This window comes from Melanotaenia boesemani, chromosome 11 (assembly GCF_017639745.1).
Source record: "Melanotaenia boesemani isolate fMelBoe1 chromosome 11, fMelBoe1.pri, whole genome shotgun sequence".
In the NCBI taxonomy this organism is placed as follows: domain Eukaryota; kingdom Metazoa; phylum Chordata; class Actinopteri; order Atheriniformes; family Melanotaeniidae; genus Melanotaenia; species Melanotaenia boesemani.
The window spans coordinates 23,193,153-23,246,519 of NC_055692.1; the positions used below are offsets into that span (position 1 = coordinate 23,193,153).

Below are 53,367 nucleotides of genomic sequence, written 5' to 3' on the forward strand. Positions count from 1 at the left end.
ATAAAATAAATCCAAGCAGATGGTAAGAATTGCATCTGCATAATGACATAATTTTGTCATTATTCATTATTACTCTGGTTGTGATTGTCAGAGTGGTGATATACTCAGCAGCAGTCCAAGCAACAAGCAACAAAGTGAATAGGCAGGGTCAAAAATCTGCTCAAATGTTTCCTGGCAACGAGATGCTTCTCTGTGTTGAAAGCAGTAATTCTATTCAAATTGCTTTTAAAAGTTGCCCACGACCATAACTACAGCTATGTAACTAGGCAGAAAGACTTGGTGAAAGGTTTTTAAAGGCCTCAAATGGAGAAATTGAAAGCATTTTGTTCCTCCTGCTTGTGTTCAGTCCATCAGTGGATTGAGAGGGAATGTCTCTTTAAAGAAGGACATGATAGAATCTGTGTGCAGAGCTGCTGCATCACCTATCCATGAGACTGGAGAGCGGCTGATGAGAAAGCCCTTCAGGACTCTTCTCTAAATAGGCATGAAATTATATCTCCCTCTGACTGAGATTAGCATCCATGGAGCCTTTTTGCGCTCTGCCCCCTCTTTTCCTCAGGCTCTCAAAGCAAACAGTCACTTTGCAGTTTCAGCTCGTTTGTGCTAAAGTTTAAGAAAGTTCATTTCCATCAGGAGGTACTGTCTATGTCTCTCAGCTTCCTTCATGGGTAGTGCAGGATTTGTAACACATGCTGAGGGTATCTGGCAACCCAAAGCAATTTTATGTTCTAATTGGTGCTTAAGAGAGTAACTATTGTATCACTCACTGGAAAGAATGTGAAACTTTATTAGTTTTAGGACATGCAGTACATAACTTACTGGTAAACAGTTATTTCACTGAAACAGATTCTTTAAAATAAAGAAAGCTTGTGAAATTATATCCAGTTTGAAAAAAATAATTTGCTTATGTTTTGCCTAACACTTAAAAAATGTGATCAAATTGGTGGTGGAGAGCTGAGAGCAATGTCAAGAACCCTTATGAAACACACCACATCTGCATGATTTCTGATGAGTGTCCAGTTTACTAGATTGGAGTGGGGGAACTGGACACCCCTCCAGGTAAAGCCTGGCTTCACATTTAGCACTGTGAGGAAAACATTGAATGCCTAAAGGAGTTTAGACTAGAATAAGAATGGAGTGCTGTATTTGCTTGCCACCTCCAAGACAAATATAATGTGAACACTAATGAAGCAAAGAATTTAATTAACTCTTCACAGTGCGCAAATCCACATTTCTCCTCATAGCAGTGTATTTTAAATGGCTAAATAAAAGTGGATATAACTATAATGTATATAGTGACAATGCAAAATGTGAAAGAGGTGGCCCATAACAGTGATCACCCTTTAGAAAGCCCCTTAAGCTCATTGTTTTGATTTTCAGGCACCTCAATAAAGATATTGCAGACCCACTCCAATGTGTTAGAATCCAAATAAAGGCTCAGAAATAGGAAGGTGCCAACATTTTACATAGCCTGTCATTAAGTGTGACGTGTAAGCAGCCACTATAGAAAATGAAGTTGACTAGAGAAACATTATTGGACAATATTGCGTCGGATAGGACACAATGTAGCACGATAGCATCCGCAGTTATAACACCCTCCTCCACCTCTCTTATTTCCTCATAGACATGTTGAGCACTTATTAGTTGGGGAACATCCCTTTTGTGATATGTTACGATTTGAAAAGGAAAATGTTGACATGTCACTTTTCTGCTGCCCCTTCACACTGCTGTTACACATGTGGGTGCTGAAAGCTTTATATGTCACTACCAACTGTCGCTGTTGTCAATTTTACATTTTGTCAGTAGTTTTAAGTCTTTCCTCACTAGTGTCACCTTGTGGGCTGTACATCCTAAAACAGGAAATTTGCTGCACTTCCATGAACTCTCAAGTGTTGAGCTTTATTTTTTCTTTGGTGGGACATTGCTGTCTTGTAAATATCATTGCTTTTAATATATTATAATGCACCAGATGAGCAGCTGCAATGGGCCAACTCAAGATTCTTCATGAGTTACTTATTGAAATTTGGAGGAATTACCCCTTCAAATTTCTTAGACTGATTCCAGCTTTCCATCTTTTTTTTTGGGGGGGGGGGTTCCTAAAAATAGCTAAAAGCACATACAGTAAATGCAACTCTGGAAGCTGGTGCCAAACATTTGGGATGGCAGCAAGCCAAGAACTGTCTTCTCTTCATTTTTCATGTTGCTGAGGAAATTAGAAAATCCTAATGGCCCTGGATAGTATTGCAGGGTGACACATTCACTATAGAATTTGTGGTCTGGTAGAAGGAGTGGTAATGAGGAGTCAGCAATGCAGATTATCCAGCACATGGAAAACACACTCCATATGCCACACAATAACACACTGAGGGTCACATCAGTTTGCACATCTTCTTGTGGTTTGTGGTTTTTGAGGAAATATATGAACATGTTCCCCTTTTTGACCAGCAATTTACAGTTTAATAAACAAACACAAATCATCAAACCAGTCACTGTAGAGGAGTAAAATACTTTAAAATAGTGGATGGTTGTGCAAATGTACGACTTGTAATCAATCCAAATGAGTCCAAACAGCAGCTAAGCAACACAATTTTATTCCATATGCCAGATTTAAGAAATATTTTATTTCTGATCAGCAAAAGACACACAATTGATATATTGTATCTTTCATGACTTCTCAGTACAGAGGAAAAACCCAAACATATACACAGTATGGGTATATATGTATATGGGTATATTTTAAAGTGCAAGTGATTCACAAGGGTCAATCATGCGTTACATAGCATCTGTATCAGAAATCTCCTATAATCTGCAATAAAATGTTTGAATCTGATAGTAAAATAACTCACTTATATATGAAAACAAAATAAACTTTACTAGTCACTGTCACTTTTTGATTTGAAGCACATTTATCCATCTATTTCAAGTCTTGAGGGGAAACAGTACCATGAAGTGCCAGAAGTGAGGGAGGTTTTTAGTCTCTAGTATTAACAGCAACAGTCTCACAAAACTAACCACTGATCAATTTGACAATACAAAACAACCTTGAGCACCCTTTACCTGGATTAAAATGTAACACAAAAGAAAATCAAAATACTTTTCTCACTTTTGGTCTTCCTAATAGCCTTCACTAGTCACAAAACTTGGGCATGTCCTTGTCAAAAGAGACATTCAGTATACAGGTACATTCTCTGAAATGAACTTTTACTTGGTGAGGAAACAGTCAATTTGCCCTTGCCAAATGTAACTGACATGAAGAATGTTCACTGAAAAAATAAATATGAAGACAGGATTGACACTAAAATGCTTAAATGCAAATGGAGTGATGCTGGACTCACTGTGTGTTGACAGATAAGAGCGGCCTCAGTGGAGGGGAATCTGCACAGCATCATACAAGAAAGTTAGAGTTTAGCAGCAGCTGTTGGGTTTTGGATTTACCCGTGGACAACAAAGATACAGACACATCTATCAATAGTACATGAAGAAGCCCTGAACCTTCAGGATACGTAATATCCAAACTCATCTCCATTCACGGGGTAAATAAAATATGCCTCAGTTGCACATGTGCTAAATGTTTCAATGCCCTTTATAGTGGTTAAGATGCAAAGTGCATATTCAACAGAAAACATAAGCTTGGATATAGTACAGTGTCACTTCCTGTGTAATTCCTTCACAACATCTGTCCCTTGCACCACATGAGACCAGAGAAATGGTCCTATTCACAGAACAAAAGAGACACTGGATTAGGAAAAAACACAGAAACAGAAAGCATTATAGAGAAGCAATGCCTTCACACTGTGAGTGCAGCATGAGAGTACACATGCTGCTGCTTTATTCATGCAGCATCAGCTGGCACTGAATGAAAAGGTCAATTTCTGCGTTGCTGTGAATCCTTTGTGTGTGATTATTGCATAGTTTGGAATTCCTAACATAGCTCTTAAAATGACACAGAAAAATAAAACTTCCCTTTCTCTGCTCTGTGCTTCACTTTTAGAAATCCTGGACAAAATTCAATAATTTTCCATCAGGACCAGATTAATTTTCTTTTATGAAGTTAAAGGGAAACAAAATCAAAATTGTTGCAACATTATCATAAGCCTATTTAAAGAGAACCAATTTAGCTCAGGTTGAAGTATAAAGTAGTACCAACCCTGGTCCAAAGTTCACCACTAAACTGCATTTTAAATGTGCACTAGTATTTAAGTTATCTCTGAACCTACTCAATTTACTCAGCTCTGAGCCAACTTAAGCCACAAACTATCTCACTGAAGCCTGTGGTATCAACCTATCATCTCTGAGCTACAAATGTAAGCAAACACCAGAATGAAGACTGATTTCAGATTCTGAATGATTGCCTTCCTTTGAAAACCCCAAGGCCAGATTCTAAAGGGAGTTTCTGTTATGAAAATGTATAGGACATCATGTCATTTTAAGTCAAGGCTCTTCAGCTTCAATGCACCTAACTCAAATCAAATGGACCCAGCAGCTTGTCAAGTTCTGTATAATGACCTATTAATCTGAGTAAGGTGTGCTGAAGCAGGGAAACATCTAAACATCAAACCTGCGGGGCAGTGGCCTTTGAGGACCAGAGTTGAAGAGCCTTGTTTCAAGTGATCAAAATCATTGTTTTATATTGTAGTTTAAGGTATGTTCACTTCTGTCCACTGAATGGTAGGTATCTGATGCTTATCTGTGGCTAAATCCTACAGTGGTCTTCACCAGAAAAATGCCAGAACCCAAAGTAAACCTTGTAGAAAGTTAATCTCATCCCATCAAAAAACATATTTAATAGGGTACTTGATGTTGCCGTTTGTTTTACTGCCATTAAACCTGATTAATCTTCAATAACGTGCACAACCTCTACAGAACATGTACTTCTAGCAGCTGCAATGATGACCTTTACTTTAAAACCAAAGTCTCAAAACTAAGCTAAGGTTTTGTTGTGGTCCCTTGTAACACCCATAAAGTAGATCACCCGACCTGAATGACCAACCTTGTTCCCCTATGGCCAGCACAGAGTCATGACATGGGTCCTATTCAGTCATCAGAGTGTAAGCTAACTTTTTTCTCTTTTTTTATTTTTATTTTTTTGGCATAGAGCTCAAGCTCAAATAGAACTAAACTGCTTTAAAACCTGTAAACTAAATAAAACTACAATAATGCTTTAAAATAACAATAAAAAACATTAAATAATATAGTAGGAAAATAAATATCATTCCAACAAGGCTTTTTTGTTTGCTTTTTTTAAATAGTCATCCTCCATCTTGACACAGGAAGTCAGTGTGTATGTTACATGATTCACCTCAGAGAATGATGATCATCAGTCCAATAGGAGGGCTGCTCTCACTCTCAATGGTGAACATGTTGATCAGCTACTGCACATACACAACTGCTTCACACTTAGTTAAGAGCTTGGATACAGATCCAACTAAACATGGTCCCATATATGTTGTCGAGCTCAACAGTCTTATGCATTGCAAGTATCTGAGATATAAGGTATGTAAAAATGACTTTTTCTGATAGACATGGCCATGACCTGGACAATCCTTCTGTGCAGAGTAATGATTTGAAACACATGACCATGGCTACATCTGCCATCAGAAAAAAAAAAAAAATCTAAGTGCTATAACTATACACAATTTTGGTATTTCATGAATAGCATTCAGGGCAGTTTGAAGTTTTTTGGTCAGTTTAAGGTAACCTCTCAAAGGTTATCATGGAACCTCTACAGACCTCACTCCATATAAGCCCTCTTTTAGAGGGCTAGCTATGGCTGTCTCTGATAACATTGTATACAGTACATTTAAGTGTTATGTTAATGGTATGAAACTCATTTCTCGTGCTCACAATTGGACTTGTCTTTCTACAGAAATATTAGATATATCTAACAATATATTCCCACTTCTATAAATTAATTCATAATAATGCATTTACTGACTTCTATTCATGAGCAAATTAGAATGATGAAATTGTGTTTTTGTCTTTTAATGCACTGGCTTGTGCTCTAGAGGCATGAACCACTATGGCTATTTATTAATTTCTTGATTTTTCTTTCTCTCTTTTTTTTTAACTTGACATCAAAAGACTTCTTAAGGACTGATTTATGCTGGAGGATGTGAAAAAGAGTGACTAGGACCATGTTGCACAAATGCAACAGCCACATATTCAACACTGACTGTGACATATCTGAAAACAGTAGAATGGGGGTTCTCTCAAGCCTAAGGTGTGGAATATACAATATAACAACAATCAAACTGATATCAACTCTATAGGCATCCGACATTCCCTAGAGGTGCACTTTTCAGAAACTTCCAGTCTAGCAGAGGAATGGATTGTATCACCCCTAGGGAATAGAGGAGCTTTCATGATGTGTATGTGGAATTTTCTGAATCTGAGTGGAAGTTAGGAACTGTCACTGGCTGCACGCTTTTTGCCAAAATTACTGACAGAGTCTCTGTTTCGCAGATTAGGTTGGATCTTGTACATATGGGGACCCATGGACCAGCGCCAGCTCCCACGGCCCTCCACTCCAGTTGGGATGGCGGCAGCTGCAGCCACAGCAGTGGATGGGCAGGGCTTGCTCTGCAGCAGCTGAATAAGCATGATCATTTCTGGGCCCAGCCGTGACACCATGCTGGTCCTAATGCGGTCCACTGTGTCCTCATCACAGTCCATCAGGCTCTGTAGCAGCTTACCATAAAACCTATGAGGATAAAGCATAACAGGGTGACTTTCTAAAAGCTTGCAAACAGAAGGGAAACAAATGTGCAGCATGGAAAGAGCACATGAATAGTTCAAGTCTTCTCACATAATATTTCTTTGCTCACATGTTGTATGATCCAGTGGCATCCATGTGGGAGTAACCACACACAGCCCTAGTCACTGCTAAGCTTTTTGCTCCACCCTCCAGTCCTTTTATGTCCACTACTAAATCTCAATCTCACGTGCATTACAACAATAAAAAGGAACAAAAGCATTCAAATTTGTTATTCCTGTTCATTGGAAGTGTCTAGATGTATGAAGCAAACCAGTAGATGGAAATCTATATATGCATATTTTAATTTCTTATTGTCTATTACTGCCTCTTTTTGGTTAATAAAAGAGTGAGTATCTGGAGTATATTGAACATTGTGGGGTGTCTAACAAGCTAACTTGTAAAGCAGGAAGAACTAACCGATTTGGGAAGTTACTTGGCAGCTGTGCCACTTCTCCAATAGCATCTGGATTAGACCGGGCAACAGTGCAGATGTCCAGCTTGCTGTAACACTCCTCTTGGACATCAGTTATCATTCTTTGGAAGGTGGAGCAGCGACGGATGGTGGGGAATGCCTTAGAGGTGATGCCATTGGCAATGCACTTAAGACTCTCCTTCACAAATGCTTTACCCTGTAAAAAAAAAAAAAAAAAATCAGTGTTTTACACATTCTTGCCCTAACAGTTACACCCATGTAATCTTACTCAGCTCACGTGCACATATGGAGACTGTTACTGCATGTACCTGAGTGTCAAATTTAGCAGCGCTGTACAGGAAGGACTTGCAGATGTCATGCATGCCATCTGTGTCACAAGTTGAGTTTTCCAGGCAGGCGAAGACTCCACAGCCAACTTGGAGGGCACTGTTGAGACAGCGTGCCACATCTGCTGTGGGCACAGAGAATGAACCATCAGTATGGGAGCCAACTACACTGGGAATCACTACACACTCACTGAGCTCATTACACAAAGGTTGCCATGGGGTTCAGCTAAAAAAATGCAGTGAACAAAGGAGAATTTTCAGACTTTGGTGATTCACAAAAGACATACAGTAACCCAGGGCAAACAGTGACTTGACTGGCATTTGGACACCACAGATCTAAGAATCTCAGACACTATTTGGCACTACTACACTATTCTCTTGGCAGAGACTTATATTCCACTGTTTGGTTCTTTTCAGCAGCACTTGGATGAACAGCACCAGAAATACCAAAGAGTTTCCTGAAAATTGTTGGCATGCATGCAGACACACATAAACATACAATTGTATCCCTTGCACTCACACATAAAAATATACTGCCACAAGACTCCATCTTTAATTATTTTTCATGGGCCATAAATTGAAGCCTTGTACGCACAGTTCAGTTGAATATTCAAAATTGATCCCATGCAGCTCTTCATCATGGAATACATTAAGAAAATACTGCCATACTTGTTTTAAGGGTGTCACAGACTGGAATAGTTATTAGACTGGTTAACCCAAAAGCAACCATGAGCTTTATAGATCCTTTGAAACAGGCACCCTACAGCAATGCTCTGTCTTTGTGCCAAAAACTGATCTTTGCCATAAGGGATACAGCTCAAAGTCCATGCAGCTAACTTGAAATTTTACACCAAGATAAAGCCATAAAACATAATCTGAAAATCAGCATATCCAGAAGGTTGGCTTTTCTTAATCTTTATCCGAGAATCCACTGAGATGGAGGGCAGCCTAACTCAAATCCTATGTAATAGCCATTAAGAAATGTCATAGAGAAGCCTAAGCTTACTTGGCAGCCTTTGAATCTGGGGCCCCATGTTGACCTGCACAGTCAGATAAATCCATCCTGCCATTGGGGACCAAAGATTGGTCTCATAATTTACAGAGTGAACTGCAAATCTTCTAATGATGAAGCAATTCCAGCAGAAGGGAAACCAGTGAGCATCCCTGTTAACACACTGCCTTCTGTGTTACTGAACTGTAGTTTGCAATAAAAAAGGGAAAGTCAATATTTGAATTTGACTTATTTGCAGAGCAATTTATTGATGGTCATTATATTTTGACTTAGACACGCTTTCCTATAGCAGATAAGCTATATAAACTAATAGGGTTGCAGTGATGTATCCCAAAGCCACAGCCCCAGTGACAAGCAGTGAAGCCTCCTCTGAAGAAAACTGAAGAAAGGGTACAACGGTTTTACACACTTATTTATTTATTTCTCTTTTCTTTTTTCAAGGTTGCAGAGGAAACGTGATGTTTTATGCCCCCAAATCCCTGTCATCACTAAAGTGTTGACTAGTGGAACCTATGCAGCAACCAAAGCAATGAGACAGACTAACAGCATGACACAGCTTGCGCTCTCAGGTGTCAGCACCAAGCTCCGTGCTCCTCTGTTGCCGGCAGGACACCGGCAAAAAAGACACAGCATTCATCCTGCAGCCTTCCCCGAGAAACAACGCGCTCGTTTATACAAGAAAAGACTGCATAGGCCAAAAATAAAATTATAAAAATCCCCACATTCTATGCAAGCAAGGCAAAGGTTGTGCATTGTGTAAATGATGTGTTTAAAAAGAAAGAAAATAAAAGGGGAAAGAAAAAGCAGTGCACTCTGAAATATATGCAGATACAGGCAGCGTGCTACTTACAAGGGCTATTGGTAGAAAAGCGTGTTCTCCTGGGCGAATAGGACTCGTTTTGATCCAGTTCATATGCAGATGCATTCAGCACCATCAGGAGAAAAAGTCCGGTCCTCAAAGGCATCGTCCTCTCAGTACAGGAGATCATACAACTAAATATAAAGAGACGCCTCCTGCTTTGTGGGTAATTCATAAGAATATCGCTCAGAAAAGCTTCTGCAGAACAAATAGGATGTAACAAGTAGGCTGCCGGGAATGTCTCTACAATGTACTCCTCTCTATCCTTTTGACTTGCATGACAGATAGCGCTGATGTCAAGTCTGCACGGGTTTATATAGGAGCGCTGAATATTACCAGTTCAGTGGTCCGGCCAATCAGAACGCAACATTCAAAACCGTGGTCCGGATATCTATGCTACTAATTGATAAAATAATTTATCAGCAGAGTAGATCTCACAGCTGAACACCCATGTTTAAGGCAGTATTCTGTTTAATACGTTTTATTCCCGTTTTATAACGTTTTTAAATCCTTATTTTACAATCTTTGCTACAACATTTCAATTAAATCCTTACAGTTAATTTACAGCTTCATTCGCATCTCACTTTATTACTAAACCCCCACTGTCTCAAATTATAAGGTGATCCATGACTTTTACATACTATTATAGTTTAAGTTGCTATGAAATAAGGTTGGAGAATCTGATCTGTGGAGTGAAAATGTGACTCGTCTTCAGCTAAAAATAAGACTTTACTTTTTTCCTGACTGGAGGCTAAAATCTAAGCAGCCCTCTATGTAGGCTGATAGGAGACTATCCTGCATACATCCTCGCATTGACCTTGTTTCGACTATTTTCTTTACATCACAAATCTTAAGTCTTGCTTGTATTTTTATTTATTTATTTATTCATTTATTTCAAAAAAGAAAAAATCCCGTTTTTCTACTATGAGGTATGTTTTTATTCAATTAAAAGAAAAAATAGCTCACCAAATGACAATTGAGAAGATCCTGAAATCTCTGAGGCATCCTGCTTTCAGATAACAATTCTCATGTTATCATCTCTGCTGAGTCAGTGTACATACAGCCATGATTTGTGATTGCATTTGGTAAAACAACCTCTTGTGCATGTGAAATATTTTCAAAGTGATAATAAATTTGCTTTTTGACACACAAAAATATAATCTTCATGTATACATATGTGATTAAGCAAGATATGTGATCATATTTGAAATTTTAATATTGAAGATCCACATAGATCAATCTGTAAACTATCATGTGGCACCTCAAAATCCCAAAATTATTACATTGTGGTTTGCAACTTACCTTTGAGGGGAAAAATTTGCTTGATTGTATGCTTGATTGTATGCTTGTGAGTGTATCTGAATATTTTTTACCAGAGAAAAAAAAAAAAAAAGGTTTTGATTAATTTATTTATGATTTGGTCATTTAAAAAAAGACCCAGGAATTTCTGAATGCGTTTGTATATAAGGATAGATATCCTCTGCATTTCCTAAAATCTACATAGGTATTGTTCTAGCTTGTGTTTTGGAGGTACAAGTAGAGACACCTTTTCATTATGGAGTTAATTATCAGAGAGAAATGTAAAGGGGAAACACAGTCAAACTGACACACAGGTGTAATTCACCCATGTAAAGGACAAAAATTCCTTACCAAATAGCAGAAACTTCTTTTTCCATTACCTTAAACTAGTTGACTTGGAAACTAGGGTGCGCTGTGAAAACACACAAACAACATAGGATTCTGTATTTGATGTGTGTATCTCATTATTTTCCATCAACCACCAAAAGTTCTGCATCACATATTGTTTCTTTTGGAAAGATAAGTTTTGTTGTTATAGTCTAGAATTAGAGGTTTGAGTGTTCCTAATATGGTGTATAATTATAGTGCACATTGGGAAAACGGGATACATTTTTAAAGGGAGGGTTCAGAGACAATACCAGTGCCACTGCAGCAGGTCTTGCCTTCCTTAAAAGAATATAACATTCAGCAATTTTCTCCACCCTTAATCATTGTTGTGGAGTCTCTCATGTCTATATTTTCGCTGTTCTTAACCTCACTGTTCGAGCCAGCAGATTTTTTAGTCAAATGTGGTGGGTACTTTACCAGACTTCCACAGCTTTGTCCAAATATCAACCCAGGTCATTCAAATGACATGATTTCTTTATCACTCTGACATTTTCCTGATCCATGCTTTATGATGATGCCATTGTTGCTTCAGCTTAGGACATGTATTCAATGATAAGCTACATGCATTGTCAATATAAAATGTGCTCTCTCTACAACTGCAAAATGTTGGCTTAGAGTCTACTAACTTTCATCTGCACGTGCTGACATACAGAGGATGATGTGTGGGACTGTAAGCTATCATTTATCATTGTGGCCTCACGCCTCCTCACATAGTTGAAACATCCTGATACTCAGAGGCTGAGAGATTTAGATGTAGATTTGCAGCTCAAACTAGATCCCCTTTATTATCCAAGAAAATGTTTTATACATAAATAAACTAAAGATATTTTCCTTGTATCTTGGATGAAATAACTGGACTTTTCCTTTGCATTTCATAGAGCTTATAGTTTGCATCTGCACTAGAATCTGGTTGTCTTTGGCAGTCATTATGATGTTGCCCTTATTTCTTCCACAGCGATGTCAGGAATTTGATATGATGTCAGGCTGTTGGCATACTGTGTCTGCCAGGGAATCCAGTCATGGGCCAATGCCAGCTGCACCAATAGCCTTTGTAATGAGAACATAATATACATCCTAAAGCCTAATGAATGAGTGGTTATCAACTGTCACAATCAATCCTTTTCAGCAGATTAGTCTCTTAGGGTTTCAGGTTACTTGTAAGATGTGTGATTTTTGATCCTTTGGATTCTTTTAACACAGCTTGATGACACTGAGAGCTTAAGGTCTGTCATTCAATGTAATTACTTAAAGACTTGTCTGTAATAGTGTGTCTAATTATAACAAATTAGATGATGACAAATTAAATGTGAACAACCCATAAACAAACAAATAAACAAACAAAACAGTACGTTCAAGGACCAGCCTGCTAGCTTACCTCGTATGTCAGCACTTCTAGATAACAAACAAAACAACAACAAACCTGGGCAACACAGCCATGAAAACAATGTAAGATTTTAGTCTGATGTCAAGCTTGTATTCAAGCTCTCTATGAATATGTTGCTGTTCTTGCATTTATTAACCCCCCCCTCCTTTTTTTTCCACTCCAGTGGGTGGTTTGGTGTGTCTCGGCTGAAAATGAAGATGTGAACTGAGAGTTTATTCATGAGTTTAGAAGTCAGTCTCTTGCTTGTTAGCACATCACTACACTCCCTTCCTTCTTGGAGCACAGCCATACCACAAACACATTTGAGAAGACCACTTCTGTGTCCTTCTGGGGAGAAGGATAATGAATTCCTTTGTCAGGTATAGAGGAAGGTGTTTCACCTTGTTTTCAGAGATATGACAGACAACATCAGCGTGGTGCTGGAGATGGAGGGCAAAGTTCACTGAAAGGACAAATCTGTCACAGAGGAAAAACATACAGCAAAATGCTTTGCTGCAATGTGGGAGTTTTGCATTCATTTCCATTGTGGTGGATGAACTGATTTTCTGATTGGAGGTCACTTTGCATCTAAGTTGAATTTTGCCCTAAGCTAACTGCTGTTTGCCTAACAGCATCTACTTCCTCTATAATTATGAGATTACCAGATTGCTAAATATGAGCAAGATATCTGAAATTAGATTTATTGCACGGTTGAATTAGTTGGCTCTTAACCAAGCTAAAGCCCATTAATCATATATATCACTAATGTCTATGGTGAATTTATCTCACAAATTTATACAATGATGTGGGAAAATCACTTGAAGATGTCAGCTGAAGGACACAGTTGTTTCAGTTTTGTCCACAAGAGGGACTTTGGTCTGACATTACTGGCTTACATGAGATATAACTGTAGAACAACGCCCTTCAAATACTCTTTTGTCTCCAGTGTATTGGATGAAGGAAGGGGTGTTGAGATTTGTGAGGATTTGAAAGGACACCCTGCATGATTATAGCAACAACAGTTGTTAAACCCATCTATGCTAATGTAGTTGAGCCTTCAGTTACAAATGTGTGTGTTGTGATGTGTGAAGTTTGGCCAGGGGGATAATGTGTTGTTTTCTCCAGCAGCAGATGCTTGTGGTATTCACATGAGTATGACACTTAATTTTTGGGGAAATTTTCTGAACAGGAGGTGGGCTGTGCTGGTTGGAGACTGCAGAGTAGAAACAGAAGCATCTGTCTATTAACTATGGTGTCCAGTGGTGCCATCAGGTGTCAGAAGAGATGCCAAAAGAGAGAAAAGAAGACAAAACCCATGAAATGATCCATCTGCAAAGCTTGTCCTATGATGTCAAATTAGATTGTTTAGATAAAAATCTTCAATAAGCTTTTAAAACAGCCTCCAAAATAAAATGATCCAGTCCAATGTTAAAATCAAATTTAAATCCATAGATGGAAGAAAGGCACTCAAAACATCAGAAGCAAAGCATCTAAATTATTAATTTGGTTTCTGGTATACTAGAATGGATAAACTAATTTATTATCACAATATTTTTCACCACTGAGAGAGGCTGAATTTAGCTCAGCTGTGTACTAGAGGAAGTGGATTGTACAGTTCTTATAGAAAGTATTTAGATGTTTGATTAATTCTCACAGTCTCAACTGCAGAACTGAAGATGCAATGTTTATTTTATTTTATTAAGAGTGTTAAATCCATGTTGTTATCTATAAAATATGTGACACATGTTTTTTTTTTTTTTTTTCTTCAGATGATCTGCATTCCTGAGCCCACATCCAATAGTAGTATAGCAGAGCTATACATCTGGAGGCTTGGACAAAAACCCATGGCAGCTACGTAACATGAAATATATGCACTGAAACAAAAAGTCTCTGTTCAGGATAAACATATGTTACAGATTTAAAACCATTTTACTCATATTAGAACCATCAAAATCAAATGCTGAAGATTCACTGACTAAAAGGAAAACCACATCTTCTACTCGGTTACTTGAACTACATATGTGTTGTAGTTTGGGTAAAAATGGAACTTTCTTTAATCAGGTTGGTTTTAGTGAGTCTTGCAACAATGTATACGCCTCCAATATCACCTCGAAATAAAAAGAAGTTAGATGTGAAATATGCAGTGTATTTTATGTTGCAGATTCCATCACAAAGTCTTGATTTTTATAATAATCCTGAAAATAGACAAAAAAGCTTTTTGGGTCTGGCTGAGTTTCCAGCTGTGCAAGTTAAATACATCATCAATAGGTGTTATTTCAAAAGGTCTCAGGCAAGCATCTGTGCTGGTTAATCTTTGAACAAGTCACACTGAAGTATTCACGTCATTCACTTTAATGAAAGTATCAATGCAACAATAAGTAATTACAAATAAAATCCTGCAAGGAAAAAATCTGTTTCACTTTAAAGTAAATAAGTATTGGCATGAAAAATATAAACTCCTCTGACTCCTCAGAGTCACGACAGACTGTAAGACATCATGAGACTATTAATGCTGAGGCATCACTTTGTAAGCAGTTGCTGCTGGAGGCAAAGTCGGTTAGAACTGCATTATATACAGCTTATATTTAAAGATTTGATTTGATATATTTGAGACACTAGATACACCCAAAGGGTTGGTGGACAATTAATAGCAGAGAAAATAATAGTAAAATGGAAAAAAACAACAACAACAAAAAAAAAACAAACAAAAAAAAAACACCATCTTTAAAATTTTGTTTTTTCACTTTTTCACTCACTTCTTTTGCATTATTTCAATATTTAAGGATATGAAACAATGAGAGAGGTTCAGAGGAACTATCACACACGTTATATTGTATGTAAGATACCAAAAATCCCTCAATTTTTTAAACCAAATGTATTTTAAAAGCATGCTTTAAAAGTGACCATTTTTGTCAAATCTGATTAATAAAAGCAATTAAAACGATGTTGCTCAACCAGATCTGAAAAACACTGAGACATACTGTTTGCATATTGTGTGTTAGTTATGTTTTCTGTTGCAAGTGGCTTAATCTGATTGCAAACATTTTTAATGGGAATGCGCCCATAATCCCCTTACATGAACAATGCTATTTCAAAAGCATGGAAAATGCACGTTCACAAGCCTTCATTCTACTTTACCTTTAACCATTTGTTTTAATTGCAGACACATAGTTGAGGTGATAACATACCTGTACCGTTATTGGCATCAGTGAACATATGTCTGCTCCAAAATTACATATTTATATTGAAATTAATATATTTCTGCAACTGCAAGGTGTGTTTTAAAAGTTTTGGAGTCATTGTGAAGGAAACACTTGTGAGATTTGCTAAGATATGTAAATATTAGTGTTAGTAGTGGAAAATAAATGAAGATGATGCACAGCACACAAGATTCAAGTTTGCCTTAAAATAACAGTTTAAAGATGAATAAGAATATTCCTTTAGAATGATGCCACTGCAACTTTGTTAGATGAAGTACAATATTTGAACATTATTGCTGCAAAGACCAACTCTAATAAATGGAAGCAGAACAGAATTAGAGATGTTTTGGTACATACAGTTCAAGCAAGGACTCTAAAATGGCCATTTTGGTACAGTCTGGCACAACGCAATGTTTAGTAAAAGAAAAGTGTGCATACCGTATTTTATTTATTATCCAATCCAAACATCAAAAAACCACCGAAAATAGAGACAAACTTTTGCCAACTTACCAAATGTGCCCAACAGCTGAATGTCCACTTGGTTTTTAAGAGCCCTTAGCTAGGCTTGGCCACCTTCTGAGAGGAAATCCTTTCACCCACTTGTATCCCAATCTTGTGACCATATGTGGGGGTAGGTCCAAAGATGGACCAATAAATTGAAAACTTTCACTTTTGGCTCAACTCTCTCTTTATAGCAAGGGTACCAGAGAGTGTGGTTACATAGAAAGGTTACACTCCTCAGCCTCATGCGGAAAGTTTATTCCAGACTGTTGAAAAGGATTCAAGAAGAGCAGTGTGGTTTTAGGCCAGTTCATGGAAAAGTGGCCATAGACTTTTGTGGAACTACTGAGGGGGTCATGGTCACTCAATTTAGAAGTGTTTTGTGGACTTGGAGAAGGTTTATGTCACCTGAGGGATTCTGTGGGTGTGATTTGGAGTTGCTTTTGCGGGGTATCATGTCTCAAAGTAAAAGCTCTCAGTATAAGTCAAATTGATTAACTGTGCATGCTTGACTCTATCAGGACTGGGCTTTTTGACTGTTCGTCTTTGTAGTGCTCATGTGCCAGATCTTAAGGCATTGTTGGGAAACACAGGGTGTCTAGTTGTGGGAACCTCAGGATTCCATCTCTGTTGCTTGGAGATGATGTGGCTCTGTTGGCTTCTTCAAGCCATGACATTCTGCATGCACTGGAGCAGTCAGCCACATCAAATTCAAGGCAATGGTTCTCAGTCAGATACGTGTGGAGTACACACTCAGGATCAGAAAGGAGTCTATACCTTAAGCAGAAGAGCTTAGGTGTTCTGGGATGTTTCTGATGCGTTACAAAATTTATATTTAAATTTGGTTTATCTTGCAGTTAGAAATGATTCTGCTCATTTATGTGAAACACTTTGTAAAGCTTGTCTATACATCCATTTTTCATACCCACACTTGTGCATTAACGCTAGCAAACATATACACACAAATGCTGACAGAGGAGCCAAAACCACAGTGTCTGTCCCTCGAAAGAATGCTGTCCACATGCAGCATGCAGTAGTACATAGTCTATGTTCCCTGCACACAGCCATCTGGTTTCAGTTCAGACCCATCTGGATCTGTCTCCAGCCCAGGCATCTCAGGAATACATTTTGGAGGGGTGCCCACATCCGTTCACACAGGCAAGTGTTTTCAATTACTCAATTTTAAATGTTTCTAAAACCCGAGTGATTGGTCAATTCTTTTAAGGTAACTGTGGTGGTAAAAACCACTTTCAAAAACCTACATCAAAGAAAGATTACTTACCAGTACATATAAGAGATTGTCTGAGTTACACCTTGATGACAGGCTGAGGCATGTCACCACTCAGCTTTGCAAATTCAAGCACAGCTGCAGCAGCTGACTCCAAGGTCGCAACACATACTTAGAATGCTACCGCAAACATCCTCTGAGGCTACAAGAAGAATCTAATAAGCTGAGAAGTGACGAGAACCATGGAGAAAGCTCATCTTATATTAAAAGTGACAGGATGATTCCACAGACTCCCACACCAAAAGGAACAAATTGGCTTTTTGTTTAGTTAAGTGCTGTATCATAAAAAAGAAGGGATTTTAGGATTGGAGCAGTCTGTGAAATTAATTTTTACCTTTGGCCTATTTCAGGCAATACATTTCTGCTGTATGAAATATCATTAGTCACTAGTTTCTTACTCAGAATCTTTTGCCGCTCCTCACAATTCTCCTGCCTTTATGCAAATCCAGAAATTGCATGAAGGACAATCTGATGTATCATGCAGCTACAAATAGCATGCAGCAAAGCCACAGGCTAGTGTTGATGCACCTTGGTCAGCTACATTTATCATTGCTCACTTTCTAGTTTCTTAAAAAAAATCTTTAGTATTTACACAAATATTATTCCATCCAGATAACATCTTATGGGTTAGTATGATTCTGCCATCTAAAACCTTTTTAAAATGTTAATAACAGAACATTTGAATGAAATTACTGAACCAGAAGGACCCTTCCTCAGGAGGTACATGGGTGTATCATCATACAGTTAAAACATTTCATATAGCTGTGACAAGGTCAATAGAGTAACATTGATGCATTGTCCCAAGTAGTGGCAGTTAATCTAAAGGAAATGCTGGCCCCTTTTTCTCATTTGCATGTTAATGCCATTACTGATTTAATCTGTTATAAACTGTATAGTGGTAGACCTCATATAAGTTTCCTAATAGGCATACAGTCCCCATTTATCTTGCATTAGTGCTGCTGTACTTCCCAGCACCATATTTTCATGTCTTCACCAGAAAGACAATAGTGCTGCATTAAAAAAAGTAAATTAATTTCCATTAATGAGCAATACTGGAGATTGCCTGCCTCAAAAAATGCATTTATCAAATAGTAAATGTTAGGGTTTAGTTACTGATTTGAGAAATCTAACTTTACACTTGAATGTGGCAAAATTAGGTGTGTCCCAATATAAAAAATATATATAATTAAATAAATAAAGTTCAAGTCTTCTGCACATGAGGCTGCTTATAATGCCTGGAAGCAGTCAGCCACATCATGTATAATATGTACATGTCATGTAAGGCAGACAGTCTCTCTGCCTTGAGGCATTTTTGTGCCATGCTAATTCTGTGTTTTTATGTTGATGGTGTTTTATGGAATATTTCCACAGCTTATTGCTTGGTTTGTTCAAGTTCAACTAAATTTAATAATTTAAACAAAAACTGTACATCAGTAAGAGACAAACCTTCTGAAACATGCACCTTCTGAGTATTTGTGGCCTGATACAGTTTGGAGCCATTACAGTAACTAGAAAACAATAGTGTAGTGTTGAAAATATATACTGTGTAACATTACTGTATATATCAGATAAAAATGGCTTTGTGTATTTGCTAGGCAGAAAAGATTTCTCTGTTTTCCATGCTGTTTTAATCACCCAATATAAAGCTATTAAATATATGGATTTTATGGATTTGTGGAACTTGTGGAAGTTGTTGTTGGCCATCTCTCAGTAGATGTAAAAGTTAGAAAGTACATGATGTTTTTGCTGATTCATATCATGTGAACCATAAATGAAAAGTTTAATCGTATTAAGGCTTTTTGTCTGTATTAATGTTGTTTTCAAGAAGTTTACATTTCAACCAGAACACCAAAGTGTTTCTCTGTTGCAGCAACACTTGCACAGCTTGTTCTCTACTGGATAAGTCTCATTATGAACCCTGTATGCAGAATTATCAGATTTATGGCTGCAGTGTGTACTCTGTGGTTGAACTGACTCCCACTGTGAAGCAATAGCCTAGTGAAAAAAGAAATACAAAGTCAGTGCATGACTTTGGAAGTCATATAAATTCTTTGTGGAGTGCTTGTTGTGAAAAACTAAATAAATTAATAAAAAAATAAAATAAAATAATTACAATCCCCATGTTGATAAATGTATTTTACATGCATCTCTGTATTTTTTTTCTTTTTTGCCTCTAATGACCAGGACAGAACAGCTTGAAATATTGAGGGGTATTGTGATTTTGATTTATGTTGCTTAAGTTCTAGAGTATTTCTCAATGGTCTTGTGGTGTTCAACACATCTATGCATAATCCCTAATCAGGGTTATGTACATAGCACTCCATCAAGAGCTCTTCAACACTGCTCAGAGAATGTTGACTTGGTAATTGAATATGAGCATAGCTGGTGATGGGAACATAAGCCAGATGCCAGGATGTTTATGGTGTTGTTGCTTTGTGGGCAGGAGTATACACATCCTCTCAGCCAAAATTTTCCATGCGCAATGCATCTTTATGATGAAAGCATCTAAAGTAATTTATAGTGTTCAAACTGATGTTTAAAGCAATATGCATGTGCATTAATTATAGCAATGTGACATGCACAAAAAAGAAACATCTTTAATAGATGTATTTTCTTCATCTCAAATTAAACTATCAATATAAAAGATTGATATTCTAATAACTGAAGATGAATTATATTTCTAACAAGCCTGTACACTGTAAAATGTTTAGATTTTTCATAGTTTTTGACAGTATTATGATTCAGGGCTTCATGCTTGAAGTGAAAAAAATGTGCTTCTCCTAACAAAGCAAGTGAGCTCCAAAAATGATCAAAGGCACTCCATATAGTAGGTTCAAAGTATTAAAGAGTCCTGATTTTATGTGGTATTATTACAAAGACCACCTTGTTGCAACCAACTGCTCTTCATCAGGGTCAGCATTTGCTGTGGCTGACAGTCTTGTTTAATCTTGCTGTGTTTAATCTCACCAATGAGTCACTCCACACAAATGTGCAAGTTTACTGGTTTAAAGACAGAGAAATGACAAAGTCCAAATTAGCATAAAAGAAAGGGAAAAGAGCTAAACAAAAATAAATGAAAAATTAAAGAAAAAATGGGAGAAAAGAAGAAAAACTTTTTACTCAGTCTCTCTTGAACTACATCTTTCAGAATTTTTCAAAGATTCAGAATTTGTTTTACCATATCCAACATTTAACGAATAAAAAGATCAATCTATTTTTATCATTAAATTTATCATTGCAGCAATCTTCTTAGACAATCACCTCTGCTTTTAAAGTACTTGGATTAATAATAATAATAATAATGCATTTTATTTCTTGGCGCCTTTCAAACACCCAAGGTCACCGTACACAAAAATAAAAAATAAATAAAAAGACAATAAAAACATAAATTACATAAGAGTTAAAAGAGATAACGGACATTGATATAAAAATTACACAAAACAGGGAGTATGCCAGTTTAAACAGGTGGGTTTTGAGCGCCGATGTGAATGATTGAAGGGAGTTGATGTTCCTAATCTCGGATGGAAGTGAGTTCCAGAGCTGGGGAGCAGAGCGACTGAAGGCTCTGCTCCCCATGGTAGAGAGACGGGCAGAGGGAACAGTAAGGTGAATGGAGGAGGATGACCTGAGAGCAGGGGAGGGAGTGACAATATGGAGGAGATCAGACAGATAAGGAGGGGCCAGATGGTGAATACCTTTGAAAGTGAGGACCAGTAACTTATAATTAATTCTGTATTTTATTGGGAGCCAGTGAAGTTGTTAAAGGACAGGGGAAATATGTTGAAAGGAAGAGGTGCGAGTCAGGATACGAGCAGCAGAGTTCTGGAGAAGCTGCAGTTTCTGAAGTGATTTATTGGGAAGACCGAAGAGGAGTGAGTTACAGTAGTCAATGCGGGATGTGACAAGACTATGGATAAGGATTGCAGCAGCATGTGGAGTGAGTGAAGAGCGTAGACGATTGATATTACGAAGGTGGAAGTAGGCAGACCGAGTAATGCTATTGATGTGGGCTTGAAATGATAGGGTGCTGTTGAGAATGACGCCGAGACTCTTGACCTGAGGGGAGGGGAAAATGGTAGAACTGTCAATGTTGATGGAGAAACTGTGAGATTTGGTTAGAGTGGAGGGCGTGCCGACAAGTAGAACTTCAGTTTTACTGCTGTTGAGTTTGAGAAAATTGGAGGAGAACCATGCTTTAATTTCCTGGAGGCAGTCGGAGAGAGAGGAAGGAGGAAGAGAGGAGTGCGGTTTGGAGGAGATGTAGAGCTGGGTGTCGTCTGCGTAGGAGTGGAAGTTGATATTATGTTTACGGAAAATGTAGCCAAGGGGGAGAAGATATGTGATGAACAGAAGAGGGCCCAGGACTGATCCCTGGGGTACACCGGCCGAGACAGGGAGTGACTCTGAAGTGTGGGCCTTGAGTTGAATAAACTGTGTGCGGTTAGAGAGATAGGAGGAGAACCAAGTGAGAGGAGTATGAGAAACACCAAGGGTTGCCAGTCTATTGAGGAGGATGTTGTGTGAGATGGTGTCAAATGCTGCACTGAGATCTAAGAGGATGAGGATTGTGAGAAGACCGGAGTCAGCCGCCATCAGCAGGTCGTTGGTGATTTTTAGCAGAGCTGATTCTGTGCTGTGAAAAGGACGGAAGCCAGACTGGAATTGTTCATAAAGGTTATTGTTAGTGAGGTGTTTGTGGAGCTGAGAGGCGACAACCTTTTCCAGAATTTTGGAGAGAAAGGGAAGATTGAAAATGGGACGAAGGTTATTGAAGTCAGATGGATCAGCACCAGGTTTTTTGATGATCGGAGTGACAGCAGCAGTCTTGAAGGCTAGTGGAACATATCCGGTGGTGAGGGAGGAATGAATGACGGCAGTGATGTGAGGAACCAATGAAGGGAGACAAGCTTTGACTAGGACTGTAGGGAGAGGGTCGAGCAGGCAGGTGGAAGGATTATCATAATCCTTTTCCATGCAATGAAGTGTGCCATTGCACAACCTTTTTCTTTTTTTTTTTTTTATCCAGGTGGCATTTTTGTGTTCAGCAACCCTATCTTTGGGTCTTCTCTTGGTACATCCAATATGGGAACATCCACATGAACACAATCTGTTAATAACATGTTGGTCACATTCTGAAAGTGATTAGTTGTCACCACATTTTTACAATTACTGTCTCTCCCGCATTTAAAAGTTCCACATGGAAACTAAAATCTATGTTTAAAAAATGATATAGGTGTTGAGGGGATCTGGTTTGGTGGCCTCTGGACTAGGTTTCTGCTTTTTGCGAATGATGTGGTTCTGTTGGATTCATGGGGCCGTGATTTCCAGCTCTCGCTGGAGCATTTTGCAGCCAGTTGTGAAGCAGCTGGGGTGAAAATCAGCACCTCCAAATCCAAGACCATGGTTGTCCTCCTGAAAAGGGTGGAGTGTCCTCTCTGGGTCAGGAATAACCCTACTCCAAGTGGAGTTCAAGTTTCTTGGGGTCTTGTTTACGAATGAGGGAAGGATGGAATGGGAGATTGACAGGCAGATGTGCACACGTCTGCAGTAATGTGCACTCTGCATCGGTGTGTCATAATTAAGAAGGAGCTGAGCCAAAATGCAAAGCTCTTGAATTACCGGTTGATATACATTTCTACACTCACCTATGATCACAAGCTGTGGGTAGTGACCAAAAGAACAAGACCATGAATACAAATGGCCTAAATGAGTTTCCTCTGCATGGTGGCTGGGCTCTCCCTTAGAGATAGGGTGAGAAGCTCTGTCATCCCGGAGAGGCTCAGAGTAGAGTCACTGTTCCTCTGCATCTAGAGGAGCACCAAACCTCAGCAGGTTAGTTGATCTGCTAGGTGGCAGCAGCAATTGTAGTAGCTCTGTTTTCATTCATTCATTCATTTCATCCCTGTGAGTGCACACAGATGAGAGAGATGCCCAGCAGTGGAAAATGGAATAAACTAGTTTAATGAAAGCATCATGGCACAGTGAAAAACCGTCTGCACCGTGGGTTGGAAGCTAGGCTGGTGTGCATGCTGGGGGCTGGAGGCTGGCCTGTATCAAGAAGCTCTGTTGGTCCCCTGTGGCCTCATAGCGATCTATTCCCTACACACTTAAAAAAACAGAAAATTGTAAATAGTTAAGTCTCTGTATGGCACAGTAGGTACATTAGATGTTTAGCTGAAACTGGCAGTGGCTCAAGTTGGCTACTTTTCTATATTATCTGCTGCCACAGCAAAGGACAAAGTTAGCATAAAATTAATGATCATAGAACATCCCATAGCTGCCTAAAAGCTGGAACAATTAGAGCTCAAACAAGTGTTTACGTGGAGAATAACAAACAGCCGCTCACAATAGGGAGAATATAGAGTGACTAATTAACCTAACATTCATGTACCAATGAGCTGTTTCCACACTGAAAGACTGAATACTAACCTACAGTTGGAGGAAGCCAAAGTACCTGGTGACCTTCTTGCTTTGAGATTGCAGTGCTATCCACTACACCACCATACAACCCCTTTTCCAAGGTCCAATTTCACAGTATAAGATATTCACTGCAGATGTTTCACTTTGACAGATGTTTAGCTTGTCCTCACAGTTTATGTAAATATCTCTGTCTTTTACTTTTCTTTTTTTTTTTAGAAAGCACAAGACTTGACTTACATTAGAATTAATTTAATTCTTTATTTCTCATGCCACCAGTACTTCTATAGCATTTCAAAAGCTTTAGTTGAAGATTTCTTTGAGAACACACAAGCTCTGCAGCAGCTTGTGTGTTCTCAAAGAAACTAATTCTTACTCAGTAACAGCAATCTATGTAAAAAATACATTTGGACACTTGAGTGTTGTTTAAGCACTATTTAAGAGTAAAAGTTACACACTGGATCCCTGCAAGAGCCATGTGTACATGAACAGCAATGTGTGCTGGCCACTTTTAGAGCCAGACGGTGCTATTTCACAACACCACTTTTTAAGCTAAGACAGAATTGAAATGGTTGATGTCTTTGGTCACTATGGGGAGTTTTCTCTTTCAGTGTATTCAGTGACAACTCCACTGACAGCGAGCCCATTTACAGCCTCCAAATATATCCTCCCACAGCTCTGTGCAACTGGCTAAGATGGTGAAGTTGCTGTGCATTTTCCACAGATCCATCAAGAACTGAATAAAACTGTGACAGCCGAGGAAGTGCAAACAAGGCAAGGCTGGGTCACAGCCTCTTCTCTTTGTCTGTGTTTGCAGCAGGACGGATATGAACACACAAATGTGAGATAAAGCAGATAAATTAAAAGGTGACACAAAGAGAGTGGATACATTCAGGGAAGACATGCTCAGCTATTTTTTGTCTTATCACTCATTTCTGACAAAACAGTGACTCTAAAGTGATATCAGTATAATTGTAGCAGGGCTGTAATATTTTCCAGAACAGCAAAATGATGACGGTGACCGTCTGTGGGGGGAAAATGTAAAAAACTGTACATGAATGCACATTTTTGCTCTACTTTTTTTAAAGTCACTTTGGAATTAGACTTAAATTAGCATGAAAGCATGTCATACGTCAGTTTTTTACCACAGAGCAAACTATAAACACATGCTACCTTAACTTACCTAAATCCAACAGACACAAAGGAACAGCATTCATTTTGGCATGCAGTTTTGTCTGTTTTCATCACCAACCCCAAAGGGAAATCTTTAGCTGTTAAAAATTCCATTATGTCAAAAAAACATAAAACCAAAACATTAGTTGGTAAAAGGGAACTGCGGTGATGGTCTACACATGACTCTTTTCCATTACACAGAGTATCAAGTAGTGTTTTTATAATGCTGTAAAAATTCCAGCCTGCTCACAGTGACAGTACTATCATGTTGATATTTAATTTATTCAGTTATCATTGCTAGTTTTGAACTTAGTTTAGTATCTTGCCATCATTAGCACTGAACTCACAAACAGGAGAGAGAAGAGAATGAGAGAAGAATGAGAATTTATGGTGTTCTGAGATTGCAATGGTCCTGTGACATGAATAGTTCATCCAACATTTGTTTTAAAACCTCAAGATTTATGTATTAATATTATTATGTCATATTTATGTATTTCAGTCTGCACATGGCAGGGAAACCAAATGATGCATCACAATCCATGGAGAAAATCACAATAATCAGGGCATTTCAAGTTTTACTCACATGTAGAACCTTATTTACTGGGTGATAAAAGGAAGGGATGAAGATTTAGGATGGAAACACATGCAGATTTATCATCTTTTCCTTGCATGTCCAGTGGTGAGACAAAACCTTAAATCCAGTTGATTCGGATCATATTCACAGATTCTTTATTTCTTTTGTTGGCCTGCTTTGGAAAGTCTCAGACAAGTTTATTTCTCACTGTCCACAGTCTTCAGCTTTAGAAAAGAGGGGAGCAAAAAGCTAAATGTGTATTTCTTCTCCTGTGGCTTTTAGGTAAGTCAAAGCTGAAGTAAATGAGTGCAATTTTGTGACTAGTTTTCTGCAGCACTTAGGTCACGTGGTTTTTAAGAACCACATTCAATCCTCTCAGTGAGTAAGAAGAAACAAAAACAAGACTGATCTTTCAGCATGTCATGTGAACATTCTTGGCAAATTTTTGTTCACTTCTCTGAGACATTTAATTTTCAACTTTCAGTTAGAGAATTCAGGAAACAGATGGAGCTGTGATGTGTTAACTGGCACCATCATAATAACATATATACATTTATCATTTCTTTGATAAGTTAATCTCAGGGAAGTTTATGATCTTAACACTGATCAAGCTCAGTGCATTCAGAGGCCTTGGTTAATTATTACAGTCCAACATGTTCACCATACACCAGTATTGGTTGGTTCATGTGTTTGCATTCTGGTGACAGATAAACCATCTTTCCCTGCATGGGAAGCAGAATTGAAGACTTGCTGTGTGCACAGTGGGGAATGTGTAAACCACAGCGACTGCAAATGTCCTCACTGAAGCCCAGTGAAGTCTTCTGGGTCCCCGCAGTTTCAAGATGGTATGGTTTACAATGCTCAGCTGGCAGCTCAGCGGGTCATCAGTTTCAGTTATATTTGATTTAAAGCAAGAAGATTAAAAAAAAAAAAAAAAAATCATGTATGACTTTGCCGGGGTGAGGGCTTTTGCTTTTATAGTGTAATCATGGTAATCTTATAATTTTAACAGTAATAGACCATGAAAGGTTTAACAAATAATAAGATTTTAAACACGTGTATTTTCACCATGTCTCCTTAAATGTGTCAAGGAGACATGGCCATAAATAACAATAATTATAAAAAATCTTAAAATGAGTACGTGTATCATTTGATGACTCAGCATGCTACCTGCGCATTACAAAGACACTCATTCACATATGTCTGTTTCTCAAAGTGCCTTAAGGAATACCATTGAACTGCAGTGAAATTATATATATATCAGTCATCATTTTGTTAACCACTTTACTCACTGAACCCTTTTTGAATTAAACATGAATTACAAAAAAAGGTTGATACTAAAAATGAGATCTCTAAGCAATGTTAGTGTTATGTAACTGGGGCATAGACATAACAATTTTGTTGACTACTGACAATGGATAAGTTTAAGTGTGTTTTTAAAGAGAAAGTACTTGCCCATGTACACAGACTCTGAGCAGACACAATCATTCAAAAAGTGCTTTAAATAAAAAGTGCACAATTTAGAGTCAACAGTTTTATGTGGAAAAGGAGAGCCATGCACTTAGTTACACATCCAGCAACATTGGTGGTGACTTTATCGAGAGCAAATATTTTCCATTCAGAAATTCATGAGCTTGTAAACAGCTCAGGTCCTGGGAAGCATAGTTAGGTCTGTGTTGATAACTGGCCTCTTCGGAGAAGTACTCATTTTGTTCTCACCAAAACTCTGTGGTCTTTTTGTTTTCGCTTGAGAACAGCTCCCAGCACTCCACACCCCATATGATCTGTTTTGATGTTTCAGCATCTTTTTCTACTTTTTAAATTCATTATAAATTAAATATGTGATGCTGTATATATGTGAGTAAGTTAACAGCTGCTCCTCTCTGGATGCTTGGCAACCGCAGCCTGCATGTGAGCGTGCAGGTGCACACAGAGCTTTGTGCTGATGAAGGTGAGTCAGCGCAAAGTTACTTAACAGCTTTATAGAGGATGTTTGTAAACTTTGAATGGCCACCTGTGAGAAGTCATAAAGCTGCCATTGTGCCAACAGTGTGTGAGCTGAGTCACATCGTTTTGCTACGCTCTGCCTACATCTCTCATGTCTGGTGTTCTTTGAGGTCATGTTTCTCAGCGTGACTGATGCCGACATCACAGTGAAATCCCTTCATCTCTGGGTGATGGTTCTTCAGCTTGCATGCAAAAGGTGTATAACATGATACATAAAAGAAGTCACACAAATTCATTCTGGTATAAAAATGAAGATGTTGAAATGGGAAATAGACTGTATAACATACATAGATGTAGCCAATGTGGTATCACTGGTTTGTGGACACTAACAGAAACCAATCACTCTTTTGCTGTAGTAACTACTATTCCTGTCAAATGATAAAAATTTTAAACAGATTAATCACAGCTTACAAATTAATCATAATTAATCATGATTAATCACCATTCTATGACTGAAATCTGCCCATTTTTACTGTATCGTATCAACAGAAAGAGCAAGTCAAAAGCTCACTTGTGTTTTTCTTTGTATTTTTACATTAGGTGATCACTTGAGTTGTAAAAATCAGTTCAATATTACATAAAATCAAGACCTTAAAAAATGTATCTCATTTGTGCCAACCTTTCCTTGGTCAGTGTGCCCTCCGGGCCCCCCATCAAAACTTTTCTAGACCTGTCTCTGCATAGTTGAAGTATAAATCCTTTCTACCACCTTTCAGCTACTTTGTTAGTGAAGGGTCCTGTTCTGATTTGTATTACAGATCCTGTTCATAATTTCTTACACCATATTCATGTCACATCCACAAATGATCAGACCTTTGTCTTCAACATCTGCACAGCAACAATGATTTAAAGAAGATGTCCTTTTGCTTCCTTTTGCTGTTTCACTCTCACTAGATATCTGAACCTGATCTATCTTCATAGATGTGTGCATGGCTGTCAGGTGACTACTGGATTTTACAGCTGTTTCACTAGCAAACCTCATTAACACTGAAAAGTAATATGAGATAAAGGCAAACAGTATCTAACTAAAATAGGATGCTATCAACATTTTTCATCCTTCAGCTTGACGTGACAGTAACATGGGTCTGATTAACATTAGGCTGATAAATGATGTCTACTTTTGCTAGAGCGTCCAAAAACAGTATTTCTGGGGTAAATATGTGCCAGTGTGAACCATGAACCACTAGTTTCCTACTTCTCAGCTGAACGATAAACAAACGCAACAAGAGCGACAGTACTAGCGACAAAAAAGTCAATCAGCTGATCACTAACAGCTGTCATAGAAACGCTGTTGAATTCTCTGGACATGAGCTCATTTCAGATGGACAGAAAGACAGTGGACATGCATTTTGGTGTTAGATGAGCCTGTATTTCAGCTAGCTTTTCTGGAAAAACATGTTCTACATTACAGAAAGAAGTATATCTTACGTATATTATGTGTGTTCTGCATTAATTTGAGCAGGCAGGATCCAGGATACAGGTTCCTGTTAAATTCGGTCAGAAGAAAAAACATTTCCAGAACACTTTGGTCTGAGAAAATAAAAAAATACCAGCAGTACAAACTTTCTCATGTCAACTGAATGACAAAGTATCACATTGTTATATTTGTGAACATTTCTGATAAATGTGTGCAAATACCAAGAAGCTGCGAACAACTGCCCTCTCAGCACTCACAGTCATTAACACCAATTATGTACATCTTGAACAGGAAGTCCGGCAGCTTCCTGTTCTCTTGACTTCACTTCCTCCTGTTGCTGTTCCTGTATTGTTTATCCTGTGTTTCTTCCGCTACGCATTTTGTTCACACGTACATTCATACAAGCATTTGCGATGCCTTTCAGGATAGAGGCTTTCCATTATGACCACTTCAAAAGATTTGCCCTTTAGTCCTTACTAAATAGACTTTCACACTTAAGTTGGTTCCCATGTGTTTGCAGAGCAGTTCAATCCTCACTTGTTCATACTGAGACTCATCAGCATCCCAGTGGCTCTCCCCAGCCTTTCCAGGATGTACAGCTGCTTTTTTGAGCTCTACTTGCTGGAAAGTCTATCTTTGTGCAGATAATATTAGCCACATCCCCTGTTTACTCAGTGCTGAAAACTGGACTATTGTATGTCAAGTTGTCAGCGTCCCTGGTGGCTCAGAGTCACAGACAACATAAAGGGTGTAGCATTCCCTCAAAGATGAAGACTAAGACATGCAAAGCAAAGTGATGGAAAGATTAACTGTAGCCCAAGCCTGAGAGTATGTCCACTAAAATTATAAATCTGGTGAGAAAACATTTTAATTTATAATTGTCTTGACAACTAAACACATGACAAATTAAGTAGAAAACAGAGTGAGCATGTGTTACTCCCATAAGTGGTTTAAATGTATTATAATAACTACCAAGCCCAACGGTTAATCAGTCAATTTATTTATTTGGACAGGACAGTTCAAGTAAATGCTCTTGCCCAAGCCTAATCTCCATTCTTTGTCCCCAAAAGATGTTAAAAGCAACAAGGAAATTACGCACCAGGGACTCAGATTAGAAAGACCTGCACTGCGCACAGTTTCAAGTAAAACTGTGTGTTGCTTCCTTTTTTATTTCCTTATCAGTGTTTTTCCTGCAACAGTTCCTCTTCAGTAGATTATGATACAATATAGCCTACCTTGTGTAAATGTTAGCAAAAACAAATGTAAATGTTAAACCTCAATCAAGAATATGTATGCCCTAATTTCATTGGCATGTTTAGTTTAAATCCTCAAGACAACTTTGCATTTTACCATGGTGAATCTTATTATCTACCCACAATCAAAAAGGTCTGCCAAAAAGTCAAACATCTTATTCCTAATGATTGATTTTGGGGACAGTAAATGGCCTTTGCTGGAACATAATGTGGTCAGCAAATAAACACACATGTTACCATGTCCTTCACAAAATTTAAGATACCCAAACTATTATTGACACACTAATGCAGGAAAAGGATTTTTGTTCATCAAAGCTCATTGAGGTTAGTAAAACATTGATGCTAAATGGAGATGAGCTTTGTCTCAGTGTCAAACTTGAGTAGGAAATTGTATCGCCTAAATCCAACCGAACACCAAGCGAAACTGAAAGTCAGTGAGTAAAAGTTCAACTCAAGTCATATTGATCTGTGGCTTACATCATCATCATGGTCATTTCTTTGAAGCAATCCACATAGATTAGATATCAGCAAGAGAAATGCTAACATGCTCCAACTTCAAGTGTTTTTTGGTACTGTGGCACAATTATGGTGTTAATTTAAATAGTGCATGATTGGTTAAGCAAACAAAGTGTTGTAAAAGTTAGTAGTTTACTTCATCGTGGTACAACCTTGCTTACAAGAAAACTTGAACAAGTTATTTTTCAAGTAGGAAATATTCTTCCCAGTTGTTGCTTTGTGACTTAACATGAATAAGGTGGAAGTGTTACAAGGCAAAAGGGAGCAGTGCTTTCCTCTGAGTTACTAATGTAAATGTTTGTGTGTGTGTGTGTGTGTGTGTGTGTGTCTGTGTGTGTGTGTTTGTTGAGTCACAGATCCTTTTCCAAACCAAACTGGACTTGGGCCACATTGAGACTTAAAACTGCCGTTGAAATGAGATTTAAAGCCTCACTGTCTTGCACACTTTGTAGCTCTGTTGAACCTCAGTGTTCATAGAAATTCTGAAACTTCCCAAGAAAAGAACAACCAGCAACTTTTTACTAACCTGTCCTAAATTAACTTTAGATTGTTGCTTTACTAGCTTCAGCACTCAACATGAACAACATCCTTTGTGATAACTGAGGAACTGACTGCTTTCCTTGGCATCATACAGGGAGATATTTTTAGACTGTGCTGTATGAATTAGGCAGTGTTCAGCATTCTCTCTGTGGGGCAGTTCAGATCTACCTGACTCTAGACTTGCTATTAGCTGTTCTAATAAAGGCCAGATTGTGGGAAAACTGGTTGTTAATGTGACCCGGCTGTGGCTTGCTGACAGACGTTCCCACCAGCAGTGTAGGACAGATCCTGCTCCATTTTCCTATCCACAGGGAAAATGCCATCAGCTCCCTCAGTGCTGCTGACTCTATGTGCATTATTTTCCCTTGAGAGATTTAATAGCTTTCTGTCTTACTCTTGACATCAGCTTTGAGAGTCAGTGACTCCATTTTCAATAATATGAGTCTTTTCACTGCTTCATATGAAGAACAAACTCAACTCATCAGGCATGGGCACAAAAACTTAGTCATACACCTAGACTAGACTGAAAGTACCAGTGACAAATGAGAAGACAGTTTATCAGGAAAATTATATTCAGAAATTATTCTTAACAGACATACTTGTTGTCACTGTCAAATCTTTTCAGAGGCAAGAATGCACAAAGGTCTCAATTCAGATTTTTGTCCAGCATTCAAATAAACGTGACTGTCCAAAAAAAAACACGATTTCATGGAAATTAACAAAAAAGTCATCATCAAGTACTTCATCATCCCTAACTTGATGGTACATGCTGATACTTGTTAGGGCTGCATATAGCTGAATTGGCTCCTTAGGGTCTGGGTTTTATCTCATGCATTTGGTGTTCACAGCTCACATTAGGCAGAAAATAGCACTGTAAATATTATCCAGAATATAAAACAAGTAGGGAATGTCCACTTTGTTAATATTTACTGTGAAAAAGATACTTTTCTCGAAACAAAATTCAAATAATTTTGTAAAAAATGCCTTGAAATATTTTTTCAAGATCCAATTTAAAACTTTAGAAAAGTGGAGTATCACAAAGCAGACTCTAGTCAGGAGAGTGAAAACCAAAATATATTTATCTCAAAATCTACCTCAAAAGAGAATATGGCTTATTTAGTAAAAAAAAAAAGAAAAAAGAAAAAAAATTATATGTACATACATATATATATATATATATATATATATATATGCACACACATGAAAGGTATTGGTATGAAGGTAATGCTTTCTACATGGTCAATTTTTAAAATACCTTTAAATTAATTTTTAATAGCGCTTGAATCTGGTTTGTGGGTTGTGACTTGTACAAGGTTAACTATTTACCTTTTTAAAACTTTTTTTAAAAGTTTTAACATCTGTTACTCTTTACATTCATGGCGGTCTTGAGTAATTGTGGGGAAAAAAATGCATAAATAATTATTCATCTGAAATTAATACCATAAGAAAACTACTTTTTTCTTGTGCATCATAACAAATGACAAATTTTCTAAAATACTTTTTTACCATTTTCTTTATACAGCCCCCATACAGATCTTTTTTTATCCTAATTACGTGCAAAGCATTTTCTTGGAATTCAGCTTGGTTCCTTAAAACTTCAGACACAACATGGTGGGACATAACTCTGGTCTATTAATGAAATGGCTTGTCAGCATGAATCCATTTTATTAAAGCTGGCAAATGAAAATTTACTCTGGGTGAATTAGTTGCAAAGCCAGCAGGTGAGGACTTCAACCACATGCCCATTATGATTCTGTTTCCATATAATTTGTATTTGTTTGTTTGCTTTCAGTAATTAGACAAATTTTTCAAAACTCTTCTCACAAGGTAACTCCCTTTTAATTTTTTTGTATCTTTTGTTTATGAAATAGTCATCTAATTGCTATGACCTCTGGAGAGCTTGTGCAAATTATGGGGACTGTGTAGGCTGAGTTAATTTGATTATTTGTGCTGTTGAGATGATGTATTGGTATAGGTTATTTTAAAGATCAAAATCCTCACTTTTTAAATAAATCAAGCTGATGTTTTGAGCTGGTAACTTACCACTCCACTTGTACCTGTACATCATGTACTGAGGAAGAAACTGGACAAAAAGTCACTTGAAGCCCTTACTTTAAATTCAGCACACTGCTACAGTCTTCATCTCTCTAGTGGAAATCAGACATGAGCATCTATCACAGCAGGACAATGTGTTGAAGTATAGTCAGCTCAATAAAAGCACATCTGCCTCTCACACTCTTCAGAAAAGACAGGAACACAATGTCCTGTTATTTACAAATGTAAAAGGAAAAACATCCTTGCTTTCCCTTTTGAAACAGTAGAAATATTGGTAAAGAAATATTGTTTGGAGCTTGTTTTATTTATGTTGACAGGGAAAATGCTGTGCATTTACATTTTTAGAAATCACAATTACTATATTAATGATTGTGAGGTAGTCTTTTTGCTCCTAACAAATATATAACATAAAGTTTCTCTGTAAACACTCTTGCAACATGTGTGCTTGCATCTTTATCTTGCATTAGAATGCAACTTACCAACCAGAGGGGTATTGCACGAAACCAGAATAAAGAAATCCAGGATAATTAAGCAAGCCCAGCTTGACCTAGCTTGCGCGGCCTATCCTGGCTTAATTGGTTGCACGTTTGCTGAGCCAGGATGAGAAGGTGCGGCTAGGTTAAGCCAGGTGAAGATACTTGGGATAAGTGCGTGTGCACGGCATACTGAAGCAGACCTCGCGATCGCTCACAGAATCACCGATGGGGAAATGGATAAAAGTCGCGCGTCCTACGTCACGGCCGCTGAACAACAGCTCCTGACGGAGTTCTCTGACGAAGTTAAGGATATTATAAGGAAAAAAGGCAATACCAATGCCATAAGTAAAGAACGCGAGAGAGCCTGGCAGACAATAGCCGACCGGCTCAATGCGTAAGTGGTCAAAAACTGTACAATTAATAAACAGTGCTCCACTGGAACTGTCATAATTAGGCTACAATTAAAGGAGTTACTTTTCAAATCCACTAACTGTTGTATACTTTAAGAGTGACAAGCAGGTGCATGTTACTCAGGAAATGTAGAGTATGATTAGGTGCAAACAATAATCCACAATGTGTCATTTAATCTATTTTCCTCATGTATCGTTTTTATCTATTTTATCTTTCTGTCCTTCATAAAGGACAAACCTGTCTGGCCATAAAAGGACCTGGCAGCAAGTAAAAATTAAATATAAGAACAATTTGCAGGCTGGTAAGTGACTCCAAAGTAGATAACCGTGAACAAATGAGGTGAATAAATGAGGTGTCTGCTGACATGTTCAATGTCTGTATGATTGTAGCAGTTAAAAAAAGGCCTATAAACTGGCACAGGGGCGGCCCACCAAGCCAGGATGTGACTCCAGCAGAGGAACTGGCACTCCATTTAAATAAAGGGAGGCCAGTGATGGAGGGGATCCAGGGAGGGACAATAACTGACTCTGTCCCAGCCACAGAAACTGTCCGCTTCATACAAGGTACACAAAGTACTGCAATTCTACTGCACATGGAACACAATCAAATATAATATAGTGTCTGACTTTGGATTACCTTGCAGTGTCTGGGAACACAATTACACTTTTGGAGCCACCAGAAGATGATCCGGTTAGTACAGTGTCTCGAAATCACAGGCTTGGTATGTTCTGTGAAATCTTAATCCGAGTCCTCTCGCTGCATGTATACGGCAGGAGGAAGGCACATCTGTAGCTGCAGAATGCACGTCAGCAGATGAGGAGACTGTGTCGGTGGAGTCCAGAAGGCTTGAGGCATGTCAGTTTTATGGGATTGGCCTGCTTATTTATTCCATGAAGGATATAAAGTCAGTGATGTGGTGCTAATAGAAAATGTGTAGCAGGACCCGGATGCTGCACAGTCTCCTAAGCGGCCTGGTAACATTGTGAGTATTGGCTAAAGTACATCTACGTTATGCACAAATCCTGCTGTGCTAATTGACATTTCCTTTACAGACTTCACAAACTGTCAGAACGCTTCATTCAGGGCACCTGGAGAGAGAGATAGAGCTGGCAGATGTTAAAAGCTGACTCAAAAAGAGCAAGCTCCAAGGAATTGAGCTGGATCTTGAGGTTAAATGCCGGACACTCAGAAAACTGGACCTGGAAATCCAGTAACCGAAAATCTGTATCTCTCAATGACATAGTCATCTCCAAAGGCCAGGGGATGTGACCTGTCCCTGAAGACTCGTTCACGTCTGAATGCTCTTCTGAGGATGCGGGCTTCCTGGTCCAGCACATCCTCCGAAAAAGGGCAAGCCATTATGAAGAGGGAACAGGTGAAGGGGAGTTGGACCTGAATATTCTACATTGCCCTCGTCACGGATTTCTTTGAATACACCTTTGTATCCTCATCCGCTGTGTTTTGTAATCTCAATTAATGCAATAAAACACATATTTATAAAACCTCTGACAACAATTTGACGAGCAGTCTTCATTAGCATAGCAATAACACTTGGCCTGAGTAATAATACTGCAACTCGAATCCATATAAAAAGGCTGTTGCGATTACGAACAGATTTCGATTAAATGTACAGTGACTGTATATGTAATATTTTAATACTGGATGATTAAAATGACGCGCCATACTTAGGAAGACCATGGACATGCTGTAAAACACATTCATTCCTCACAGAATTGACGTTGGACATGCAGGTGACTCGCTAGGATTAATCTTCCGGCAGTTAGCCTGGTCTGGAGCAGGCTAGCTGCAGCGGATAAATCACCACAGTAACTTGGCCGGGTTTAGTTTGAGCTGCTTTCATGCAACCGACTTAGGGCTAAATTCAGCCAGGATAACCAACATATCCCAGCTTAATCCCTTATCTTGGTTTCGTGCAATACCCCTCAGGTGGGGTGGTTGATTAAGGAGATGCACTTGGAAGACCAGCATGGGACCACAGATTTTTTACTTTGCTTTGCCTTAGAAAACTTTTTTTTTTTCCCCCAGTTTCAATATAAACTAAAAATTTGTGTATGTAAGCAAGGTTTTCTTTCTTTTGCAGATGGGACTGCAGTTCATCTGCTGAAGACACAGGAAATTTCTAAGAACAGGGAGACATAAGCTACATTTACATGGAGCACTTGTAATCTGATTGAACATCCAATCAGAATAAAAATGTGTAAACATGTCAGCTGATCCGATCAGCTTTGATGGAAAAAAACTTTTAAATCCGATTGAGGGTGGTGGTTTAAACCTTTTCGGAATCGGATCTGCAGGAAAAAATAACCATGTATACACTAATTCTGATTGTTTTGTTGTGTATGTTGTTTCTGCGCATGCTTGAACCATGTGGGGTTACGTGATGTAATGAGTTTCAGGGAAGACTTGAAAGATGGCGGATATAACGTTTTTGTTAGAAACTGAAAGAGTTCAGGATTATTGATCATTTTGATAGTCAAAAGGTTCAAAATAAAAAAAGAAAGGAAAAAAAAGCTTCTTCTTCACTTCTAGTAGGCATTGTGCATTAGTGTGCATTTAAACATGTCAGCTGGAATTTATGAAATCAGATTAATTTCAGTCTGATAGACGAAATATTTGTCCATGTAAACGTAGCTACTGTGAGCAGGGTATTATTTGTTTCAGACGCTGATGATGTCATTTTAATGACTAAAACTAAACAGGTTGGTTAGGGGCTTCTAAATCAATATTTGTTCAATTTGAGAAGAAATAAGCACAGGATTGGGAAGCAGGTGAGCTTGAGAGCACCTCATATGACAGTCATGTTTCCAGGCTTGCCACCACATTACTCCGTTTTTTTAATGCAAACATTTTGAAAGTGGCACAGTTCCTGACATTATAAAAGGTTCCTGGAAACAGAATATTATAATTAGAAATTATTAAAAAGAACCCATAATTAAAATGACTTATTAAATTAACATTTAATAAGCTTTAGCAATATAAATGTGATGTTTAAACGACACAAGATGTCCTCATTGCAATGAAATTGTAAAAAAAATCTTTTCAGACTGTTTTTCACATGCCAGTGCTTTATGGGTTGTAACAGCTGGGTGCCAGTCTCTGGACCCTACAATGAGGTGTGCATGACTTATGTTTATGTTTTTTTCTTATGTGAACCCTAGGGCAGCAAAAGTAGACAACAACAACAAAAAAAAGACAACTTGGGAAACATGAGTGAAAATCTGAGAAATTGGGAGGTTAGAATGTCTTTCCAGCAGCTGCTCTTCAGAGCTGATTTTGTGTTGTTGTGAAGTGCTCTATCTTTCGTCATCAGCTGTCCAAGGTAAACCCATTGTATTAAATCATGCTTAAGGCAAGGCAAGGCAAGTTTATGTACAAGACAATTCAAAGTGCTTAACATAAAACATTAAAAGCATTACAGCGGGCGAAGGAAGCAATTGTGCATTAAAAATAAACTTTAATAGAAATAAAAGAATTTAAATAAAAACAGAAAGAAGAAAGCTAAAATAAAATAGATAAAATGCAAGAAATAAAGTTCCAGTGAAGTGAATTAACAGTTGTTTTGATAATAGGCAGCAAATAGTAAAAGTTTTGAACCCTGAATTAGAACTGCTGAGTTTCAGCAGACCTGCAGTTTTCTGGGAGTTTGTTCCAGAAAACGCTGCCTCTCCATGTTTAGTTCTGAATCTGGGAACAGAAAGTACATTTGACCCTGATGACCTGAGGGATCTGGTTGGTTCATAATGAACCAGAAGATCCTGAAAGTATTTTGGTCCTAAACCATTCAGTGCTTTGCAAACAAACAGCCAAGAAGTCAATTCTTTGACAGTCAGGAAGCCAGTGTAAAGACCTGTGAACTGGAGTTATATGACCCACTTCCTGGTCTTAGTGAGGACTCGACCAGCATCATACTAGACTAGCTGCAGTTGTCTGATGGACTTTTTAGGGAGACCTGTGTGGACAGGTCTCAGTAGTCTCAGTAGTCCAGTCTCCTGCTGAGTCATCAGTCCTTTAATTTTTGACATTTTCTTTAACTGAAGAGAGTTTCATGTTGGTTAATGCAAAAAGTTGAACAAAGTTTAACAAAACAATGGACAACTGCAGCTGATAGTTGTATAGGAATTTGTGAGGTGTAGTGAAGAGAAACTGGGCTGCGAGTTGGTGTGGTGGTTAGCACCGCGGACACACAGCAAGAAGGTTGCTGATTCGTGCCTCGGTCTGGGGGAAGTTCAAACAGTGGCCTTTCTGTGTGGAGTTTGCATGTTGTCCCTGTGTTTGCGTGTGTTCCCTCCAGGTACTCCAGCTTCCTCCCACCATCCAAAGATACACATGTTAGGTTAATTGGTCACTTTAAATTCTCCCTAGGAGTGAGTGTGAGCATGAGTAGTTGTTTGTCTCTTTCTGTGTTGGCCTTCCAATGGACTGGCGAACTGTCCAGGCTGTACCCTGCCTCTCATCTGCTAAATGCTGGGTTAGGCTCCAGCTTCCCCACGACCCATAATGGACAAAGCAGTACAGATAATGAAAGAATAGTTAAGAGAGATATGTTCTCTCTTATTGAATTCCTGTGAACCATCCTAAGGTGTCTCAGATTAGGAGGCAGAACTGAGGTCAATGGCAGTGCTGTGAATTTTTCTGTTTCTATATTAGTCTGTATGTTTGGAAAAAAACAAGAAAAAAAGAACAAATGAACACAAAAACAGACAGAGCATAAACATAAACAGTATTTACCCAATGAACAGGATTAACCGTATTCACAGGAAATATAAAAAATATCCACATCCAAATAAAAGAAAGGTCTGTACACAACATAAATATAAATATTTACATACATAAAGTGGTTTGACTTATGAAGGTCTGATACTGACAGAATGATGTTTAGAAAACAACTTAAATAGGCAACACAAAAACAAAAAAACTCATCATACATTTTAGAAAAGGTAACCACCAACCAGGCCAGAAATCTGGATGTATTGATGGACTCAGACCTTAACTTTGAAAAACACATTAAGAGAATTACAAAGTCAGCCTGCTATCACCTTAAGAATATATTAAGGGTAAAAGATATGATGTCTCAGCAGGACCTGGAAAAACTAGTCCATGCTTTCATCTTTAGTCGGCTTGATTATTGTAACAGTGTCTTCACAGGCCTACCTAAAAACTCAATTAGACACCTGCAGCTTATTCAGAACTCTGCTGCTCGAGTCCTCACTAAGACCAAGAGAGTGGACTGTAATATTTCTGCTCTGTTGGCAGTATTTCGTTAGCATACGGGAATCAAGGAGACAACATACACATCCATCATGTATGTATTGTTATTTTATTAACACTTCCGTCCCACAGAATACGTCACTAGCTGGCGTCTGCCACTAGATCTGAACATGCTCTGGATGTTACATGGACCACATCAGTCCAGCTCTGACGTCTTTACACTGGCTTCCTGTTTGTCAGAGAATAGACTTTAAAGTTCTGCTGCTGGTCTATAAAGCTCTGAATGGGTTAGGACCAAAATACATCAGTGACCTCTTGACCCAGTATGAACCTACCAGGACCCTCAGGTCATCTGGATCCAGTTTCTTATCAGTTTCCAGAGTCAGAACCAGACATGGAGAAGCTGCATTCAGCTTCTATGCTCCACATGTCTGGAACAAACTCCCAGAAAGCCTCAGATCAGCTGAAACCCTCAGTTTATTTAAATCCAGGTTAAAAACCCACCTGTTCTCTGTTGCATTTCAGTAGGTTTTATTTAGAAGTCAAAATCTACATCTGATTCTTTTAAGCTAGAATCATGTTTTAATATTGTCTTTCTCCGCACTGGAATTTTATTTCTTGCATTTTATCTATTTTATTTTAGCATTTCATTTAATCTTTGTTTTTTAATGCACTTATATTGCTTTCTGCACCCTGCTGAAATGTTTTATGTAAAGCACTTTGAATTGTCTTGTACATGAAATGTGCTATACAAATAAATTTGCCTTGCCTTTAAAAATAAGAATGCCTATAAGATGTGTATAAAGTGGGTGAAAGCATCTTTTGCAAAAAAGAAAACTCTGGGCAGATTTACTATGTAGGACTAATTAGCTTGTAGTTGCATAAACTGGGAGTGTCCAGCTCTGTGTATGACATCCTAAATCTGCACTGATTTATAAACACAATCACAACAAGTCTAGCAGAGGTAGTATCGTTACAAGTCAGCACTCCTGCTGATAATGAGTAAGTCATGTTTTACAGACAAAGAATCTATCTATCTTAGTTTAAATAAATATAAGAGCAAAAAGCCCTAAAGCAGTGCTATTCAATTTGGTCCTACAAGGGCCGCAATCCAGCAGGTTTTCCATGCATCCCTGCTCCAACACACCTGACTCAAATCAATGAGTTATGATGAACTTGAAAGGTTGTTAGAACCATTTAACTGAATCAGATGTTTTAAAGCAGAAATACTTTGAAAACCTGCTGGATTCCAGCCCTCGTAGGACCAAATAGAGTATCCCTGCCCTAAAGCAAGCTCAATTATATGATTATATAACTGCAGACTAAATTACATAATCACACAAATTAAAAAGAAATACCTTTTCTCGACTTCTGTAAATTTGTTCTTCCCAGAAATAGTCCAGATGATGTTCCCGCAGCTGAAACAAAATCACTGGGATTTTCTCGTTTAACAAAAAGACACCCCCAAATTAATCATGCAATGAAAATACATAATAAGCCCCTCTGGCAAGCGTCTTCTTTGGTGTTTTGTATTAAGCCTACTAACATCATTTGCTTCCTGAATTTTGTAATGTACATGAATACAAGGTCTTAAATTTAAATTCGGGCTGTTTTTGGCCCAGATAAATGTGTTTTGCTTGAACTAATTGTAATAGTTAGTTTAATGAATATGGTTTTTCAGCTCATAGTCTCTTGAGAACAGAGACGAGCAAAGTAAGTTCACACTGTGTGGGCAGCACAGGGCTGGCTTCAGGATTGAAAGGACAAAAAGTCTAAGGGTGGTTTTATTTGGACCAGTCAAACCAGTATGAAACTTGTCAGTCAATAGAAACTGTTTTGTGTTGTCAGCTGATTTAATCAAACAGTATTTTTGTAGTATTTTAGACCTATGTATAATTTGCATATTAAATTTATTCCGAAATTAGACTGTAGGTGTGAGTTTGCAGTGAATCATGATACCTGCTCTTGTGCATGAGCAACATACTGTTTTGTTAAGAAAAAAAGATGGAAGCAGTCACAGGGGCACACAGATGGTCATTGTCACAAGTGCTGTAATGGATATGAAAAAACCTGAGGACATGTGCACTCTTGAGCCACTCACCTTCCACTGAAATGGCTTTTACCCATAAACATAAAACTAAATATCATTTAAACCCGTAAGAAAGAAAAGCTGAAAACATTAAACAAATTAAAATTAAAAATATCTGCAGATTGTAAATTTTAGGATGGAACGTTACATCATACACAGCAGAAAATCTAAACACCTAAATGAGACAAGAAAAGAAACTAAATGAAAGTAACTGAAACATTTTTCTTGGACAATATTGAAATTATAATGTATAATGCTTTAATATTTCCAGGCTGCAACATATGTTCTGATTTAAAGTCACTGTCAGTCTAAAACTCCTTAAATTTTTATTTTTTGTTTATGGTGCAGCAGTGCTGCATCTACTGTGTGTGTGTGTCAGTGCTCTCTCTGGGCCTGTAAGTTGCACCTGACTATTCCCCCCACCTGCTCAACCTCGTCTGTCTCCAGCTAGTCCGCTGATTGGAGCAGCTCACCCTCCTCCTGCATCAGCTCCACTTGCAAACATGTCCGGATCTCGCCTGGGAGGAAGTGGAATGTTTTTACTGGGAAGTTTGGGATTAGACAGCCATTGCAGGATTTTCATTCCATTCGCAGTAGCTGCACTCCGAAGGAAGCACCTTTCTTTTTTTTTTTTTTCTTCTTACATATGTAAGCTATCAACAATTTAGATAAACAGGCTTGTCCCATGCAGAAAAAGAAAACTGCAGTCATGCATATGACAGCAGTAGTAATTGGGAGAAAATCTTTTGTCATTATTAATGATTTCAATGCTGCAAAATTATTTAATAATTTAACTTATATGAATTAAAATGTCTCTTGTCACAGTTTGTTTGGAGGTTTGATTAATTTTAGTCTGTATCGTGTCTCATTTCTGTTATAAATATGGCTTGTCACTAAGGCTACAGCTAATCTCTACTCTATGTTAGTGTTGAATACAGAGGTGTGAACATCCCAGAGCAGATAGTATCTTTATTTCCTGAGGTACTGGCATAATCTTCGAACACCTACTGTGTAATCTACGCCTGAGCTTGTTCTTGGCACCACTATTATGTACTGTTTCTCTATATATCATGGAATACATGTGACTGTGTGACAGGGGGAAATGGACATATTTTTTTCCATGCAGAAGACCCCCAGGAAACTTCCTGTATTTTTGTGACCCGGATGAGAAGCTGTTGATAACATGAGTGTGTGGGCGTTGGCAGGGAAGGTGACATTAATGACAACTCAGAGGAAGAGGAAGTCAATCAGCAGAGCGAGAGAAAGGAGGACAATAGTATGGCATGATAGAAGAGCCAAGTAGGGGAAAATGGGAACAAACACACACACATACACACACACACACACACACACAAGGTATCTATCTGCAGGTCGGAGAGAGTGCTGTCTTCATATGCGTGCATATGTGCACATTTGGGCATGGCGTGTGTCTGCTCATTTAGGGGCATTTGCATTTGTGTGCACTGAGTTGTGGGAGTATGTGTGTGAGATCACACAGCTGTCTTATTCACACCTGGCAGGACCAGTAGTGAGTCAGCAGTGGTGAAAGTTTGAGCTGTATTCCCTGTCACACAGCTCAAAGTTGTGTTAAACTTTAAGACAAAAAGGCGGTGACATGCGTGGGATTCTGCTAATCTGGTGAGGAAAACCAACCGACTGTCATGTATTCTTCAAGCAGGAACCAAAATCTGATTTACAATATGTGAGCAAGTTCGCCCTGGAAATTATTCAATAAGTATTGCTGTTTTGGTTATTGTAATTTTCACTCACAGGTTTTGCATATACTGCAGTTCAAATAGACAATGCACATCACCTTCAATAATTCAAGCTGACAGGAACTGAATTTGAACAGTGAATCTTACATAATAGAAATGTTATAAGGTGTTTTCCACACTCATGGCTACATACTAATGAGTGCAACAGCAAAGATAAAGATGTTTTTTTTATAAACATGGAATTTTACAAATATTTCACGACTGAGAAAAGATCAACATTATCTGATAGATACTTTGGCTCTCTCCAGCAGATCTTCTCTTTCTGAGTCTAGCTATGTTCTCTGGTGCTTTCTCTAATGAAATTTTGAGACTATGTCTTAGAGGACAGTTTCTGAGCAGGACTTACCTTCTAAGAGAAAAAAAAATTAATTCCAGTTAAAGTTGTGTCCAAGTTCCTGGTAATTGACAATGCAATCATATGACTTTGTTGATCATTTAACTGTAATTCAGCTCCTCTAGAAGTTTCAAAATTTAGTGGTCAGTGTTGGTTAGTTAGGTTTAGCTAATTAGGCAACCAGGGCACTGTTGTCAGTGTTTGCAGGACTTGTTTTAAGTGTTAAAAGTCAAACCGGTCTGCTGCAAATGAACACACCTGAGCTTAATTGCATTTGGTAGCAATCACTTGCAATTAGGCTCAGGTGTATTCATCAGTGTGTGCCTTTGTTTCAGTTCATGATCAGGAACCATCCAAGTCTCACACACAATAAAAACACACAGCAGTAAAATCATTAATACATATATATATATATATATATATATATGTATGTATAGCATTTGCGAGACATGGAGGCGAGCTGGCACACTCTATGAATAGAATAAAACAGAATAGAACTTTATTGTTATTACAACAAAAAATGCAACGAAATTACAAATATTTGTGGGTGTTGCACATGTGGTGGATGAGGATGTTTTGACCTCTGTACTTTTCCTGCATTTTAAGAAAAAAAAGCCTTTGACGTAGTTTGCACAAACGTTACAGTTCTGGTCATCTCTGTAGCTGTACAGTGCATCATGGCAGCCTCCTCCTTTCCCCCTCCCTCTACTGTTATAAATGAGGAGGAGAAAACTAGTAATTCATGCTTCACACTGGCACAAATTTACCCAAAATTTTTTGTTTTTCTTTGGGAGGAAACAAAAGTACTCAGCTACATTTGGCAGTCTCATGTTAATCAGACCAATGTCACTGTCACGTGAAGCTGAAGAATGAAATATGTTGATAACAGCAGCCTGTTTCAGTTTGTTGTTTTGCCTTTATTTCCTATAACTTTTCAGTTTTAATGAGGTTTGCCAGTGACACAGCTGTAAAATCTACTAGTCATCAGACAGCCATGCACACCTCTATGAAGACAGATCAAGTTTAGATCTCTAGTGAGAGTGAAACAACAAAAGGAAGCAAGGGGGTGTCTTCTCTAAATCATTGTTGCTGTGCAGACGTTGGAGACACACGTCTGATCATTTATGGGCCATTTTATGATCAGAGCCCCAAATGTTTCAGTAACATTTGGGGCTCTAAACCAGTTTTATTTAGCTTTACTGTGGGAAAATGACTTTTCGGATTGTAAAGGTTAGAAACCTCTGCGCTAAACAAATAAACAGATTTAGCAGCAGGTTTTTCTTTAAACAGCAACAGCTACAAAATTTCAAGCTGTTGTTGAAAACACAAGTGATAATTGTTGGTGTGGTGGCTGTAGCTAAAGAAGAAGAGCAGTTGCCTTCCAACCAGAAAGTTGGTGGATTGATTCCAGGCTTTCCATGACTACATGTCAAAGTTTCCTTGGGCGAGACACTTAACCCCACGTTGCCACCTGATGTGCCTATCAGACCCTGATGTGCTTATCGGGGTTTGGATGAATGTGATATGTAGTGTAAAGTGTAAATGTAAAGCACTTTGAAATAGTCATCTTTGAGCCACATTTTTATTTCTATTTCAAAATTTTAAATTCTAAAATAATGAAAAACAAAAGTTTTGCAAAAGGAGGATAGACAAACTTTGTTATATGGGATGTGGATATTTGTGGACAATGATATAAAAAAAGAAGAAAAAAGAAAGCCCATAGTTTCCAACCTAATGACAAGAAAAATAGATTTAAAAAAGTACTGGCACTTTTAGTATCATTATGTTGTGGAAATTCAATACAATTATTCCTTGAAAAAAACTGAAAAAAAAAAAACTGCATTTGTTATTATATCTATATTTAAAAACATTAGTTAGTTCTTTAGCATTTTCAGTCATGTATTTTGAGTCATTGTTGACGGACCAGAGAGCCACTCGCAGCTCCGGAGCTGCAGGTTGCAGACAGACCTCTGATTTATTGTTTGTAAACCAAAGTTTACTGCATTTTAATCATATAGCAGTAATCGTTCTTTTAAAGGAGAAGGAGATTTTGCACGTAACAATGAGATTAATCATGATTAAAAATTTTAATTGTTAATTTTTGCTATATATATATATATATATATATATATATATATATATATATATATATATAATTTTTAACACAGCTAGTTATCATATAGAACACTGCCTTAAAATACATCATAAAGCAGTACATGACATGGGACATATTTTCCCCTGGCTACAACATGATGCGTGCTCCTTTGCCACGACGCCATCTGGCTTAGATCATCAACAGCAGTAATCCTACACTAAAAAAACCTTCTTTCAAGCAAACTGTGATCATGACAGCTTCTTTTACCCTCGTTTGTTGTGGGTATGCCGACACAGTGTCGTCAGAGTGAGGAAGTGATAAAGCTGTTATAAGATGATTACATCAAAAGCATTTAACCTGTTCTAACAGACTGTTCAAATGATGCACAAAGAGATGTTTTGAGAAGAAGTCTATGAAAGACATGGTAGGTGAAACATTTGCTTAATGTCTTGTCGAACTATGAATAGTTGGCAGAAATGTGTTTGAAAACCCACAACAGAAGAAATATTGAGTTTAAAGTGACCACTATGGAAACCTTCTTTAGAGGGTGAGTAATGATTTGGAGGTGATCACAGGGTTGAGTGAGCTGTTCAGAGCACTGCAGGTGAAGAGTGTTTTACCCTGGGGTAAGCTGTGACATTTCTTTCCTTTTTTCAGACAGTCATACTGGTATCCTAAGACATGGGAAACAAATTGCTGATCACTTAAACTTAACTGGTGCATAATATAAGTATTTGGAGTATTTGAACTGAAAGAACGAACAAAAAGCCAATTCCAAAAGTATCCAAATGCAAAGATTCTCTTGTACCAGCTTCTTATGTCTGTTAGTTTTCATCATTTTCTTCAAGGTCCAACTGCAGGTATTTTGGCTTTTGATCAGGCAATAACAGCATTAAAATCATCTGAAAAAAATGATAATTTATGACTGCTTTCTTACAAATTACAGAGAAAACCGTCACTTGTTCAAAAGAATTACTATCACACTTGTTGAGATGGTAATGCAAATACCTGATGACTGCACCACTGTGGTACTTCTATGATGGAATAATGCAAACCATCTCAGAGGTTATCTGAATTTATGCACATATTAGCTCAAACAAACTGCAGAAATTTGAACTTGGAGTAAATAACTTACAAGTATTCATTAAACTTATGTGAAGCATCACTTTGCACAGGTGGTAATAGAACTTTGTATGCATCTCAGATAAAACCCATTTTATCAGTGTGCCCCATTAGTAAAAGAATATGTGGCTGATCTGTAGATGTGTAGACACAGATGTTTAACAAAGATAGTGAAATCAAAATGAGTGGAAAGTGGAAGAAATGCCCTGTCACCTACTGTGTTGCACAGCAGCCCGTAATTCCCAGCTACACCAATACTGTGTATGCCAAAGACAATCGGTCCCTCCCTGCTGCCATTTAAACAGCTCACTTCGCAGGGTGAGAGAAGGTCCTGGCTTTGTTTGGATTGATGCAAGCAGTAGCGTCATAAATTCAGTTCCGAAATATCAGAATCCAGGATATCCTGTGGTTAACCACCAAGGCACAGATATCCGATTGTCTAACCCGAAAGAGTATGGATGTTTGAGCAGATTTCATGAAAACAAGTGACACCAGATGCCCTTTGCTGTGGGGAAAATCACACATTAACAGAGTTAATTCTAGAAAGCACTTGCTTGGCAAGCCAATATATTACTGTTATGATAAAGTGACACTTGAATTGCATCTTACATTATATGTGCAGTACCAATGATTCATAAAGCAGATGTATGTGTGCACATGTATGTGTCATGTGCTACACTGAAACCACCCATGTGATTCAAGGTGAAACTTCAGCAGCCATGCAGGCCCAGCCTCGACTACACAATGAAGACATCCTTAGAGATGGCTTTTGTTTACTGCTGGGTTGTCAGGGAGTCCTCCACATACATGGCAATGAGGAAAAGGGTTATTTGCTTTGGCTGTTGAAGAAGGCTCTAATCAGATCACCATGATGTGAACAGACTGTTTTTCCTCACCGCCACCCATCTCACTTCATCCCTGGGCAGTTTCTGTTCACCTTTCACCTCCTCACCTCAGGCCTCTCTGTTCATCTAATGTGGAGAACAAAACGCAAGATTAAAATGGCTTGAAAGTCTTCATGCATTTTCCAAAAACCAAATAACTTTCACAGTTAAATCCTGATGTGTTTAATAGTTTTCTTTGTCTTTTGCTCTAATGCTGTTTTCCCTGCTGACCAGCATGTGAAAAAAAGTACAAGATAAAGTAGATTGCTCACATTGTTGGGGAATTGTCATGTTTTATTGCCCATTCATCTGTCTTATCTGATCTAGCAAGGCTGTTATTGTAATAAAACACCAGTTTGGAAGAGCCGGTGAAGGTGAAGATTACACAGTGTGAGTCACAGGACAATCCATCCCTTCATTTCAGTGGGTTTTCCACACACGTAGTCCAGGAAGTATTGTAGGGCATGTGAGGGCTGGATGTGGGCTGGAGGAGGAAGGCAGGAGAGCTGAGGTAACCACTCTGATAGGTGATGCATCTCTGCACTGCATTGTTCATTGTGCTTGGACATGACAACCCCATTGTGGAGCAGCAATGCAGGGTTTGGACTTAACAAAGGATGATTATTTTGTGTTAGGTTGTGTTTCAGCCTGTTGATGCATCAGTGTGGGGAGTGTGGATTTCAGTATCTTCAAACACCTATAATTAATTATGAATATGTCATTACAATACTATCTGGCCAGTTTTGTTTGACAAGGCCAAATCGTTTCCAAGCAAGCCATTAGTATTAGCTATTTGCTCTATTATAAATTGTACAAGCAGACTGCGTAGTCTTTGCTCTCAGTCATAATGTTACCCTTTACTGCCCCACCATGGCTTCACTGGGTATTGCCATATTATTTTCTCCATGTTTCTTTTTATAAATCAGCTGATTTTTTTTTCTTTTTTTTTTCTATAAACTATTTTTTTATTATTCTCAAACCAACAGCAGTACTTTTACTGGATAATGGGGAATACTTAAATGCTGCCATGCTTTGAGTATCAGAAGGCAAGACCTAATGCTTTACTTTTGTTTAGCAGAATTTCACCATCACTTTCTCCAAAAATAAAGGGGTTCAGTAATGACTTCAGCTGTCCTATGTCCAAGTGTCCTCTGGATACATGGGTCTGGAACAGAGGCTTGATGCATTTTTGGCTATTCCATTGCAGAGTGAAGTTGGAATTAGTGGCTGAATTTAATGAAAAGCTATAAAAATAGTTTAAATTAGGGTTTGGACTGAGTGATTGGTATCACCCATGTCTATTAAGCTTTGTTTTCAGACACAACAAAGCTGCATATGAGACAAGCAAAAGATGCTTCTCGGTCTTACTCTGACAAATAACCTATCCTCCCACAGCTTTTTTTCAGTCGCTTTGGTACATTTCTAGAATCCCCCTCAACATTTGCAAAAAAAAAGTAAGTGCATTTCTCAAAATAATTAATACAAATAGCAAAACATCATGGATTACCTGCAAAAGCCAGTCTCTTGTTCAAAATCCTTAGTTCATCTCTCAAAAGTAAATATCTGTGTCAATGAACATTTCAGTGCCATCAGAATGACAAGTCCTGGGTCATCATGTACGGATAAGACAGTCAAATTGCTTAGTCATGTTAATACAACAATGTACTCTGGAAGGATGTTCTAATGTAAACTATTGCTAAAGTTTTGATGGCAATTATTGTAAATTGTAAGTTACACCTTAGTGTATATGGGAGATTAATTGCAAGAGACTGGACAAGATTCACATTTACACTTTTACTGTTTGTAAATGTAATTTGTTGATAAACCATGTCATTGTGACATGAAAAGGAAAAGACATCACTGCATAGCACAAAGAAAGAAAAAAAAGTAGAAATGTGAACATAGGACCATCTCCTTAGGGAAAACTGTACATGCAGGAGTTAGTCTTCCTACACCTCCTGATTAGGCCACAAATTCTCCAGAAGGGTCGACTGTGTATGTGGCTGGCAATCATATGCTTTCCATCTCCAAGCTGAGATAATTCCTCAGTGGGATTAAGAAATGGGGAGTAGGGTGAGAGGAACTCCATCAGCGTCCTGTTGTGGGTCGCAACCATTGCCTGATGATGATGGAGCAATGGAAATGGACATTGTCCCAACTATCACATACTTTGGCAATTCATCTCCAATCGGACCCGTCACTTGTTCAGGGATGAGATCCCTGTAGAGAGCATCTAAAAAGGTGACGAAACACTCTGTATTGCATGGTCCAATAATGGGAATATGCATTAGCCCACCATTCTCAGAGATAGACGCACCCATGGCTATGTTACCGTCCCATTGGCCTGGCACATCAACTTAGCTTTGTGGCCGAGGAGATGTAGATGAAGTTGTGTGATGGTTCACTTGCTTTCAGTTTCATTATACACTATATCCAGAAGACTCTAAATGAGTTTTATAAATTACAAGCAGTCTAATTTTGGATAAGATTCAGTTACATTAAATGTAAACAGCACATATTGCATCTTCTTTTCTACAGCCATAGTAAATGTGTAAAGGTTACACTTACTGTACTGTATAGAACTACACAATGTTTACTGTGAGGTACAGTTACTGCATGCTCATGCATGCTTTACTTGTACTTACGGGTAGCACAACTCCTTCACTTGTTCATTTTTTCTTTCGAATGGAACATTGTACAGCTGCTTTATAGTCATTGGTGTCTTTTCAGCATCCTGTCAGTGGTTGAGCTGCTGACTGTTTGGATGTTTTTAAGATGTTGTTGTCCTCTATAATGGTGTTCTTTATCTCCCTAGTCTTATGGCATTGTTTTCTACAGCCATCGTGCAAATAGCCTCCTACTGTTCAGGTGTAAAAAGGGTCCTTTGCCACCCCTGTGACATGCAGTCCTATGTGGAAAATATAGTAATGCAAAGCACAAAATTGAGTAAGAAAAAAATGCCACTGTATAAAGCATACTGCATACCACATACAAGTGGAATACTGTAAAACAGTATACAAAACGGTCTACAAGTGTGGCTCTTATGTCATCAGGAAAGCTCAGTTCTTCTCGGCCCCTCCTGTCACTTCCTCTGTTGTGCCTCCCAACTCCTCCTCCATGCTGCCTCACTCCTCTTCCCCTTCTTTTCTCTGGCTGTTGACCCTGTCCATCTCCTTGCCCTTTCAATGTCAGACATTGTAACATTGTGTTGTGCTCCGGCTATACGTGCCAGTTGATGGTTCATGAGATGTACCATTGAGCTGTTTCAGAAGCCTGGTTGATCATTGGTTGATCTCATGCTTCACTTTTTTTCCCCTTCATTTACCTGGGAGCAATTTACCAGTTCAGGACAGATTTAGAAAAAAAAGTCTAATGGAAATATATAGAAATTTGCCTTACATACTGTATTACGACATCTTGTTCAATCATTTTCCATGTAAAGACTCATCCAATTAACTAATGCTTAAATGTTGTGGGGGGTGAGATTATTCAACAGAGACCCATTATAATGCATTTTAAATAACATGATAATGATTTGATAAACAACTGATAATGTAGGACACAGCAGAGAATTGTACATAAACATTTGCATGAATTTTTTAAAGCATTTACACCTTGTTCAAAGAAATGAGAAACTGTATTTTCGATGTGCACAAGTGACACAGTGACGTGAAGATTGAACAGGAGAATTTCAATTGTGATCTGAGAAATGTACCAAAGCAACTGAGAAAAACTTAATAGCATAAAAAATTGACTGTAAAATAATCCCTTTATTTTCTGGTTATTTTATGTAACACTGTATTGTGGAAGGCTCATGTCAACTTTAGTGTTTTAGAGCATCTTTTGTGTGGTCCCTCACTGTTTTTAGGAAGGTCATGATGCCAGAACCACCAGTACCCCTCTCCTCTAATGCTGTGGGAGCTCTGCTGATCATCTCCCCCACCAAGTCCTGCCTCTGGTTACGGAGTTGTCGAGCACGGGCAGCAGGTACAGTGATGAAACGGCTCACGATGTTGATGTGGTAGCTGCGCAGAGCCAACAGCTTTGAGACACAGAAATGATAGGCCTGATTTAGGTGGTCACTGGCCTGCTGCTGTGCAAAACTCCTCAATGACTTTTGCAAAGAGATATCCTGGATCAGTTGCTTGTGAGCAGGTGGCATGTAGCTCCTCATGCGGGCGAGAAAGGAACCTGAAAAATGACAATATCATCACAATGAAAACTTAAAATGAATCCCAAGCACTGTTGTAATCATTTAATGGATAAATATTTGGCTTACTACTTTTTTCTTCATGTTTGATTCCTAGAAGTTCATCAAAGCAGTGCAGCAGGCTGCTTTGTGCTGCACTCCCTCCGGAGTACTCCATGGGTTCTGTCTGTATCCCTTCATAAACCAACCCATTTGGCATACAAAGGTTGTCTTTCCACCTACACATACATATATTGACTTGTTATGTGGAGATGTATACATATACTTTAAAAGCATGTTTCACTGTACAAATAAGTGACTTAGATTTCTATACCCAGAAAGGTAGATCCTCATAATGCCGTAGAACACTGAAGGCTCCACATACACTTAAGGCAAATAACATTTATGAAAACGCTTGTTAATAATAAAGTCAATATATGTCATTACATGTCTGAGTCACTACCTTGCATCAGTCTGAGCGCATCAGTCATGTCCTGTATGGACTGGCTGATATTCTCGAGGCCTCTGGCTACAGCCTCGCTGTCATCACATCTGACTCCATTGATGACAACAGGGATGCTCTGCAATACAGGTACACAAAAACTCCTCCATTTTGTTATTATTTTAAGATGACTCGTCACTCAGCAATTCAAATACAAAAAATTTCACAACTGTGTATTATATGAACTGAGGTGTTTGTGAAACATCATCACCCTTAGAGCAGGAACTGCTGCCAGCTCCACCAGCAGAGTGACCAAGAAGAAGCCTTTGACACTGTCTCCTCCTGGGAGGCTGACCAGCAACTCCAGGTTCCTGCATGATGCATGTGAACCAAAAAACTGGATGTATGTAGTATGGTATTTATGGTCTAATACCATATGGTAAAAGCAAAGTTAAAATAAAAACATACTCACTCCATGTCAAAAGACCTGACACGGGAGATTTAAAAGACAGACATAAAAAGAAAGAAAGGTCAGTTTTTTTTTTTGTTTTTTTTTTTGTTTGTTTTTTTTTTTTTTTACCTTACACATGTGAAATCTGATCAAAACACTTAAGAGGATTAGTGGCCTCACCCCTCTGGATCTTTCTTCCTCCAGTTAGCCAATACTGCATCTGCATGAGTGAGAATTGGAGGAAGTCCTAACTGCTGTGACACTTCCCAGTATGGAACAGCCAGGTTACATGGCAGTATCTTTAAAGATGAGTAAAAATTGAAAATCATTCATAAAAACTGTACATTAAGGTGCAACTGTCGACATGAAGGGGGTGAGAGAGTGAAAGGCAAAAGCGCAGACTACGTTACGTCAACTGTGTCACTCTCCCCCTCCTGCCAGACATATCCCATGGTCATCATGCTGAGGGCCAGGTGGGCCAGCCGTAACTCTCTGT

At 38.3% G+C, this 53,367-nt stretch overlaps 2 protein-coding genes across 3 annotated transcripts in view; both read right to left on the reverse strand.

Moving 5' to 3' along the window:
- Positions 1–2,604: 2,604 nt before the first annotated feature.
- On the reverse strand, positions 2,605–9,651 carry stc1 (stanniocalcin 1). 2 transcript variants are annotated; one of them, XM_042000405.1, is made up of 4 exons: positions 9,376–9,651; positions 7,496–7,635; positions 7,172–7,383; positions 2,605–6,700 (listed from the first exon to the last, which is right to left on the reverse strand). In XM_042000405.1, the coding sequence occupies exons 1-4, from the start codon at positions 9,557–9,559 to the stop codon at positions 6,400–6,402; spliced, it is 837 nt and encodes a 278-aa protein (XP_041856339.1). In that variant the 5' UTR covers positions 9,560–9,651; the 3' UTR covers positions 2,605–6,399. The 2 variants fall into 2 exon arrangements, with proteins under 2 accessions (XP_041856339.1, XP_041856338.1); XM_042000404.1 differs by having other exon boundaries at positions 7,496–7,638.
- Positions 9,652–51,612: 41,961 nt separating this feature from the next.
- Positions 51,613–53,367, reverse strand: part of ido1 (indoleamine 2,3-dioxygenase 1) — a 2,631-nt gene continuing 876 nt past the window's right edge. The window contains exons 3-10 of the mRNA XM_041999556.1: positions 53,282–53,367; positions 53,052–53,170; positions 52,893–52,907; positions 52,692–52,791; positions 52,442–52,559; positions 52,313–52,364; positions 52,069–52,217; positions 51,613–51,980 (exon numbers count right to left, since the gene is read on the reverse strand). The exon at positions 53,282–53,367 is cut by the window's right edge and continues 34 nt beyond it. Of these exons, the coding sequence (XP_041855490.1) occupies positions 51,613–51,980; positions 52,069–52,217; positions 52,313–52,364; positions 52,442–52,559; positions 52,692–52,791; positions 52,893–52,907; positions 53,052–53,170; positions 53,282–53,367 (1,007 nt within the window). The remainder of the gene's footprint in view (positions 51,981–52,068; positions 52,218–52,312; positions 52,365–52,441; positions 52,560–52,691; positions 52,792–52,892; positions 52,908–53,051; positions 53,171–53,281) is intronic.

Bases quoted from the DNA above. Each gene is read 5' to 3' on its own strand.
- stc1 (XM_042000404.1), bottom strand. From the start codon at position 9,559: ATGAATTACCCACAAAGCAGGAGGCGTCTCTTTATATTTAGTTGTATG. The intron at 7,639-9,375 runs GTAAGTAGCACG...CTGTGCCCACAG, and splicing joins CTTTTCTACCAATAGCCCTT to CAGATGTGGCACGCTGTCTC. The intron at 7,384-7,495 runs GTACATGCAGTA...TTTTTTTTACAG, and splicing joins CTGCTAAATTTGACACTCAG to GGTAAAGCATTTGTGAAGGA.